Genomic DNA, 72,089 nt, shown 5'->3' with positions numbered 1-72,089 from the left:
TCTTTGAAATCAGGTACTTTAAATGAGTTGCAGTTGGAGAATCCGGTGTATGAGAAGGTGGATGGAAGCACGAGTAGACCTGTGGACGTGAGTAATAAGCAACCGAATCAGAGTAATTATGAGGAGGAGGGTTTTGAAGATCCTGTCAATACGGAAATGTCGTCTTTTATGAGTATGTATTCAAAGAATAATCGTTCTGAGGGGGCAAGCACTCCCGGTGATATGGGTTTTTATGGATAGCATAGCCGCCTGGAATATAAGGGGCTTGAACCGGCCCCTGAAACAAAGGGAGGTTCACCAAATAGTTAAAGATAATCATCTAAGTGTCTGTGCCATCTTGGAATCTCATGTGGAGGTTTCTAAGCTTTCGAAAGTCTGTGGTAGGGTGTTTAAAAAGTGGGATTGGACGTCTAATGGGGGGGTGTGTAATAAAGGAACCAGAATTATTGTAGGTTGGAATGCCGATTATTTTCAGCTTATGGTTCTTGCCCAAACGGATCAGGTTATACATGTTCAGCTTAAGTCTACTTTCGATGCCAAAATTCTTTTTGTGTCTTTTGTTTATGCTAAGAACACTTATCAAGAGCGACGGGTGTTATGGCAAGACTTATGTAAGCATAGTTTGGTTGCCGGAAACCATCCGTGGATTGTTATGGGGGATTTCAACTCGGCCCTTTATATGGATGACTGTTTGCATGGTTCGTCCACTCCTACGACAGGTATGCGAGATTTCTTCGAGTGTGTTCAACATAATGAGTTGCTTGATATTCCGGGCCATGGTCTTCACTTTACGTGGAACCAAAAACCAAGAGATGGTATTGGTATTCTTAAGAAAATTGATCGGGTCATGGGTAATGTTCGTTTCTTGGATGAATTCCCGAATGCTCACGTGTTTTACCACCCTTACCGTTTGTCTGACCACACCCCGTGTATTCTAAAAATGGCTAGAGAGGTTCGGCCTAAACCTAAGCCATTTAAGTTCGCTAACTTCATAGCTTCTAAGGATGGGTTTAAGGAGTGTGTTATGGCTGAATGGAGCAAAACGATTGTTGGTATTCCTATGCTCTCTGTGGTAAAAAAGCTTCGTAACCTTAAACATCCGTTGCGGATCCTTCTTCATAAACAAGGTAATTTGCATGCTAAGGTTGAAAGTCTTAGAGCGAGCCTGGATGATATTCACAAGCTGATTGATCAGAACCCGTTTGATGCTGCTCTTCGGGTCAAAGAATCTAACATTATAAAGGAGCTACATTGTGCTGCTTATGATGAGGAGTCGTTTCTCAAACAGAAAGCGAAACTTGATTGGCTTAGTGCGGGTGATGGTAACACAACATATTTCCACAACTTTGTTAAAAGTAGGAATGCACGGAGCAAAATTTACTCTATTAATGACGCTAATGGTAACCATTATGAGGGTCCAGATGTGGAGCATGCGGTTGTAGATCATTATATGAAGTTTTTGGGTGTGGAGTCCGAGGTTGATGAGCTGATTATGGAGGATTTGTTTTCTAAATCCGTTAGCCCTATTGATGCTAATAATATGATTCGTCCTGTGACTAGAGAAGAAATAAAGGCTGCTATGTTCAGTATTGGTGATAATAAAGCTCCAGGTCCTGATGGTTTCACTTCGGTTTTCTTTAAGAAAGCTTGGGATATAGTGGGTGAGGAGGTTTCGGATGCTATTATGCAATTCTTCGATAATGGTAAACTGCTTCAACAGGTGAATCATACTATTATTGCTCTTGTCCCGAAGGTCCCGACTCCCTCATCGGTATTGGATTATAGGCCCATTTCTTGCTGCAATGTCATTTTTAAATGCATCAGCAAAATCTTGGCTGATCGAATTAAGTGTAGTTTGGGTAGTTTGGTAGATATCAGTCAATCTGCTTTTGTTCCGGGTAGGAAGATTACTGATAATATTCTGCTCACTCAGGAGCTTATGCATAATTACCACCTTCAAAAAGGTAAACCAAGATGTGCGCTCAAGATTGACATACAGAAAGCTTATGATACGGTTAGTTGGTCTTTTTTGAAATCTATTCTAACCAAATTTGGTTTCCCGAGTAAAATGGTTGAGTGGATTATGACATGTGTATCCACTGTCTCCTTCTCGCTGAGCATAAACGGGAATCTTTGTGGTTATTTCAAAGGTAGAAGGGGTCTTCGGCAGGGTGACCCTATTTCTCCTTACTTGTTTACTTTAGTTATGGAAGTTCTTTCGTTGCTATTACATAGAGCAGCTGATCAACATCATGCGTTCAGATATCACGATAAATGCAAGCAACATAAGATTCTCAATGTCTCATTTGCTGATGATCTTTTCTTGTTCGTCAATCCGGACATGACCTCGGTTAAGGTGGTGCGTGATACTTTGGAATTATTCACTAGAATATCAGGGCTAACCCCGAATCTAGCTAAAAGCACAGTGTTCTTTAGCAATGTTTCGTTGGGTGTTAAACAGGAAATCCGGTCCCTTCTGCCGTTTCAAGAGGGTGTGCTCCCTGTCAGGTATTTGGGTGTTCCGCTAATTTCTACAAGGCTTATGTACAGGGATTGTAAAATCCTGGTAGAAAGGGTGGATAAAAAGATTGACAATTGGATGAATAAGTCTCTTTCGTTTGCGGGGAGGCTTCAGCTAATTAAGTCAGTTATTTCGGCTATGCATATATATTGGGCTTCAGTTTTTATGCTCCCGGCTCGTATTATGGCAGATATTGAAAAAAGGATGCGAAATTTTCTTTGGAGTGGTGGTGTAGCGAAAGTTGTTCATCCTAAAGTTGCGTGGAAAAACGTATGTCTTCCGAAATCGGAAGGGGGTTTGGGTGTGAGAAGAATTCGGGATATGAATAAGGCGTTGCTTGCGAACCACATTTGGAGTATCTTGCTTAAAAGGGAATCTCTTTGGGTGAAATGGATCCATTCTTATAGGATTAAGGGAAAGAATTTTTGGAGCATTCCCTTTCGTGGTAGTATGACTTGGGGATGGAGAAAAATCCTAATGATTCGATCTTCGATTCGTCAGTTTGTTTGGTATTCTATCGGTAACGGTCGGGACACTAATGCGTGGTATGATAACTGGTGTGACCATAGCCCTTTGGGCGATTTCATTACCCCTAGACGAATACATGGAGCGGGTTTTAATATGCAATCTTCTGTGGCAGATCTTGTAGGTAGCCTCAATGAATGGATATGGCCGGATATATGGTTTCAGTTATACCCGGTTCTCACGAACTTTATTCCTCCGGCTCTTAACCAAAATTCGGACAAGCTGATTTGGAAAGATGGTCAACATATGCAAATGGAGTTTAGTGCTAGTGAGGTTTGGGATAATATCCGTTCGCGTGGGGAAGAGGTGAACTGGGCTGAATTGGTGTGGTTTAGTCAATGTATCCCTAGACACTCTTTTCACATGTGGCTTGTCATCAAAAACAAGCTGAAAACCCAGGATCGTATGAGGATTTGGGATGCTGGAAGTGCTACTAATCTTAATCTGATGTGTTGTCCTCTTTGCAGGAAGGGTAAAGACTCTCGGGATCATTTATTCTTTCAGTGTGCTTATGGGGAACAAGTGTGGAATATGGTTAAAACTATGGCTTATATGGATGTAGTGGATGCTAATTGGGACTCTATAATGACTTGGTTCTCACAGCATAGATCGAGTAAGTCGCCTGAAGTTTTAGTTGGTAAAATGGTGGTGGCTGCATCTACTTATTTCATTTGGCAAGAAAGAAACAATAGATTATTCACTCCAAATCAAAGGAAGGCTGCGTTGCTTGCTGATATAGTCTTGCATACGGTGCGTATGAAGCTGATGACATTCAAAGCAGGAAAAGGTTCCAAGAATCCGTTAGTTTTAGAGCGGTGGAAGTTCCAAGTGAAGTCTATGAGCATCGATCCAGGCTAGAGTCGGTTTGAGTTTTGTGTTTTGTTTGTTGCCATTGTTTCGGCTTTTGGTTGTTTAGTCTTTGGTTGTTTGGCTTGGTTGTGAACTTGTTGGTTTTGGTTGTGCTAGTCTTGGGATGCCAAGTCTAGCCCTAGTGTGCTTCTCTGGCACGCTCGTGTGATTTTTTTTATTCTTTATTTATAAAATTCACCGGGGTAACCCTTTACCCAAAAAAAAACTCCTTGATAGTATATGATGGGGGTTAGGTTACGGGAAACAAGAGGAAAAGCTGACCGGGTCAATCGCACACTCCCGGCCGCACATAAATTGAGGGTTTGAATGAGTTGTTTGGGCCGAAACATTGGCTAAAGGAAAAGGGCTGCCTTCATGAGTTGTTTGGCACAGATTAGTTGGTATCAATATATATATATATATATATATATATATATATTTTAAACACTAATACATGTGTTTAATATATTAGTAATGTAAGTATAACTTATACACGCTATGTTTTGAACCTCATAGGTTTCGAGTTACATAAGTAGGTTGGGTCGACTAGCGAGACATGCTCCTCGATTCAAACGGTTCAGGTCGATTCAGCACAATATGGATTTGGTTTGGTTACTATAAATTAAATGCGTATAATGTAATTCGTCGAATGGGATCAATATATAATTATTTTGTAAAAGCAAAGCGAACGGTTTTTACCTCGAAGTTTCGGGTTGTCACATCATCCCCAACTTGAAAGAAATTTCGTCCCGAAATTTGATAAGTAAGCACAGAGAAGTAAAGTGATAGAGAATCAAATTAAACTATATGCAACACCACACACATAATAATCAATCATTACACACAATCACCAATTATCCAGATAACTACGCACACACCACGTAAACCAAATTGTAAAAACAGAATCGCGAAGTGAGTTGGGTGTTACACCGAAGATCTTTTCAACATGAGCTATCCAGTTTCTTGCTTCGACTGGATTAGTAGTGTGACTAAAGGATTTCGGCTTTTGTTTTTGGAATTTACTAATCCATATGTCTATACTATAAGTAATGTTGTTCGTGGTATTCTCACGAATTTCACCACCAGAGGTTGGATTAGTGTTAGTGCGTTCTGGATGACGAGTTTGTTGAATAACGGCCTCAGCTGTTTGAGCAACAAGGTTTGGAAGCAACCCAGCAACAGCCTGGTTGATAGCATTAATTATGTTTGGACCAACTGGAGTCTCATTCGAAGAAGTGTTGTTACGTTCATGGTTAGTACGAGTACTCCTACGTGGCGGACGACGAGGAGGCATCTATAAGAATAGACATAGGAGTTAAACCAAATAAGAGATCAAGTTGAATCCTATCATAGATATCTACCCATTCCTCACAGGTCTTAATTACTATCTTCAAGTTTTCTACAGGAAAGAGCCTTTGCTCTGATACCATAGCTGTAACACCCCAACCCGAAAGGGCTGACGTGTCACAATAACGGTAACATAACCAAAAGTCATAATTCCATTTATTTATTTGATAAGGATACAACCACACGACCATTAAAATTAAGATTAATATACAAGCGGAGACATTCATCTTAATTAACTAACATCTTCAGATTTATTCCTAGGCTTTATTCTTCTCTCTTTTCCCCTCACAAAGTAACCTGTGGACCTGTATATAAAATTTTTTTACGGAATGAGCCGAATGCTCAGTACGGAATTTTAGGCTCAAATAACAAATAATGCTTTATATGAAATCTTATCCGGATGGAACTTTATGCGAAAATGATACGACGTAAGAACATAATTTCATAATCATATCTTACGGATGTACCCATGAGCAAACTTAAAACGTGACAATACACAGGTAGCTACTCCTGCATAATTATCATATGAGATGGCGAATTGGCATACACGTTATCCACCTCCTTATACTTAAATTCTAGGATCGATCCATACGCCTCCTAATAGCCTTATGTACCACACTTGTACTTAAGAGACGCCGTGAACTGATCTCTCCGTCACGGATGGAGCACATGATGTCGATGCCGCAACAACATACTCGTGGGACACTCCACGAGAAGCGATACTCAGGGTATCAGAGTACAAATGGTCTTATTCACATAACTTATAAGACTTATTTTTATAACAAAACGGAACATATATTGGAACATGCGATAATGAGTATAACAACATAATACTATCGCATGACATGAAAGCTAAATCAAATGATTAGGATAGGAATCTAACGGACTGTCAAATGAATCGATAATCAAAGACGTGAGGAGTTTTTAACAGATATAGTAATTTAGTAGTTTATAATAATTTGAATATGAAACAATAAAGAGTGGGGTAAGGATCCGTACCTTAATAACTCCAAAGTGAAGCTACCTTGTGCTAATCTTTTAGATTTATATGGGCAGAGTTTAGACTACTGATTAATCTTTTAACCTAATTTAAATAACATGCACACAAACTAGGTTAGTAACTTAATACAGCATTTACGATAACTCACGAGATCAAATTCTCACAACGAACGACAAAGTGCGATACTTAAACATCCATCGAATTAACGACGAACGACAAAGTACGATACTTAAACTCATCCATCGAATTAATGACGAACGACAAAGTACGATACTTAAACTCATCCATCGAATTAACGACGAACGACAAAGTATAACCCTAATGTGGGCAGCACTTAAACATCCATTGGATATATTGATCGATCGGAAAATGAATCGTAATAGCGATCGAGTTATTACCCTGATTGCGGTAGCACTTCGTGAATTAGTGTGTGTTGTGGACTGATTTAACTATAACTCGACGTACACAGAACTTATGAGCGTCGTTTCAACTTCCCAGATCAAGTCCCAATGTCCTCTATTTATACTAATTTTTGGGACATGCTTACCTACCTGCTTGACATGCCTACCTACCTGCTTGATTGACATGCCTACCTACCTGCTTGACATGCCTACCTACCTGCTTGACATGCCTACCTACCTGCTTGATGGACATGCCTACCTACCTGCTTGATTGACATGCCTACCTACCTGCTTGACATGCCTACCTACTTGCTTGATTGACATGCTTGGGTGTCTTAATTAGGGTTTTCTAGTGGTTTATATTTACTATTATTCTTTTTATTTCTAGAATAATGATTTTAAATTTATGGGCATTACACGAATTAACTTGTTTTTGCCATACCAAAGCCTTCAAAACTTATTTCTAAGTTATGTAAAGGTTATTTAAGGTATGTTGAGTATATGTTGACGTTCCGGAGTATTTGTCGCATTAAACTAAGTACGTTTATGCACCAGTTTGCGTATAATTATCCAGAAAGTGATGTAGAGTTTGAAATTGAACAAAAGTCAAAACATGAAAAATGTAAAACACAACCAAACAAACATTGGGATCAAATAACATTGTTTTATTGATAACTGAACTGTTCACAACGATTATAAGCACAAATGTTACACTCTCGTTAAAGAAGGTATATGCCGAATCGCTTAGGTCTGTGTATGCACCGAACGAAGTCGATGGAGAGTCCTTCACGGCACAATCGGCATAGGGACGACTATCGTCCAAGTCTTTGCTAGGTATGAAGGTATTTTTGGAAGCAACGAGGTTGTTGGAATGCGATCCCAACATTTCTTCATGGTCTTCGTCTTGGGGTGAATCAAGCAAATCCTTCCTAAACTCTTTTGACAAATTTAGAATTAGATCTTCTAGATGAAATAACTCGTCTAGGAGCATTTCTCCTAGAATATCTGGCTGGGCGCATTCGAGGGAGAGATAGTTGGTTTTCGCCACATTCCGTACAAACTAATCACTATTTTATTTACATAATCTCATGCATTTAGCGTAATTTAATTACGTAACAGTGTCGTTAATTGGATAACAAGGTTAGGACAAGGAAACAATGCTAAAACATATGTTGGTTTTCGCCACATTGCGAAATCAGGCAAACAATGTCCTAAAAGTGTTGGTAGAAAGTGCCACGTGCACTATTCATGGATACACTATTCATGCCAGCAAATTGTGAAATCAGACCGAAACACTGAAAAACGACAGTCGGATAACATAACTGAGTCCATTTATATAAGAAAACATTATTATGAAAACACATCTTGCAAAGAAACAAGACTTTCTGGTATAACGCCCTAATATCAAAAATGTCTATTTAGGCTAAAAATATAGCACTTTTAACTTGTCCGAACCTATAACAAAGCATTTCCGGGACTTCGGAATTATGTCACTTGATGAAAAACACACTAAAACATTTTAAGGATATCAATGAGATGACCAGAATCATAAGCTTCCGATATTATATCGCTATGCATTAAACTAGTCTGTTAGCGAACCGACGAGCTAGTAAGCAGTATTTCTGTCATGGTAACAACCAAATGAAAACTCTGGTGAACTAGTTAAGCCTAATTTGGAACTCGGAACACTCCCTACATCGTTCGGATGTGAAATAACAGCTCGCGACAAAATCCGTCGGCACGCCACAAAAGTGCCGTAAATCCACCGACAACCGAACGAAAGGCATCAAGGTATCAAAACATGATTTTTACTAGTTTAGGGATCTAGTTAATAATAATTTTGGTTAATGGTGTAACTAAACCCTAAATCACCGTACTTTGGTTAAAGACCAAAATATCTATATTTTTAACCATTTTTATAAAAAAAATCATATGATACCCCCCCCCCCCCCATGGTCAATTCGGTCAACAAGTGGGTCCCACCCACTTTACCTTGTTTGAAATTTGAAAGATATGGAGTATGGATTGTGACATGGTTGTTGAAATTATTTAGTCTACACCATCATTTCACCATAACTTGAAGACTACCATTTCTATCATTTATTATCACAAGAAAATTAAAACCAAAACCCCATTCTTGTCTTCCCATTCTCGGCCAAACAAGGAACCCCACAAACCCACCATAAAACTTCACTAATCACCATTAAACCCCATAAATTACTTACTTTCAAGGCACATTAATGTCATTAATGCATGGATTAAGCATGGAAGATCATTAGGAGCTTGGTTGGAGCTTAAACATCTTCTTAATCTTCTTAATCATCTTGTGCAAAGTTGTAAGACTCCTAAACACCTTATTTAAGTTCATTATTATGTATAGATTATGGATGTTGTAACATTTATGCTTGTAATCATTGTGAACGGTTCAGTTATCAATAAAACAATGTTATTTGATCCCAATGTTTGTTTGGTTGTGTTTTACATTTTTCATGTTTTGACTTTTGTTCAATTTCAAACTCTACATCGCTTTCTAGAGGATTATACGCAAACTGGTGCGTAAACGTACTCAGTTTTAATGCAAAAAATACTCCGGAACATCAACATATACTCAACATACCTTAAATAACGTTTACATAACTTAGAAATAAGTTTTGAAGGCTTTGGTATGGCAAAAACAAGTTAATTCGCTTACAGGGACTAAACTTGACAAACTGCGAAAGTATGCCAATTTGAACTGTAAAGAACATTCCGGAACATGTCCATAAGTTAAACATACCACAAATATCCTTTACATAGCTTAGAAATAGGCTTTGAGGGGTTTGGTATGCTAAAACAAACTTTTGGATCATTCAGGGGCTAAAAGTGTCAAAAAGTGCACAAGTTTGCACTTTCGCGCATAACTTACGTTCTGAATACATCCGGACATCCAAAAATTTATGTAAACATCCTTATATTATGCCTTAGTTTTTGGCATGAGAAAAATCCATTCGTCGCGTCATTTGGATCATTTTTCGCGCTTATGCGCATTCCGTCGTAATTAAGCGAACATCGCGATAATACGGCCAAACGAACAACATCCGGCATATTTTTGAACATTTTTCATGTCCACAATGTTTAGGCATCATTTTAGGGCCTTAAAGTTGGATTTACGGGCCTTAGAAGTGTCGGAAATAGCTTAAACATGCAACAGGGATCTAAACTGTAAATTCTGAAACTTGTTGTCTGATCTGCACCCCCAGGCGGCCCACATTAGTTTGGCCTGCACCTTCACGCGGGCTGCATCAGACAAGCAGACCAGATTCAATGTTTGATCCACTTGCAGTTGTTCTTTCGATCACCCAAAGGGCAACGCCACGTGTCGGATTCTTCGGGTGGGGGCAAAATAAGGCACCACAACATTTCGACAAGTGTACGGGTCAGATCGTTGCACGATATTCAAGAAACGATCCTAACGGCTTTACTTTTCCTATAAATACCCCCCCCCCCTTTGGTTAAAACCCACAAAAATCTGATCAAAAGCTCTAAGTTGGAACCTTTGTTTCATACCTGAGCCATTTTGATCTAGATTAGCATCCGGGGACCCTCCGTAAGTGTTCTTTCGTTCTTTTATTCGCTTTTCGAGTCCGAAAGTCAAAGTTTTGTTTGACTTTCTGTGTGACCAGCCTATGGTCAACACGAAGTTCATGGAACTTCATAACGTGAGTGTGACCACGATGGCTATAGTCCGTAGTGACTATACCTACTGATTACCACGTTATCTAGGCTCAGTGACGAGTCGTAGTTTCGGCCAAAATGCGCATTCTTGCGTATTTTGTAACCAAACTACTCGTGTGCATCAAAGCCGTTTGTTTTGATGCCAAACCTGTTTTCTAAACTTAGTTAAGCATGTTCTAACATGCTTAGCTCGTCACTTTTAGTGTAGTGCTTATATAGGGCCGTAAGGTAAGCGATCTAAACCATCGCTTATACTTTCGAACCCGACCCATTTGGTCGATCATTAGGATCCGACCAAACACCTTAGGTGACCATAGCTGTAACCTTCCGAGGTTATACCTTGTGGTCACGATGTTAGGCGTTCCAAACGCGTTCTACGCGTTAAGGTAGCATAAGCTACCTAAACGGGTCGTAATGGGCCGTAAGCACTTAGGTTAGGTTTCATTTTAGTATGTAGGTTTTGTTAAACCATGTTACACGAGTCTCCATACTCGTTTGGTTTACGAACCCGCATACTATCCGATCCTTCCGATTTAGGTCCGGTATATTAACATAGCTACCTATTAGGTGCCGTTTGATATTCCGTGATCTAGCATTGTTTGGTTATTATACAAGAACTTCAAAGCAATCTTAGGTGAGTACATAGAACCCCATTTTCTACTATTTTACAAACTGTTTTGGGGTGAAACACATGTGCCTACTTGTTACTTTCATGCTTTCCATGTTTTCACATCATAAACCTGCTATGTTCGTTAGTACATTATAGTACATTGTTTTACATTACATTTCATGCTATGTATGCCCATTGTGTGCGTACTTAGTACATTGTTTTACATTACATTTCATGCTATGTATGCCCATTGTGTGCGTACTTAGTACATTCTTTTACATTACATTTCATGTTATGTATGCCCATTGTGTGTGTACTTAGTACATTGTTTACATTACATTTAATGCTATGTATGCCCATTGTGTGCGTACTTTGTACATTGTTTTACATTACATTTCATGCTATGTATGCCCATTGTGTGCGTACTTAGTACATTGCTTTACATTACATTTCATACTATGTATGCCCATTGTGTGCGTACTTAATACATTGGTTCACATTACATTTCATGCTACTTATGCCCATTGTGTGCATACTTAGTACAATTGTTTACATCACATGCCTTCATTTTGGTATAACATTTGGTTTGTTTAACATGGAACAATACATTCATTAACATTGATCACGCCATTCGTTAGTAGGTAGTGGTACCATAGGAATTGACAACTCCCATTCCTGAAATCCTGGGTTTGATTGGATTGGAAGGAATGACCGAATTCGATATACATAACTTAGATAAACCATTAATTTGTTTAAGGGTTTGTCGCCACAGTCTCAAGGCTTGGATGTATGCATATTTCACAATACCGCATAAATGTTAATATCAGTAGAGCATGCATTGTTCCACAAAACATAACGTTGATTTAAACCATGTTTTACTTCAACACCTTGTTTTGTGCATTTTACATATGGTTTAGTTGATACATCTCACTTACCATACAAGATATATTATGGATACACATTACATGATCTACATTAAACATAAACATTTTGACATTGATATACATACTTGGTGGTTTACATTGAACATAGACATTTCGATATGGTTTACACAATAACACTTGACAATTGATTTATACATGAACAATTTACATGGTGGTTGGTTTGGGTAAATGGTTGGAGTAACGTAGCGTATGTAATATGATACAAACATGGTGGATACGCCGCTGGTACTTCCTATATATAAATGCTTGCATTATATTACATATCGTAGCGTTATCTAAATCATTTCAGTATAAACATATTACATTTTATACCAATAACATATTCTTCACAAGACATTGTTTTACAAACAACTTATCTTATACATACTCATTTTACTAGGTTATTCTTTTAACCTTACATTTAGTTTACATATCATCTGATATTATCGTTTTTCAAATGGTTTACAAAGCAAGACAAATTACAACGTTCATGACTGACTGTTATTAAACATTTCTTTAAACTCAAGTCATGAATCTCATTTTCACAAACCTATGTATCTCACAGGCATTTTTATGCTGACGTACCTACTTTCACATGTATTTTCAGGAGCTATTCCATAGGATGATGATCATGACACTAGGGCGGACCTGTGCCTTAGAGACTAAAAATGAAGATAGATTAGTTTAATTATGCTAGAACTCTTTGTTTCCTGTTTAAGACAATGTAACACTTCTGTTTGATAAATAAAAATGTAACTTTAATTTCCATGGTTATGAAACAATTTAATTCTGTCCCAACACTCCCCGGCGTTTCCGCCGCGGTTGCATGTTATACGCGGCCGGGGTGTGACAGAAGAGTTGGTATCAGAGCCAATGGTTATAGAGAATTAGGTTATTAGTAATGCTTTGACCTAGACTATAACTTTCTAGGACCCTAACACAAGTTATCTTGTGTTTAGATTTTAAAACATGCACATCACCTATCCTTAGGTGATAACCACAACGAGAATTTCGATTCCGAATCCGCTTTGGAAATTAATCATCTGTTCTAGGATGATTGATTACTAGGATGATTGATTACTAGGTTTCAAAAATCTCGTCAAGGTTTTCGGGTTTTAATAGTGTGAACACGTGCGAACTGGAAGAGTGAATGCATGTACCCTGAGTTTTCTGTCTAAGGCCAGAGTGTTCGTACAAATCCACATAATCGGACCAGTCACTCTTACCTGGGAACTCTTGGGGTGAGTGTTCACTTATAGGCGAACATGTCTTCGCGATACACTATATTTGACCCATTTACTTTGATTAGACATGATGTGTCGCTTGTTTGCTTAGCAATGCATAACCACCATCTTTGCTTTTGTTGATTTTGTTTCATCTCATTCTCTTCATCCAATCATCTCACTCGTTTCCTTTCATATTTTCCTCTTCTAGAATGCCTCCTCGACGCGACAACCAGATAGCTACTACCGAGCTGGCAGAAATTATTGCGCAGCAGATGGCTGCTCAATTTTTTTTGGGTAAACGGTTACCCCGGTGATTCTATATATTCACAAACCAAAAAAACAAGTAGTGTAGAATGCCTACACTAGTTCAATCATGAGACATGTGTTGGAATTTTCGTGTAACTTTTAGAAAATAATTTTAATCAATTTGTCAAACAAACTGAACGCAGCGGAAAACATGTACACGAGGTTCGGTTCTAAACCGATTCCACCAGTGATCTCATTACAATCAAAATAGGTTATATAAAATTAAAGAATCGTGACATCCAAGAAAGACACCTTGGTTCAACGAACGATCTCGCTAGATGATCGTTGACCACGAAATCATATTTGTTCGTTTGAAACGATTTCAAACGAAACCTTTAAACTAAAGAAAAATAAAGTTAAAAAACTTTACTTACCTTTTTGCGTAATTGAAGAAACAAGAAGTTTTGTTTGTACTAGCCAATTAAAACTTCTTGAACTATTGCCTTCTTTCTTTTGCCCAAAATAAAATCTCTTGAACAAATATTTCAATTGAGAAATTTGTTTTTCTTGTTTCGTCAGAGTCTTCTTGCCGAAGTCACCACCACAAAAGCAACAACCATATATATTCGAAATTGTATCTCACTTTATGGATTGTTAAGTTTTATTAGGATAGTATTACTTTGAAATTAAATTGGAAGTGATTATAAAAGATATACATATATCTTTTTTATTTTAAATCCAAAGATAGAATCATAATCTAATCACAATTCTATAATAATCTCACAATTATATATATATTTTTTAGTTATCTAATAACAACAATATATATATCTATATCTATATATATATAAAATTTATTATAATTAACAAATTAATTATAATTTGTCTTATTAAATCTGACTCTCCGTAATTATTCCAAATAATTACCTGTTTCTTTCATTACGCTTATTATTTCGTGATCCGGTGATTAACGATTAAAACACCGTTAAATGTTCGTTGCCCAAAGTGTAACCCTTTGGGTCGTACCTTGACGGCAACATTTAATTATAATCGACAATTGAACATTATATCCAACAATCTCCCACTTGGTCGATTGGCCGATTAAGTTTCAATGTAGACAATAGTGGGTGCCTAGCTGCATCATATTGCCCCCGGCAAGGTATGACAAATTTATGTCAACTAATTCTTTGCACTAATCAAACCTTTGGTTATGCAAATACTATAGCCCTGGTTATCGACTCATTTATCCCTCTGTATTGAACACTTGTTGAACATGAGACATGGATCCAATTCATTCTCATATATTATTCAACCATTTCTAATTCCGTTCCTGATTTGAAGTGGTTTATCAAACTACTACTAGTTCGAGCGTGGCCACGCGTTAACACCAATTCAAACCAACGAAAGGCGCCAGAGTGTTCCTCTCCTAAGTATAGAAGCACAGATCCCTTTGGCTACAAACAACTCCCACTAAACTTCAGATCATTCCCAAAACTATCCTTATTACTGCCAGTTACGTACAGTGTTAGATAGAATCAAAGAGCAACCATTCATTTAAGTTAGTTCTAGTATGTACCGCAGGTCTAAGGATACAATGATCGTACCTATTCAAAATGTCTTATGACTAAGATCCATGAAGATCATTTTGAAACGAGTTACGCCCAATATGATTCAACTAATCATATCAGTGAATATGGTTCTCAACACTTTGAGTATCCATTATATGGATCAACCATCTAATTCACAATAGTCTTTTACCAGATTGGTTCTCACGGCCGCACTAATGGCTTCTCTCTGGTCTAGGCGATTTGGGCGACACATCTAGAAACCCTAGTTCTTGATTTCTTCCTTGATTTCAATCGATTTGGGTTAGGTATTGGGGTGTTGTCGATCCTTCTGAGTAAGGTTCTAGACTTCAATCCTGATTTCTAATCTTTTGAAGTTGATATTAGGGTTGCTTTTCGTTTCTTTTCTGCTAGGGTTTCTGCCGTTCTTGATCGCTGGGATCTTGCCTTCTTGTTTCTGTTGCTTGTTTTTGTTCTTGCATGATCGTTCAACCTGGTTATAGTTTCATCCTTTTTGCATGGAGGATAATTGTGATAGTAGTTTGGAGGATCTTGGGTTTCAATCGTTCTCAGAAAGGATGCATGCGGATGTATTTATTACGTCTAAAGGTTCATTGAATGTCCAGGATTTACGTCAAACGCCTTCTTTGTTCAGCAAGCCAATCCGGATAGATGGGAATCCCGTGGTGCCTGCCCGAGGTGTTGTGCAGAAAGAACCTAAAATCATTAACATTATCGATGAACTGCAGAAAGTCACCGTTCCAGTGCCGCCGGCAACGAGTTCTTCTAATATTCACAATAATCAGCATGGGCAGCCAACAAAATCAGTTTCTTATGCGGAGAAAGTTCAGGCTACTGTAAACAAGAGAGAAGTTAACTTCAGACTCATGAAGCCGTTAGAAACGAGAGAAGATGCTGATTTAGTTATTCCGAAAGAGGTGGTTCAGCAGGTACAAGATAAGTTTGAAAATGTTCTCTATGGTTATTTTTTAGGAACTCGATTACCATTCCCTGTAGTAGAATACTATGCAAAGAATGTATGGGCAAAGTTTGGATGTCAAAAGATTATGATGAACTCGGATGGCTTCTTATTTTTCAAGTTTGATTCAAGGGATGGGTTATTGAAGGTGCTGGAAGGAGGTCCTTGGTTAATAAGGAAAATTCCGATCTTTTTGAGTTTATGGTCACCAAAGGTTAGCTTGAAGAAAGAGGGTGTTAAAACTATACCCCTTTGGGTTAAATTGCACAATGTTCCAATTTCGGTGTACACGGATGACGGATTAAGTTTGTTAGCTTCTAAATTAGGTGTCCCGAAGAGACTTGACTCATATACTGCTGATATGTGTGTAGAGAATTGGGGCAGGAGCAGCTATGCACGGGCTATGATTGAAGTGAATGCGGATGAGGAACTTAAGGACCATATTACGATAGCTATTCCTAAGATGGATGAAGAGGGATACATTATGGAACGAGTTAAAGTTGAGTATGAATGGAAACCACTACGTTGCCCCACTTGTTGTTTGTTCGGTCATGATCACTCTTCGTGTAGCAAGGTTATCAGGGATAAGGCAAAGCAAGTTGTGGTAGATGAGGAAGGTTTCGTTACAGACCGAAGAAGAATGGCCAAACAAGGTTTTCCGCAAAAGAAGCCAAAGCCTAAATTTATGTATAAACCAAAGGTTAACAAGGATGCACCAAGTACTTCTGGAACAAAGACGGATGGATGCTCGAATTCTGGACATCCAACTGTTAAAGTGTCTAACCCTTTTCAGGCTCTAGCTAACGATAAGGATGATGGAGTTCCAGGTTATGGTAATGATTCGGCTAGAAAGGATGGTGGCGCAGGAAAAGTTAATACGGTTCATGAAGAGGTTCTAGAATCCGTTCCTACTGAAATGTCTAAATATATGAGGGGGCAGCAAATCTGAGGGGGCAAGCACTCCCGGTTCAATGGGTTTTAATGGGTAGCATTGCTGCTTGGAACATAAGGGGTTTGAATCGTCCTCTGAAACAAAACGAAGTCCGTGTTCTTATTGCTGAGTGTCATTTGAGCATTTGTGCAATCTTGGAGACGCATGTTAATGTTAATAATCTGCTGAAAGTTTGCAAGGGTGTTTTTCGTAGGTGAAATTGGACATCGAATGGGAATCTATGTCAGAGAGGCACTAGAATTATTTTGGGTTGGAACCCAGATGATGTCGATCTTATGGTGCTATACCAGTCTGATCAGGTTGTTCATACTCAGGTCCGTCTAAAAGCTGAATCCAAGGATTTCTTTTGCTCTTTCGTTTATGCTGAAAATAGGTATCAAGAGCGTCGTGCTTTATGGGAGGATCTTTGTAGTCATAGTATTGTAGCTAAGGAGCACCCTTGGGTGGTTCTTGGGGATTTTAACTCAGCTCTCAACATGGAAGATTGTCTTCATGGTCCCTCCAGTCATACGATAGGAATGCGGGAGTTTTACGACTGTATTCAAGTGGCGGAAATAACAGATATTAATCATCATGGGTGCCATTTCACATGGAACCAGAAACCGAAAGAAGGTATAGGTGTTTTTAAAAAGCTTGATCGGGTTATGGGTAATATCAAATTCATGGACCTTTTTCCGAATGCTTATGCAAAGTTCCAGCCCCCTCGTGTTTCTGATCACTCGCCGTGTATTCTAAACCTGCCAAATATCATCCACGCTAAACCTAAGCCTTTCAAATTTGCAAATTTCCTAACTTCTAAGGCTGAGTTCAAGCATCTTGTCGCGGCTGAATGGGCTAAGGAAATCAATGGTTTTGCAATGTTCTCAGTGGTCAAGAAAATGAGGAACCTCAAGCCTTGCTTTCGTAAACTTTTACATCAACAAGGTAATCTTCATGATAAAGTGGCTAGACTTCGTTCTGAATTGGATATTTGCCAGAAGCAGGTTGATGTTAATCCTCATGATCCAGTAGCCCGTGATGCAGCCGCAAAATGTCTTCACGAGTTCCAAGAAGCGGCCTATGATGAGGAATGTTTTCTTAAACAAAAATCGAAGGTTGAGTGGCTCTGTGCGGGTGATTCGAATACCGCTTTCTTTCACAATTCTGTGAAAAGCCGGAATGCTAGAAATAAGATCTTGTGCATTAGTGACGTGCATGGTAATGTTTTTGAGGGTTCTGAAGTTCCAGCCGCTCTTGTGGATCATTACTCAAACTTCTTGGGTAATGAATAGCCCGTGCAATCCCTTAATGAATATGATCTGTTCGTCAACACGCTGAGCAATGATATGGCGACTCATATGGTTAGACAGGTGACTAGAGATGAAATTAAAAAGGCCATGTTCAGCATTGGTGAGAATAAGGCGCCTGGGCCGGATGGATTCACGTCTGCGTTCTTTAAGAATGCTTGGGATATTGTTGGTGATGAGGTGACAAAAGCAGTTCTTGACTTCTTTGATAATGGTAAGCTCCTTAAACAAGTCAATCACACCATTATTGCCTTAATTCCTAAGAAGGACACTCCTAATTCCGTTTTAGACTATCGGCCCATATCCTGTTGTAATGTTTTGTTTAAGTGCGTGAGCAAAATTATAACGGATAGGCTCAAGGGAAGTTTGAATAGGTTGGTCAGTATAAACCAATCGGCCTTTATTCCGGGCAGAAAAATAACGGACAATATCCTCCTTACTCAGGAACTCATGCACAATTATCATCTCAATAGAGGGCCTCCAAGATGTGCTTTCAAAATAGATATTCAAAAGGCTTATGATACCGTTAGTTGGCAGTTCCTTGACTTCTTCTGCATGGTTTTGGGTTTCATCATAAAATGGTTAATTGGATAATGACATGTGTTTCAACGGTATCCTATTCGCTAAGTATTAATGGTGAGATCCATGGTTATTTTGCGGGTAAGCGAGGTCTTAGGCAAGGGGATCCTATGTCCCCTTACTTATTTACGCTCGTCATGGAAGCCCTAACCCTGCTGTTACGTCAGCCTTCATCTCATGGGTTATTTAAATTTCATGCTAGATGCTCTAAACAGAAGATCATTAGTCTTTCGTTTGCTGATGATTTATTTCTTTTCGCTCATGGTGATGGTAGCTCGGTGAAGTTCCTTAAAGAGGCCCTTGACAAATTTTCTCTTGCTTCGGGTTTGCATCCTAATCTGACTAAGAGTACTGCTTTCTTTTGTAATACCCCTCGTGCCATCAAAGATCAGATTTTGCATATTATGCCCTTTCAAGAAGGCTCTTTTCCGGTTCGTTATCTTGGGGTGCCACTGATATCTACGAGATTGGCTGCTAAGGATTGCAAAATCCTTTTGGATCGTATGGATAGGCGAATTGATAATTGGATGACAAAGTCTCTCTCGTTTGCCGGGAGACTCCAACTTATTAATTCGGTTCTTGTGGCCTTATACTCCTATTGGGCATCGGTGATGATGCTTCCAGCTAGTATCTTAAAGGATTTGGAGAAACGTCTTCGTAGATTCCTTTGGAATGGTGGCAATCAGGGCTCGGCTCGTGCTAAAGTTGCTTGGACGGATGTTTGTATGCCAAAGGATGAGGGTGGTCTAGGTATTCGGAGCATTGTGGATGTCAATAAGGCTCTTTTAACAACTCACATATGGAGCTTAGTCACAAATCGTCCTTCTCTTTGGGTCCAATGGATTCACACTCACAAACTAAAGGGTAAAAGCTTTTGGGAAGTGCATCATAGTAACAACGTAAGCTGGGGTTGGAGGAAACTCCTATCCATCCGGTCGAGCGTTCGGTCGTTTTTTTGGATGTCCATTCGTAGTGGGCGCCAAACTAACGTATGGAGTGATAACTGGTGCACGTTAAGTCCGATCAGATCATTTATAACTCCTAGAGCTATTGCGAATGCGGGTTTTTCTTTAGACGCGACCGTGGCTGATGTTATAGCAGATGATGGCCATTGGTTGTGGCCTCAAGCGTGGTATGATCTATTTCCGGTTCTTATCAACATTAATCTGATCCAAATTACTCCTGATTTGAATGACCGATTTTGCTGGAAAGATTTGGAAGGTAACCTTCAAGGCTTTAGTTCTTGGGAAGTGTGGAATTGTTTACGAAATCGGTGTCAAAGGGTAACATGGGCCTCTTCAGTTTGGTTCAGTCAATGTATTCCCCGACACTCTTTTCACTTGTGGTTGGTTGTAAAGAATAAGTTGAAAACTCAAGACAGGATGGCCGTTTGGGAAGCGGGTAGTGACACTAATTTACGGCTTATGTGCTGCCCGCTTTGCAAGTATGATCGGGATTCAAGAAATCACCTTTTCTTTCAATGTGTATATGCTTCAGAGGTTTGGAGATTGGTCAAGAGCTTTGTTGATATGGAAGATGTAACGGACACATGGGATTCTATCATACAATGGATGGAGCTTAATGCTAGCTCTAGGACTATGGAGAGTATTATTTGCAGGATTGTGGTTGCAGCTTCAACATACTTTGTTTGGCAGGAGAGGAACAGCAGATTATTTACTCAGAATCAGCGAAGTGCCACTGTGCTTGCTAAGGTTATCATCGATACTGTTCGGCTCAAAATTATGGGGTTCCGATTTGGTAGATGTCCGAAACAACAGAAGATCTTGGACAGGTGGCTGATCTCGAAGAAGAACATGGACGTTGATCCCGGCTAGAGCGTTTCTTCTAGTTTTTGGCGTTTAGGCGTGTTTGTTGTTGGGCTGTGTTTGTTTCTCTTGTTTGTTTTTTGGTTGTGACTATAGTCGAGTTTGGTTTGTTTGTTGTCCTAGTCTTGGTTTGTCAAGACTAGTAGTGTGTATCGGTGTCACGATGCACCCTGTTTTTATTATTTGGTTGGTATAAAATTTCACCGGGGTAACCCTTTACCCAAAAAAAAAAGATTGGTTCTCACGAATCTGATAGACTACGGACATTTTAGAATACAATATTCATAGATACTTAACGTACTAATATTTGAACACAGATATAATAGTTTAAAAGACATTCAACCATTAAATTCAAATAAACATAAAATACTGTTTACAGTTCAAAATGCATCAAATTACTAAATTACAAAATCAGACCCACTGTCTAGCATATCTAAGACCTATACAATCAGCATGCTTCTCGTGTCTCACTTGAGGTATAGGCTTAGTAAACGGGTCCGCTAGATTCTGATCAGTATCAATTTTCTCTACTACGATGTCTCCTCTTTCCAAAACTTCCCGTATGTAGTGGAATTTTCTGAGAATATGCTTCGTGCTGTGATGCGACCTTGGTTCCTTTGCCTGAGCAATTGCACCTGTATTGTCGCAAAATATCTCGATAGGCTTCTGTATGCTTGGTATAACTTCGAGATCAGCAATGAACTTTTTCATCCAAACAGCCTCCTTAGCAGCTTCTGAAGCCGCTATATATTCTGATTCAGTGGTCGACTGGGCCACCACGCTTTGCTTAGAACTCTTCCAAGTTATAGCACCACTATTTAAAGTAAAATCATAGCCTGTCTGAGATCGTGAATCATCACGATCCGTTTGGAAGCTTGCATCAGTGTAACACTTTACTCTCATCTCTTCTTCCAAACCGCCAAATATCAGAAACATATCCTTAGTTCTTTTTAAGTACTTTAGGATATTTTTCACAGCAATCCAGTGACTTTTACCAGGATTCTGTTGATATCTGCTAGTCAAGCTCAGAGCAAACGATACGTCCGGTCTAGTACATAACATGGCATATATGATGGAATCGATAGCAGAGGCATATGGAACCTTTTTCATATCCTCTTTATCTTTGTCCAATTTGGGACACTGATGACTATTCAGTACGGTTCCACTAGCCATTGGCAAGAGACCCTTCTTGGAATCTTGCATTGGAAAACGTCGAATGACCTTATCAATATATGTACTTTGACTAAGTCCAAGTAGCCGCTTAGATCTATCTCTATAAATCTTTATTCCTAGAATATAAGCAGCTTCTCCAAGATCCTTCATTGAGAAACATTTACCAAGCCAGGATTTAACGTCCTGTAGCATCGGGATATTGTTTCCAATGAGAAGTATGTCATCTACATACAGGATTAGAAAAGTAATAGAACTCCCACTTGCCTTCTTGTAAACACACGGCTCATCTTCATTTTTGATAAAACCAAATTGTTTGATTTTCTGATCAAAACGAAGATTCCAGCTTCGAGATGCTTGTTTCAATCCATAAATGGATTTATTCAACTTGCAAACTTTCTTAGGATTCTTAGGATCTACAAAACCTTCAGGCTGCTCCATATAGACATCTTCTGTTAGGTGTCCATTTAGGAACGCGGTTTTGACATCCATTTGCCATATCTCGTAGTCATAATACGCGGCTATGGCAAGTAGAATCCTAATAGACTTAAGCATGGCTACTGGCGAGAAGGTTTCCTCATAATCAACTCCTTGAGTCTGAGTAAATCCTTTAGCAACCAACCGAGCCTTATAGGTTTGCACATTTCCATCCATGTCTGTTTTCAACTTGAAAACCCATTTACTTCCTACAATCCGACATTCGGGAGGAAGTTCAACCAAATCCCAGACTTGGTTGTCATACATGGATTGCATCTCGACGCCCATGGCTTCGAGCCATTTTTCAGATTCGTTACCTGAAATCGCAACTTTGTAGGTTGAGGGCTCTTCTTGATCAATTATCAAGACGTACCTATCAGGTGAATACCTATCAGGTCCATGACGATCCCTCATACTTCTGCGGATGCCTAGTGTTACATCAGATTCCTGAATCCTATCAGGTTCAGGTCCAACAACATTTTGTTGAGAGGCAGATTCGACTATTGGTTGATTAATTTGTGGTTCTCGAATTTCCTCAAGATCCACAAGATTATCTCCAATTCCTCGCGCCATAAGCTCATCCTCTAGGAATGTTCCTCGACGCTTAGTGAAAACTCTATTTTCAGCAGGATTATAGAAATAATAACCAACCGGATATGCATATCCAATGAAAACAACTTTTTCACCGCGAGGATCAATTTTGTCTGAAGACTCACTGGTAACATAAGCGTTACATCCCCATATGCGAAGGTAAGAGACTTTAGGTGGTTTACCATGCCACATCTCATATGGTGTCTTTTCTACGTTTTTAGTAGGAGCAATATTCACAAGACGTGTAGTAGTTTCAAGAGCATAACTCCAAAAGGAGTGTGGTAAGTTTGTACGACACATCATTGATCGAACCATATCTAATAAGGTTCGATTTCTCCTCTGAGACACAGCATTAAGTTGTGGTGTTCCAGGTGGAGTTAGTTGGGATATAATCCCACACTTCTTGAGATGTTCATTAAACTCTTGATTAATGTATTCACCACCTCGATCGGATCGAAGTGCCTTAATCGTTTTCCCTAGTTGATTATGTACTTCATTTTGGAATTCTTTGAACCTTTCAAAGGTTTCATGTTTAAACTTCATAAGATAAACATATCCATATCTACTATAATCATCAGTAAATGTAACGAAGTATCTTTCCCCGTTCCTTGACATAGTCCTGAATGGACCACATACATCAGTATGTATGAGTCCTAACAGGTCTTTAGCCCTTTCACTAGTTCCGGTAAAAGGGGCCTTAGTCATCTTGCCACTTAGACAACATTCGCATAAATCATAAGTCTCTTGACCCGTGGATTCTAGAATCCCTGCGGTCTGGAGCTTCCTCATGCGATTGATGTTAATATGGCCAAGACGACAATGCCAACGATATGTTTGATTAAAGCTAGTTTTAACACGTTTAGAGGAAAGAGAGCATACCATATTATTTGATCTATTGTTATAAGTATCTATTTCATAGACACCATCGTGAGGCTTAGCCTCAAAATAGAACACACCATTTAAAAATGCAGAAATGCTACCATTAACAATATCAAAATAATATTCTTAGTCAAACTAGGAACATAAAAAACATTGTCTAAAGTAATAAACAATCCAGAAGGTAATTCAAGAATAAATTCTCCAACTGCCTTCACAGCAACATTCTGCCCGTTCCCAACGTGCAGCTCTAAGTCACCCTGCTTCAGCTTCCTAATCCTTTTTAGTCCCTGCAAATCATTACAAATGTGAAAACCACATCCAGTGTCAAACACCCAAGATTTGCTCGAAAAGGAAAATAGATCAATAACATGTATACCTGAGGATTCTCCTATTTGCAGCTTCTTAAGCTTCAACTCAGCCAGGTACTTGGGACAATTCCTCTTCCAATGCCCGATCTCATCACAGTGAAAACACTTGGCATCTTTATGAGGCTTTGCCTTCGGAGTGGCAACCTTTTTGCCTTTGCCCTTGTCTTGCTTACTCGCCTTGCCTACTCGCCTTGCCTTTTCCCTTGGATAACTTCTTCTTGGTAATTCTTCCTTCCCTGATCGCCAGCACTGGATTGCCCTTAGTTGGGATGTTTGTCTCAGCAGTTTTTAGCATCTGATGCAACTCTGGGATCGTTCTTTCCCACCCATTCAAGTTATAGTTCATTACGAACTGATGATATGAATTGGGTAGCGAGTTAAGGATCACATCCGTAGCAAACTCATTACTAAGGGGTGCGTTCAGACGCTCCAGTTGATCAACGAAAGACTTCATTTTCAGTACATGAGAACTGACCGTAGTACCTTCCTGCATGCGACATGTAATGAGAGATCTCATCACCTCAAAACGCTCAGGACGAGCTTGCTGCTGAAACATGTTTTTCAGCTGCTCACTCATCTCATATGCTCCCAAATTTTCCAGATTCTTCTGAAGTTCTGGAATCATCATAGCAAGCATAAGACATGTTACATCTTGGGAATCATCAACATGTTTTTCCCATGTCCTGCGGGCTGGACCCGTAGTAGCAGCAGGTGCTTCGGGAATTGGTCCTTCAAGGACATAAGCCTTTTTCTCCGCCCTAAGAACAATTTTCAGGTTGCGGTACCAATCCATGAAGTTAGAATTATCAAGTTTAGCATTTTCAAGGATGGACTTAAGCGAGAATTTGGTGTTATCAGAATTGTCTGTAGACATCTGTAGAATTTAGAAGAAAATTTTATTAGTAATTTTCATGCATTAACCTAATTCAATTTTGACCCAAGATTTACAAAATTTTAGGAATTAGGATGAGATCCCATCTCCCCATAACTCAGTGAATGGACTTAGCACTCTTCACTGGCATAGATTGAAGGGTGGGTGACGATCACCAATTGTGTCAGCTACACAATTCTCGGTTTGGGGTCGCATGACGAGTGTTGTCAAGCATTGGTACGTTAACCCCAACTACACCCACTTTCACAACCGTAGAAAACGAATGCAGGGTAAACACTAACATTCGCTCTCGTGTCGCAAAAGTGATATTTGTCCTCAAATCAGAATTGTAGCCCGGCCCATGTAAGCATGGAAATCGCGGAACTACCCCTAACCAAAACCGTAGGCCTGGCTGCAGGGTAAACACTAGCACCAGGGGTTCGGATAGATCAGTTCGGGTGTTCAAAATTTAGGGTGGCGTAGAATATCGATTTTAATTTGGGTTATATTTTAAAATTACCAGTTCGGGTCGTTTTAAAATACTTGTACGGCCTATGGCATGAACATAGGCTATACAATTACTTTGTAAAAATCAATTTTACGTTTTAATTTGTGACAACTTGAAACACCTTTCAATCACTCGACCGATTAATTTTAAATACCCTATTTAATCTAAGTTGGTCGTGTCGCAAATTTATTTTAATTAATAACTTTTATTAATTACGGTTTTCAAATTAACTTTTAATTTTTGTAAAACCAATTTTGATTTTTGTATTTTAAAATAAATTGTTTATTTTAATTACCTATCCAATCGTTAATAAACCTTTTATTAAAATTGTCGTTTTAATGATCGTGTATTAATTATTAATTTTATGGCGTAATAAACATCTCATGGCAAAACGCATAATAAAATAAATAAATATGCAATTCCGGGTTTAGAATATGTTCGGTTCGTTCGAGCCCAAGAACATGAACCGAGCCCATTAAGTGTAGCACAAACCGTTTTGTACTCCCACTTAATCTTGGATCCCATCCTAAAAAAAACTTTTTTTATAAATTAAATTTCCGATAAGAAGAAAAAAAATAGAATTTAATGACATCTGATTTCTTTTTAAATATGTCGGTTTTATATTGAAATCACTATTTCAATATTTCCGATTTTTTTATTTACTTAACCGCATAGCTTCAAAACTAATTAGGTACGCGTTTCATAAAAAAAAAAAAATTCTAAACCCGAATTTGCATAGCACGATAATTAAGCTAAACGAAATAGGTTAAGGCCAAATATTTTGTCAAAGAGGACTTTGACAAGTGTTCATGTTTGGCCTTAATAAAAATTGCCTATAACTATTATACGTGACAGGTTCCTATGCCAAATCTACTCGATTTTAAGCATGCAATTCTATAACTATTTTATAGATCTATAAACACTATAATAAAATTAGCCTACTTTGATTTGTAAGGTGGCTCTGATACCACTGTTGGAATTTTTGTGTAACTTTTAGAAAATAATTTTAATCAATTTGTCAAACAAACTGAACGCTGCGGAAAACATGTACACGAGGTTTGGTTCTAAACCGATTCCACCAGTGATCTCATTACAATCAAAATAGGTTATATAAAATTAAAGAATCGTGACATCCAAGAAAGACACCTTGGTTCAACGAACGATCTCGCTAGATGATTGTTGACCACGAAATCACATTTGTTCGTTTGAAACGATTTCAAACGAAACCTTTAAACTAAAGAAAAATAAAGTTCAAAAACTTTACTTACCTTTTTGCGTAATTGAAGAAACAAGAAGCTTTGTTTGTACTAGCCAATTAAAACTTCTTGAACTATTGCCTTCTTTCTTTTGCCCAAAATAAAATCTCTTGAACAAATATTTCAATTGAGAAATTTGTTTTTCTTGTTTCGTCAGAGTCTTCGTGCCGAAGTCACCACCACAAAAGCAACAAGCATATATATTCGAAATTGTATCTCACTTTATGGATTGTTGTTTTATTAGGATAGTATTACTTTGAGATTAAATTGGAAGTGATTATAAAAGATATACATATATCTTTTTTATTTTAAATCCAAAGATAGAATCATAATCTAATCACAATTCTATAATAATCTCACAATTATATATATCTTTTAGTTATCTAATAACAACAATATATATATCTATATCTATATATATATAAAATTTATTATAATTAACAAATTAATTATAATCTGTCTTATTAAATCTGACTCTCCGTAATTATTCCAAATAATTACCTGTTTCTTTCATTACGCTTATTATTTCGTGATCCGGTGATTAACGATTAAAACACCGTTAAATGTTCGTTGCCCAAAGTGTAACCCTTTGGGTCGTACCTTGACGGCAACATTTAATTATAATCGACAATTGAACATTATATCCAACAACATGCCCCATGAAAGTAAAACAAGGATCAACAAGAAACAATCCAACAGAAAAGCAAAGAAACCACAACTAGACTAATATCTAGAACGAAAATCAAAAACTAATCAGCCGCCATCATCTTCATCATGCTTCCCACGAATCTCCCACTCTTCGAGAAGTCTCCGCACACTTGAGGTGTTCCTTAGTTTGGCTCCCATCAGCTTGTATCGGACCGTATTTAAAATAATCTCACTAATTTTCTCCGGAGGTCTCAACTGATTCTTAAAAGTTTTAGCATTTCTTTCTTGCCAAATAAAGTACACAGCAGCCGCAACCAGAATTTTGGCGATATAGTTCCTAGCCGATTTAGACCGAACCCGAGCCAGCAATCAATCCACTATCTCTTGCTATTTGGGACTAACATCACCCATGTTTACCTTGTTTCGAATTTTATACCACACTTGAGCCGAATAATTGCATTCAAAAAACAAATGCGGCATAATTCTGGTAACACAACATGCAACACATCATATTCATGTTCTTCCTCCGCGATAGATCCCACTTTAGAATTTTATCTTGAGTCAAAATTTTACCTTTAAGGACCAGCCACATCAAAAAACCATGACGGTGGATAGACTGCGCAAACGAAACAATCCTACACCAATTCACTTCCGGAGCCGTGTACCGAACCGAGTGCCACACGCAAGAAGAGGAGAACTCCATAGTCTCGCTGCCATCTCTCTATAGCAATCTATCTTGTTTCATTGGGGTTAACTGAACCTGATCTAACTGAATGAGAACCGGAAAAAGATCTCTCCAAGCCAAAGGCCACGCCCAAGAACCATTCGAGTAGATGTTAGCCACAGAATCATCTAGTTTAAAATCTGCATCGGTAATAGATCTCGGCGAAATAAAATCCCCAAGCGGCCCTATATCACTCCAGTAATCAAACCAAGCCGAAGTGTTAGCGCCATTACCTAAATCCGACCATAAATGATTTCTAATAAGAGGCCGCAATTGCACAAGCTTTCTCCAAGATCAACAACAATTAGCTAGGGATTTGCACATCCAGAAGCTCTTGCCTTTCAACCTGTAACTATGCACCCAATCCACCCATAAAGAATCCCTTTTAGATACAATGCTCCAAATATGATAAGACATAAGAGCCTTGTTCATATCCCCTATACGTCTAATTCCCAACCCTCCTTCATACTTCGGAGTACAAACGGTCTTCCAAGAAACTTTTGATTTACCTTTAGAATACGAACTATCTTGAGACCATAGGAAATCACGCATACAAGCTTCAAGCTCGAGAACAATACGACTCGGCAGCATAAAAACAGATGACCAATAAATGTGCATAGCTGAGAGAACAGAAGTTATAAGCTGTAGCCTACCCGCAAACGAAAGCAACTTGTTCCTCCAATGAGTTATACGTTTTTGAAGCCTATCCACAAGCACTCGACAGTCGCTATAACCGAGCCTAGAAGAAATCAAGGGCACTCCCAGATATTTTACAGGAAGATTACCTTCGACAAAAGGCATAAGCTCCAAAATAGCATTTTTTACATGGCCATTGACATTACAAAAGAATATCGTACTCTTTTGGTTACTCGGCTTTAATCCCGACATCTTAGTAAATTTAGAAAGAGATGACATTATACACCTGGCCGAATTAACTTCTCCTCTAGCAAAAAGGAACAGATCGTCCGCAAAACAAAGATTAATAATCTGCTGTTTTTCGTATTTATTATGAAACTTAAACGACGAATCAATACGAACCGCATGGTGAAGAATAGCCGTCAAAACCTCCATAACTAAGGTAAAAAGATAAGGGGAGATTGGATCCCCTTAATGTAAACCTCGTTTACCTTGAAAGAAGCCATGCACAGAACCATTGACACACATAGAAAAAGAGGCAGTCGAGACACAAACCATTATCCATTCAATCATCTTGTCATTAAACCCAAAGCCAAGCAAAGCACTTTTCAGAAATCTCCAGTCAACAGTGTCATAGGCTTTCTGAATATCCACTTTAAATGCACACCTAGGAGGACCCACATTTCGATGGCTGCTCAATTCCCAAATCTCTTTGCTCAATGGAACCAGGCCAACAACAACAATGGTACATGCAATTTCAAGAACTTTAACTCGGCTAAACCACTCAAGTTTAGTGGTTCTGAGGGAGCAACTGGGCTTCTTCAATGGTTCGAGAGCATCGAGAATACTTTTCGCCACGTGCAGTGTCCGGATAATCGCAAAGTCGAGTTTTCTTCGAGCATGTTTCAAAAGAGGGCTCTTACATGGTGGAATGGGGTAATGAGAGACCGTGGTGCAGACGTCGCTCTAGCACAGACATGGGCTGAACTGAGAGCTCTTATGATGAGGGAGTTTTGTCCTCGTCATGAACAACGAGCGTTGGAGAAGGAGTTTGATGATTTGAAACAAGATAGTGGCGAGCAAAGGGCATATACTGATAGGTTTGAGGAGTTGAGTCTGCTTTGCCCAACTATGGTTACCCCACTCGACAAGGCTATCGAAAGGTACATCGACGGCCTGCCTGACTCAGTACAAGACATTATTACTGGTAGCAACCCTACCACACTCCGTCAGGCGATCGAGTTATCAGCGACACTGACTGAGGCGCAGATTCGGAAGAATAAATTACACAGGAAGGGTGACAAGGGCAAGAAACAGTCGTCTGACAAGGAAGATAGCAAGAAAGGTCAAAACAAGAAGGGAAAGGATTCTGGTTCCTCAAGGGGGTCAAGGAAGCGTAAGGCTTCCCAAAATTTTGCGGTCACTGCCCAAGCTAACCAGGCAGCTCCCAACCAAGCCGCACAGCCTCCAGCAAAGAAGCCCTATTCAGGAAGTGCACCTTTGTGCAATCGATGCAACAGCCACCATCAGCCGCAACATCAGTGCCGTTTCTGTACTAATTGTGGGAAGTCAGGTCATCTTGCCGATGTTTGTCGGTTTGCTCAAAATCGCGCAGTTCAGAACCCTGCTCAACAAGTTGCTCAGCAACAGGGTCAGGCTGCACGACCACAATACCCACCAGGTGCTTGTTATAACTGTGGGGATCTGACCCACTACAGAAACCGGTGCCCAAGGCTAGCCAACCAGAACCAGAATGCAAACAAGAATCAGTCTCAGGCTCGAGGGCGAGTCTTCAACATGAATGCTCAAGAGGCACAAGCAGACAATGAAGTGGTGAACGGTACGTTCTTTATTAATAATCAGCCTGCATCTGTTCTTTTTGATTCGCGTGCCGACAAGAGTTTTGTGTCATTGTCTTTTGAGCCAATGCTTCGCGTGTCTAGAACGAAACTAGGTAAACCTTTGACAGTAGAGGTTGCCAGTGATGAACCCATTGTTCTTAATTCTGTTCTACGCAACTGCCAGTTGAACCTTAACGACCATATTTTTCCTATTGACCTCACGCCTATGCAACTTGGAAGCTTCGACGTTATTGTGGGTATGGATTGGTTATCTAAGCATCGCGCAGAGATAGTTTGTTCTGAGAAGATGGTTCGTGTGCCGCTGTCGACAGGCGAGATCCTACAAGTTTGTGGTGAGAAGCCTGCCGGTGGTCTCAAACGCGGCCTTTGTACTCGCCCCTTCGAACTCATGTCTTGTTTTAAAGCACAGAAGTATCTACGGAAGAACTATGTGGCTTTCTTAGCACATGTTACAGCAGATAAAGGCAAGGGTAAGTCTATTTCAGATATTCCTGTCGTTCGGGATTATTCTGAAGTTTTTCCTGAAGAGTTACCTGGTCTACCTCCAGCACGCCAAGTCGAGTTCCGTATTGATCTCGTACCTGGTGCAAATCCCATTGCCAGAGCTCCATATCGTCTTGCACCGTCCGAGATGCAAGAGTTGTCTAAACAGCTGCAGGAACTTTCTGACAAAGGTTTCATCCGTCCTAGCTTTTCACCTTGGGGTGCTCCCGTTCTCTTTGTAAAGAAGAAGGATGGATCTTTTAGGATGTTTATCGATTATCGTGAGCTTAACAAGCTTACCATCAAGAATCGATATCCCCTACCTCGCATTGATGATCTCTTTGATCAATTGCAAGGCGCTTCTTATTTTTCAAAGATTGATATGTGATCTGGATATCATCAACTCCGCGTGCATGAAGAAGATATTCCCAAGACAGCGTTCCGTACTCGTTATGGGCATTATGAGTTCACAGTCATGCCATTCGGTTTGACTAATGCTCCTGCTGTTTTCATGGACTTAATGAATAGGGTCTGTAAACCTTATTTGGATCAGTTCGTCATTGTTTTTATTGAAGACATCTTGATATACTCTAAGACGCGAGCTGATCATGAGCAACATCTCCGTCTTACTTTGGAACTCCTAAAGAAAGAGCAACTTTTCGCCAAATTCTCCAAGTGTGAATTCTGGCTTAAAGAGGTTCAATTCTTAGGACATATTGTCAACGAACAAGGTATTCATGTAGATCCCTCCAAGATCAGTGCGATTAAGGAGTGGGATACGCCTACTACCCCTACTGAGGTTCGTTCTTTTCTTGGTCTAGCGGGTTATTATCGCCGCTTCATTGAGAACTTCTCGAAGATTGCAGTTCCTCTAACTGCTCTAACTCAGAAGAACAAACCCTTTGATTGGGGATTCAAGCAAGAGGAAGCTTTCCAACATTTGAAGCAGAAACTTTGTGACGCGCCTGTCCTAACCTTGCCCGAGGGTAATGATGATTTCGTCGTTTATTGCGATGCATCTAAATTGGGTCTTGGCTGCGTCCTGATGCAAAGGAACAAAGTCATAGCATACGCATCGAGACAGTTGAAGATACATGAGAAGAACTACACCACTCACGATCTTGAGTTGGGTGCAGTTGTCTTCGCTCTTAAGATCTGGAGACACTATTTGTACGGTACAAAATGTGTGGTTTTCACGGACCACAAAAGTCTTCAGCATATCTTCAATCAGAAAGAGCTCAACATGAGACAACGACGTTGGGTGGAGCTTCTAAACGACTATGACTGCGAGATTCGCTACCATCCGGGTAAGGCGAATGTCGTAGCCGATGCATTGAGTCGCAAGGAACGTACTAAGCTTCATTGTGTTCATGTCCAATCTGTTATTCAAGCTCAAACCGATATCCAAGCGCGTATTTCTCAGGCTCAACAAACTTGTGTTTCACAAGGCTTGATGGATAAGGAATTTCCTTATCACATAACACCTGCTCTTGAACTGAAGGACAATGGATCGTATTTTTTTTTTTTGAACGGCAAATTTGGATCACTAACGGACCGCTGGGGTATCATCGTGCCACCAGCAGAACCACCCGATCATATCCATCTCCACTAGACAATAATGCCTATACACCAATTCAGGAGGAAACCCAATAAATCTGGGAAAAACCCCCTTTGTGGGAATCGAACCCATGACCTAATGGTCATAAGCCTTATCCCACCACCAAGATACCACTAGGCAATAATGCCATGGGTGACAATGGATCGTATTACTTCATGGACCGTTTGTGGGTCCCAAGCCAAGATAATCTTCGTACCTTACTTATGGATGAAGCCCATAAGTCTCGTTATTCTATTCATCCAGGCTCAGATAAGATGTATAAGGATCTTCGTATTCAGTATTGGTGGCCTGGTATGAAGAAAGACATTGCCTTATACGTATCAAAATGCCTTACTTGTCTTAAGGTTAAGGCTGAACATTAGCGTCCTTCTGGTTTATTGGAACAACCAGAGATCCTAGTTTGGAAATGGGAAAACATTACTATGGATCTCATTACTAAACTCCCACGCACAAAGAAAGGTCACGATGCCATCTGGGTAGTCGTTGATCGTCTTACCAAGTCAGTGCATTTCTTGCCAATCCGTGAGGATTTTTCGGCTGACAAACTTGCTCAAATCTACGTGGATGAAATTGTAGCTCGACATGGTGTTCCTTTAAACATCATTTCTGACAGAGATGCTCGTTTCACTTCTCATTTTTGGAGAACCATGCAATCTGCTATGGGGTCCCAACTTAATCTGAGCACAGCTTATCATCCGCAAACGGATGGTCAACCTGAAAGAACAATCCAGACACTGGAGGATATGCTTAGAGCTTGTGTGATCGATTTTGGTGGTAGTTGGGATTCACATCTTCCATTGATTGAATTCTCCTACAACAACAGTTATCACTCCAGCATCAACATGGCTCCTTTCGAGGCTCTCTATGGTCGAAAATGTCGTTCACCAGTCTGCTGGAATGAGATTGGCGAGGCTCAACTTACTGGACCTGCCCTCATTTTGGAGACAACAGATAAGGTAAAGAAAGTTCGTGATAACCTTCAGACAGCTAGAAGCCGTCAAAAGAGTTACGCGGACCTGAAACGCAAGCCCTTGGATTTTCAAGTCGGTGATCGTGTATTACTTAAGGTCTCACCTTGGAAAGGTGTGAACAGATTTGGAAAGAAAGGAAAACTTGCACCTAGATACGTTGGACCATTCAAGATCGTCGAAAGAATCGGTAAGGTAGCCTACAGACTTGAGTTACCTCCTGAACTTGGAAATGTTCATCCAACCTTTCACGTGTCCAATCTCAAGAGGTGTTTAGCTGATGAGAACCTCCACATACCGCTTGACGAAATTCGTGTTGATAAAACACTGAAATTTGTTGAGAAACCGGTGGAAATCATGGAACGTGAAGTCAAGTGGCTTAAACGCAAGCGCATTCCTTTGGTCAAGGTTCGCTGGGAATCTAAACGTGGACCCGAGTTTACTTGGGAACGTGAAGATCAAATGAAGGCGAAATATCCGCATTTGTTTCCACGAGTTTCCTCTAAATAAATTTCGGGACGAAATTTCCACAAGTAGGGGAGACTGTAACATTTGTGCTTGTAATCATGTGAACAGTTCAGTTATCAATAAAACAATGTTATTTGATCCCAATGTTTGTTTGGTTGTGTTTTACATTTTTCATGTTTTGACTTTTGTTCAATTTCAAACTCTACATCGCTTTCTGGAGGATTATACGCAAACTGGTGCGTAAACGTACTCAGTTTAATGCGACAAATACTCCGAAACATCAACATATACTCAACATACCTTAAATAACCTTTACATAACTTAGAAATAAGTTTTGAAGGCTTTGGTATTTTTGAACATGTTTCATGTCCATAATGTTTAGGCATCATTTTAGGGCCTTAAAGTTGGCTTTACGGGCCTTAGAAGTGTTGGAAATAGCTTAAACATGCAACAGGGACCTAAACTGTAAATTCTGAAACTTGTTGTCTGATCTGCACCCCCAGGCGGCCCGCATTAGTTTGGCCTGCACCTTCACGCGGGCCGCATCAGACAAGCAGACCAGATTCAATGTTTTATCCACTTGCAGTTGGCCTTTCGATCACCTAAAGGGCAACGCCACGTGTCGGATTCTTATGGTGGGGGCAAAATAGGGCACCACAACATTTCGACAAGTGTACGGGTCAGATCGTTGCATGATATTCAAGAAACGATCCTAACGGCTTTACTTTTCCTATAAATACCCCCCCCCTTTTGGTTAAAACCCACAAAAATCTGATCAAAAGCTCTAAGTTGGAACCTTTGTTTCATACCTGAGCCATTTTGATCTAGATTAGCATTCGGGGACCCTCCGTAAGTGTTCTTTCGTTCTTTTATTTGCTTTTCGAGTCCGAAAGTCAAAGTTTTGTTTGACTTTCTATGTGACCAGCCTATGGTCAACACGAAGTTCATGGAACTTCATAACGTGAGCGTGATCACAATGGTTATTGTCCGTAGTGACTATACCTACTGATTACCACGTTATCTAGACTCAGTGACGAGTCGTAGTTTCGGCCAAAATGTGCATTCTTGCGTATTTGTAACCAAACTACTCGTGTGCATCAAAGCCGTTTGTTTTGATGCCAAACCTGTTTTCTAAACTTAGTTAAGCATGTTCTAACATGCTTAGCTCGTCACTTTTAGTGTAGTGCTTATATAGGGTCGTAAGGTAAGCGATCTAAACCATCGGTTATACTTTCGAACCCGACCCATTTGGTCGATCATTAGGATCCAACCAAACACCTTAGGTGACCATAGCTGTAACCTTCCGAGGTTATACCTTGTGGTCACGATGTTAGGCGTTCCAAACGCGTTCTACGCGAACGACGCGTTAAGGTAGCATAAGCTACCTAAACGGGTCGTAATGGGCCGTAAGCACTTAGGTTAGGTTTCATTTTAGTATGTAGGCTTTGTTAAACCATGTTACACAAGTCTCCATACTCGTTTGGTTTACGAACCCGCATACTATCCGATCCTTCCGATTTAGGTCCGGTATATTAACATAGCTACCTATTAGGTGCCGTTTGATATTCCATGATCTAGCATTGTTTGGTTATTATACAAGAACTTCAAAGCAATCTCAGGTGAGTACATAGAACCCCATTTTCTATTGTTTTACAAACTGTTTTGGGGTGAAACACATGTGCCTACTTGTTACTTTCATGCTTTCCATGTTTTCACATCATAAACCTGCTATGTTCGTTAGTACATTATAGTACATTGTTTTACATTACATTTCATGCTATGTATGCCCATTGTGTGCGTACTTAGTACATTGTTTTACATTACATTTCATGCTATGTATGCCCATTGTGTGCGTACTTAGTACATTGTTTTACATTACATTTCATGCTATGTATGCCCATTGTGTGCGTACTTAGTACATTGTTTACATTACATTTAATGCTATGTATGCCCATTGTGTGCGTACTTAGTACATTGTTTTACATTACATTTCATGCTATGTATGCCCATTGTGTGCGTACTTAGTACATTGCTTTACATTATATTTCATACTATGTATGCCCATTGTGTGCGTACTTAGTACATTGGTTCACATTACATTTCATGCTACTTATGCCCATTGTGTGCATACTTAGTACAATTGTTTACATCACATGCCTTCATTTTGGTATAACATTTGGTTTGTTTAACATGGAACAATACATTCATTAACATTGATCACGCCATTCGTTAGTAGGTAGTGGTACCATAGGAATTGACAACTCCCATTCCTGAAATCCTGGGTTTGATTGGATTGGAAGGAATGACCGAATTCGATATACATAACTTAGATAAACCATTAATTTGTTTAAGGGTTTATCGCCACAGTCTCAAGGCTTGGATGTATGCATATTTCACAATACCGCATAAATGTTAATATCAGTAGAGCATGCATTGTTCCACAAAACATAACGTTGATTTAAACCATGTTTTACTTCAACACCTTGTTTTGTGCATTTTACATATGGTTTAGTTGATATATCTCACTTACCATACAAGATATGTTCTGGGTACACATTACATGATCTACATTAAACATAAACATTTTGACATTGATATACATACTTGGTGGTTTACATTGAACATAGACATTTCGATATGGTTTACACAATAACACTTGACAATTGATTTATACATGAACAATTTACATGGTGGTTGGTTTGGGTAAATGGTTGGAGTAACGTAGCGTATGTAATATGATACAAACATGGTGGATACGCCGCTGGTACTTCCTATATATAAATGCTTGCATTATATTACATATCGTAGCGTTATCTAAATCATTTCAGTATAAACATATTACATTTTATACCAATAACATATTCTTCACAAGACATTGTTTTACAAACAACTTATCTTATACATACTCATTTTACTAGGTTATTCTTTTAACCTTACATTTAGTTTACATATCATCTGATATTATCGTTTTTCAAATGGTTTACAAAGCAAGACAAATTACAAGGTTCATGACTGACTGTTATTAAACATTTCTTTAAACTCAAGTCATGAATCCCATTTTCACAAACCTATGTATCTCACAGACATTTTTATGCTGACGTACCTACTTTCACATGTGTTTTCAGGAGCTATTCCATAGGATGATGATCATGACACTAGGGCGGACCTGTGCCTTAGAGACTAAAAATGAAGATAGATTAGTTTAATTATGCTATGAACTCTTTGTTTCCTGTTTAAGACAATGTAACACTTCTGTTTGATAAATAAAAATGTAACTATAATTTCCATGGTTATGAAACAATTTAATTCTGTCCCAACACTCCCCGGCGTTTCCGCCGCGGTTGCATGTTATACGCGGCCGGGGTGTGACAGATGTACAAGTTGATCATCTCAAAGATTAATAAAAATCACACCAAAAACCCTAATCTCAAAGCTAATAAACACTAAATATAACCATATTATGTGTTAATTTGTGTAGATTAGTGCAACTACTTAGTGTAATCTTGTTATTTATGTTGATTATGTTAAGACTAGTTGTATGAAAAATGATATTATGATGATCTTAATGCTTATATGTTTTAGTAATTTTTTTTTTTGGGTAAAGGGTTACCCCGGTAAATTTTATAAAAGAAACCAATCAGTACAAAGGTGTGTCAGTGTAACACACCAACTAGACTTGACATACCAAGCCTAGGAAAACAAGAACCACAAACCAACAAAAACATAACCAGTCAAAACACGCACAACACAAACAACCAGACCCAACCGAAAAAACAAAAAACAGAAATTAGACTCTAGCCCGGGTCCGCTCCATTATCTTCAATCTTCCATCTTTTGAAAATCCTTTGTTTAGCCGAAGCAAGCCGAAATCTGAATCCCATGAGCTTCAACCGAACCGAAGACTTAATAACCTCAGCCACTTGATCAGCCGTTCTTTTGTTGTTCTTGAAAAGCCTGTTATTCCGCTCTTGCCATATATAATAAGCCGAAGCAGCAATCAATAGTTTGCACACAATATGATCCGCATTCTTAGATTTTGCATGTTGCTCCACCCAAGAAACGATCGACGACCATGAATCATCAACATTACCCAAAGTAACCAGCTTCTTGACTTCATTCCATGTCTTCGCCGCAAAAGAACATAGGAAAAATAGATGATCCCGAGTATCTCTATCATGGTTACACAGCGGACAACACATCAAATTCCAATTGGTATGACTACCCGCTTCCCAAATAGTCAATCTATCCTGCGTTTTGAGCTTGTTTCTAAATGCCAACCATAGATGAAATGAATGCCTAGGAATACATTGCGTGTACCAAACCATATCAGCCCATAGCACCTGCTCTTCCCGATTCCGAATTGTATTCCAAACACAAGCCGAATGTTGTAGTAATTTATAAGCATGATAATATGGTTATGTTGAACTTAAAAATATGATTTAAACATGGATATGTTTAAATCATAAAAGATAATCATCTTCATGCTCATGAGCCATGTATATAATTTTTGGAATACTTGGAGAAATAAGGGTTTAAATGAACTTAAAACCTAATTTTAGAAGATTAGTGAACTTGTTATTTTTTTAGGATAAGTTATACAAAATAATAGTTATAAAAGTTCATATTAAAAAGTCTAAATTTTTGCTACATGGAAAAGTGTATATATATACAAGCTCATGAAGTGTTGAGGTTAGATAATGAAAAGTGTAAGTTTGATGAATTACGGGTGATTTGGAAATTGATTGGTGATTTAAACGCGTTTTTATAACGTGGGAAAACTTCATAGTTTTAGGGGAAACTATGGCGAATTTTTCTAAAAATATAATCACGGTTAAAGAGGGATTAAAGGGTGATTAACAAGGTTAAACGCGATTAGTGGTCTTAAACGTCATTATGGAAACTTTGATGGGAATATTTAAGGTTTAAATATTCAAGAAGTTCTTATGAACTTAAACTTATATTTTTACAAAAATAAATGGGTAAAAATATAACAATGTGTAAATATAATTTTTGGTAAGAAAAATTATATATTTTTGGAAACTTGCTAAGTGCATGTAATGTGTGCTATATATATGTATGTATTAGATACCTATAGGGTGATCAAAATAAATATACATACATGTTCCTACATGGTCCAAGAAATGCTAATAAAATCGGACAATTAAATAGAATGGTCGAAACGGAAATACATAACACTTGATGATGACAAATTGGGCGTATCGATATCGTGAACAAGTTACTACAAAGTCGAGTCTAAAATAACATATTTTAGACATTAAAACGAGCACATATCTAAACGATCGATAACAAGAATCTGGAAAGTCGAAAACTATAAAAATTTCCAAGTATTTTTCATAGGAAAAATAAACTTATTTATAGTTTACTACTTGGTAACATTTTGGTAAAAATTGCAAGATCATGTTAATGGACTCATAAAGTTAGAATTGGGCTTATCAAAGCTAGTAATGAGCTAAGCCCAAATTTTTTAATACATGGGCTATGGCCCAATGACAATATAACATGGGCTCGGCCCAATGACATGGGCTCGGCCCAATAACATTAAGACATGGTTTAGATACGGTAACATATATGACATGGGCTCGGCCCAATGGCATGAGCAAGGGCTCAATTACACGTGTGCGCGGCACGAAGACATATGAAGGGTAAGCCCGTTCACCTATAATTCAATACGTATAGAATACATGTATGTACATAACAATCGAGCGAGTAAGCGATCAACGCTCTAAAATACAAAGTTGTTCCAAAGATGACAAACGAGAACATAATAAAGAATTCAAGATGAACAACTTGTACGAGGTCTGAAAGACCTAGTGTCTAACGAGATTAGTACACATGTAGGTTATTGACACGTACGGACGCTCACTTCGATATCATAGTACACGGAACGCAAACTGGTGAGTTCATGTCCCCCTTTTTTCTCTTAACTGTTTTCGAATTTATAACTCTCGGGGGTGAAATACATGTTACATATGTTTCAATGGTATGATTTGGCTATGAAATGAACTATTAGATCATGTGAGCATAGGCTGAAACTGAAATGCCAATAACTCTCATAAGAAACATGGACAAAGGTTAGATCTAACGGGTACGGCCGAGCCCCACTCATGGTCCATTTATGACTACTTAGAGTGCTTTTGTGTCCCAGTCGAGGTGATTCGACAACGGTCAAGGGGATTTGACACAGTCGAGGTGATTCGACACAGTCGAGGGGATTCGACACAGTCGAGGGGATTCGACACTAATAATAGCCCACTTGGATTGGGTACTCCCTATGTTTTCACATATATTAATGTCCTTGCAAAACATTAATTGATCTATTCATAGACGCTTTACATACTTGTTTTCAAAGGAATCTCTCAAATGTTTACAAGTTTATTTGAAACTCATACAAAACGCATGAACTCGCTCAACTTTTGTTGACTTTTTAAAACTACATGTATTTGAGGAAACAAGTCTTGAGTCGTTGATACATGATTGGATGCAATGATTACCTTTCTTACGTCACACGCAACACGCTTCCGCAACTAGCAGGGTGTGACAGATTGGTATCAGAGCTCCGATTGTAGTGAACCGGGGAAAAACTTTTATTAAAGTTTGGTCTACAATCACTATGGGCTCTCACATGAGAACAAACTTGATAACATTACAAAAATGATTTCAAAAGTATGACAAAATGACAAAAGGTTTTCATTGTGTCACGATAACATGAGGATCTATTACGCGAGCTCAATCATAAGTAACGGATATGGATCAATACATGTTTAGTCTATAAGGAATAGACTCGAAACACTAGGATTACATGTGAAACATGAGAACAAAAACAAAATGAGATTTAGTGATTATATATATCTATATATATGTGTTGTACGGAATATTTTGCCATGAAGTAAAGTACCTTCGACTACGAATTTTATTATTACACTTGGCTCATGTGATAAGAATAACGACCTCGCGCCCATTACGAAGCTTATGGCGGGTTGGTTCCTGAGTGAGACCCAAAAGCATTGATCCCGTGGAAGATGGTTGTTTTCCCTCGGATGGTATATGTCTGGCTTCGGTAGTGATGACGAGGCGGAGGTGGTGGCCTTGGACAACAACTCTACTAGTGGGACGAGGTCCCTGAGGCTCATACCAATCATGATTGATGACACTCTCGTCCAGACAAGGAAGATGAAGTACTCATCTTAAGGGTGCCCCTCCAGCTGCTATTGCGGCAGATTCTCTCTACTTATATTTCGTCTAATGTTGTGCCCTATCACGAATAATGACAATGGGCGTTAGCACGTGGGCCATCACGAAGGTCCCTCCTATGTTGAAGGTATATAGACAATAGTTTCCTCTCTTTGGCTGATCATCTGTTTGAACGAGAGAATGCTAGGGTGACCATGCAAGGCAATTTATTATTACGGGGGCCCACGTAATAATAACTTGTAGTGCATGGGAATCCTGGTGGGCTCTGCGGGTCAAACCAAGAGATCACTATCCATTCGAAGTTCTTAAGTTGTTCAAATTTCTATCTAGTAGAACACTAACCGGAATGGTTACTATAACACTTTACAATACAGGAAGACTACACGTATTGTTTGCACTTAACATTCGATCTATAACACGAGTCGTCTGAGACTAGTCATCGAAAGCAAACAAAACTCGTTAGCCACTCATGGAGGATTTTTCCTCAACATTCTCGAAATTCTTGTACATGGGCTGGTTCTTTGGTGTCTATGACACCTTACCTTATCTTAGTTATCGGAGATGATTACATTAAACTCTATCATTTGATATTTGTCTTATTCCAATGGATACTATGGCATGAGCCAAGCTACAACCCCTTCATTGTATTATTCGACATCTAGGGAAATTATAACAATTTTGTCGAAGCTCGTGGAGCTCAAGGAGTATCAACGTATTTGTCACAACGGGCTAGTGCGGCGAAGGATTTTTCCTACTTGGGGCGATCGAGATCCAGGAAGTATGGGATACACGTTGTAAAAATTGGAGACGACCGTTTGGTTTCTCCTCCTCAACGAATTACTTCTTTTCCCATTTAGGCACATGGCTAATACACTCGAGAGGTACTATGCATTTTGGAATGCATTTATTCATGAATATCATTGTTCAAACATACCGGAGCAACGCTGTCTTGAGGTTTCCATGACCAATCACATTCTTAATTTTTAGGCGCATGATAGGCTATATCGGTCCAAATAAAAGCCTAGACCCAATGATACTATGTATCGGAAACAACGTGGCGTCGACAAGAAAATCTACGCCTAGAAGAGGGTCAGTTAATCAGCGCCTTACTATTAAAGTTGAACTAGAGGTCATATGGAACAACATGAGGTTGTCGAGTCGACACTAGTGATGATACTGAAGGTACCGGTAGTTCAAGTGGTTAAAATCCTGATGGGACGAGAATGAGTGACAATGCCACACTTGGAGATGCAATCACACCAGATTTTAATCCTAAGGCTTTTCCGGATTATAAGCCGCGAGACCTCATTGATACAGAAGGTGCGGTGAGTTCTATCCGCTAGATAAAGACAAGGAAGTCAGTTAACCTTGCTAATAAATGTACTCCTAAATAAACATTTTGGTAAACGAATAGCCTTCTGTTGAATGAGGCGTTAACTTGGTGGAATCTCCAAGTGCAAACTATAGGGAGTAATACAACAAAGAGGTTATTGTGGGAAGAACTCAAGAGTCTTAAGCGAGAAGAGTATTGCTCGCTAGTGGAAAAATTCCAAGTTTGGGAACCGTACTCTAGGACTCGATCATGATTAGAACCAATGTTGTTGGTTACCCCCGATGCCTCTACGATCTCTCAAGGATTGATTGCATATTGGATAACACTCGAATTCAAACGCACTGAGCGCTGCATTTGGGGTTTAGCCCTGAGATACAAAGCTGACAAAAAGAAGTACGCTAATAACTTGTCAAAATCCTGAATAAGATAAGTGAAACTTTCACCATGAGGGCACTTGAAAAAGTGCCAAGTGTAGCAGTGTGGTGAGACTGGGTACAAAACGGAAACTAATGAGTTAGATATACTCAAGAAAGAACCAGAAGATTTGAACTGTGGTAAAGAAGTCACGACAAGCATGGATGTCTAAGGACGAATCAAGCAAGTTAATAAGTAAGTGTATGAGTAGAGTTAGGAATCCTCCCCAAAATCCCAAGGTTGCCATGGGTACGTTCTACTCTACAACCATCATGTATCAATTCTTTGGATACCAATGTCGGCTTAACTTAGCGTCTTTAGATACTAAGCACATACACGAATTAGAGTCATGTAGGTTAAACATGTCTTGCTCTATCAAGTTAACTAATGGGGAAATTAGCGGAGTCATGTGAAGTCATTAAGGGTCACCGATACGATTCCTATCAACCGACCCGTTGCATCCATTTTGTTTGATATAGGTGTCGGTATTAATTTCATTCCCCTTAGAATTCAAAATATACTTGGTCTAGAGTCAAGTAAGCTAGACGTTCTCTCATTCCATAGTATTGGCCAACGGTAAATTAGTTGAGTCGGGAGAAGACATTAAAGGATGCACACTCAAACTTGGAGCACGAAAGTCCAATATCGACCTTTCACTCATTCAATTTGGTTATTACGACATAGTATTTAAAATAGACTAGTTATCCGACAATCGATCTGAAAACACATGTCACGAGAAGATCATTCGCATCCCCTTCCCGATGGAGAACATTTGTTAGTACATGGGGAAAAACAAGACACACCACTACGAATCATTAGTTGCATGAAGGCTCAAAAATGTTTGAGAAAAGGGTGCATCGCCTTCCTTGCTCATGTCGTTGACAAGAAGGCTGAGGAGTGCAAGGTGGAAGACATCCCTGTGGTAAGGGAATATCCCAAAGTCTTTCCAGAAGACTTGCCGGGACTGCCACCACAACGACAAGTGGAATTTCGTATCGATCTAGTGCCAGGTGCGGCACTGGTGGCAAAAGCTCCACATAGACTGGCGCCCTTGGAAATGCAAGAATTATCTACTCAGCTTCAGGAACTGCTTGACAAAGGATTCATTAGACCGAGTTTCCCGCCTTGGGAAGCTCCGGTGCTATTTTTCAAAAGAAGCATGGAACCTTTCGGATGTGCATCGATTACAGAGAACTAGACAAGTTAACTATCAAGAATCGGCATCCTTTACCAAGGATCGATGACTTGTTCGATCAATTACAAGGTTCCAGCTTTTATTCCAAGATCGATCTAAGATCCGGATACCATCAGTTGAGGATACAAGAGGAAAGCATTCCTAAAACAGCGTTTAGGACTCGTTATGGGCATTACAAGTTCCTTGTTATGCCTTTCGGCTTAACAAACGCTCCCGCCGTATTCATGGATTTGATGAATCGAGTATGTAAGCCATATCTCAAAAAGTTCGTGATCGTATTCATTGATGACATTTTAATATACTCACGAACAGAGTCGGAACACGAACAACACTTGAGAACTATTCTGGAGTTGCTTAAGAAAGAACAATTCCATGCCAAGTTCTCAAAATGCGAGTTTTAGATTCGTGAGGTGCAATTTCTCGGTCATGTGGTGAACGAGAATGGGATACATGTTGACCCAACTAAGATAGAGGCCATAAAGAACTGGAACACTCCAAAGACCCCAACAGAAGTAAGACAATTTCTGGGTTTAGCGGGATACTATCAAAGATTCATCGAGAACTTTTCTAAAGTTTCTCAACCGCTAACTCACTCACTCAAAAGGATAAAAAGTTTGATTGGGGTGAAAGACAAGAAATGGCATTCCAAACGCTTAAAGATAAACTATGCCAAGCGCCAATCTTATCACTACCTGACGGCACCAATGACTTTATGGTGTATTGTGATGCATCGCACCAAGGCTTGGGTTGTGTATTAATGCAACGTGAAGAAGTCACCGCGTATGTGTCACGGCAGTTGAAAGTTCATGAAAAGGATTATACCACTCACGACTTAGAATTGGGCGCAGTAGTATTCGCTTTAAAGATTTGGCATCACTATCTCTATGGTACTATGTGTACCATATTCACAGACCATAAAAGTCTTCAACATATATTCAATCAAAAAGAATTAACGCCAACGGCGATGGGTAGAATTGTTGAATGACTATGACTGTGAAATCAAGTACCATCCGGGCAAATTGTGGCGGATACTTTGAGCCGGAAAGAGCGAGTCAAAACTTTACGAGTACGAGCTTTAGAGTTAACCATTCAGATGACTTTCACTACTCATGTGCGCGATGCACAACTAGAAGCTCTAAAGCCGGAGAACATTCAAGCAGAATCCTTGCGAGGATTAGAGAAACGACTGGAAGAGATCAAAGATGGCACAAGGTACTTCATGAGAAGAATCTGGCTTCCTTACTTTGGCTGATTGCTAGACTTAGTGTTGGATGAAGCACATAAGTCAAAATATTCAATACATCCCGGATCTGATAAGATGTATCAGGATGTAAAGGAATATTACTGGTGGCCTAATCTCAAAGGAGATAGTGCGACCTACGTTGGGAAATGCCTAACTTGTGCAAAGGTCAAGGCCGAGTATCAAAAGCCATCTGGACTATTACAACAACCCGAGATTCCCGATTGGAAATGGGAACATATATCAATGGATTTCATTACAGGACTCCCACGGACCTCTCGAGGTCATGACATGATTTGGGTTATCGTCGATCGATTAACCAAGTCAGCTCACTTCTTGCCAACTCGCGAGAAAGAAGAAGTTAGCTGAGCTTTATCTCAAAGAAATAATAGCACGTCAAGGAGTAACTATTTCAATAATCTCAGATCGCGATGGTCGCTTTGTGTCAAGAGTATGGCAATCATTTCAGGAATCGATTGGATCTCGTCTGGATCTAAGCACATCATTTCATCCGCAAACCGATGGACAAAGCGAACGAACCATCCAAACGTTGGAGGACATGCTTCGCGCCTATGTGATGGTTTGGGCGGAAACTGGGATACTCATTTACTACTGGTGGAGTTTTCCCTATAATAACAGTTATCACACAAGCATCAAAGCTGCCCCATACGAAGCACTATACGGACGGAAGTGCCGATCACCGCTGTGTTGGGCGGAATTCGGAGACAAACAACTCATTGGCCCTGAACTAGTCCAAGAGACTACTGACAAGATAGCAAAGATACGAGACCGTATCAAAGCGGCTCGTGACAGACAAAAGAGCTACGCGGACAGAAGACGTAAACCATTAGTCTTCGAGGTCGGAGACAAAGTCTTACTGAAAGTCTCGCCTTGGAAAGGCGTAGCTAGATTCGAGAAACGCGGAAAACTAAACCTGAGATACATTGGGCTATTTGAAATTCTAGAAAAGATCGGTACCATCGCGTATAAGTTGAAACTGCCAGAAGAACTCAGTAACGTACACAACACATTTCATGTGTCGAATCTTAAGAAAAGTCCAACAAATGAAAACAGTTATCATCCTAGCGGATGGAATTCACGTAGACGACAAACTCCAGTTTACCGAAGAACCTGTTTAGGTTATGGACTGGAAAGTCCACAAGACAAGGAGAAGTCATATAAAACTAGTAAAGGTCCGCTGGAACTCACGTCACGAACCCGAGAATACATGGGAACGTAGAGTTCATATCAATACAAAGTACCCCTCCACCTGGTCGATAAGAGTCCTTTAAAGGATAACTCAACGTGAATTTCGGGACGAAATTCTTTTTAACAGGGGGAGAATGTGACAAATGGCAATAAACCGATAATTCCGTACAAACTAATCACTATTTTATTTACATAATCTCATGCATTTAGCGTAATTTAATTACGTAACAGTGTCGTTAATTGGATAACAAGGTTAGGACAAGGAAACAATGCTAAAACATATGTTGGTTTTCGCCACATTGCGAAATCAGGCAAACAATGTCCTAAAAGTGTTGGTAGAAAGTGCCACGTGCACTATTCACGGTTACACTATTCATGCCAGCAAATTGTGAAATCAGACCGAAACACTGAAAAACGACAGTCGGATAACATAACTGAGTCCATTTATATAAGAAAACATTATTATGAAAACACATCTTGCAAAGAAACAAGACTTTCCGGTATAACGCCCTAATCTCAAAAATGTCTATTTCGGCTAAAAATATAGCACTTTTAACTTGTCCGAACCTATAACAAAGCATTTCCGGGACTTCGGAATTATGTCACTTGATGAAAAACACACTAAAACATTTTAAGGATATCAATGAGATGACCAGAATCATAAGCTTCCGATATTATATCGCTATGCATTAAACTAGTCTGTTAGCGAACCGACGAGCTAGTAAGCAGTATTTCTGTCATCGTAACAACCAAATGAAAACTCTGGTGAACTAGTTAAGCCTAATTTGGAACTCGGAACCACTCCCTACATCGTTCGGATGTGAAATAACAACTCGCGACAAAATCCGTCGGTACGCCACAAAAGTGCCGTAAATCCACCGACGACCGAACGAAAGGCATCCAAGGTATCAAAACATGATTTTTACTAGTTTAGGGATCTAGTTAATAATAATTTTGGTTCCGAAACACTAATTACCTCTTAATGGTGTAATTAAACCCTAAATCACCGTACTTTGGTTAAAGACCAAAATATCTATATTTTTAACCATTTTTATAAAAAAAATCATATGATACCCCCCCCCCCCATGGTCAATTCGGTCAACAAGTGGGTCCCACCCACTTTACCGTGTTTGAAATTTGAAAGATATGGAGTATGGCTTGTGACATGGTTGTTGAAATTATTTAGCCTACACCATCATTTCACCATAACTTGAAGACTACCATTTCTATCATTTATAATCACAAGAAAATTAAAACCAAACCCCCATTCTTGTCTTCCCATTCTCGGCCAAACAAGGAACCCCACAAACCCACCATAAAACTTCATTAATCAGCATTAAACCCCATAAATTACTTACTTTCAAGGCACATTATTGTCATTAATGCATTGATTAAGCATGGATTAAGCATGGAAGATCATTAGGAGCTTGGTTGGAGCTTAAACATCTTCTTAATCTTCTTAATCATCTTGGCAAAGTTGTAAGACTCCTAAACAACTTATTTAAGTTCATTATTATGTATAGATTATGGATGTACAAGTTGATCATCTCAAAGATTAATAAAAATCACACCAAAAACCCTAATCTCAAAGCTAATAAACACTAAATATAACCATATTATGTGTTAATTTGTGTAGATTAGTGCAACTAGTTAGTGTAATCTTGTTATTTATGTTGATTATGTTAAGACTAGTTGTATGAAAAATGATATTATGATGATCTTAATGCTTATATGTTGTAGTAATTTATAAGCATGATAATATGGCTATGTTGAACTTAATAATATGATTTAAACATGATATGTTTAAATCATAAAAGATCATCATCTTCATGCTCATGAGCCATGTATATAATTTTTGGAATACTTGGAGAAATAAGGGTTTAAATGAACTTAAAACCTAATTTTAGAAGATTAGTGAACTTGTTATTTTTTTAGGATAAGTTATACAAAATAATAGTTATAAAAGTTCATATTAAAAAGTCTAAATTTTTTTTTTGGGTAAATGGGTTTACCCCGGTGAATTTTATATATCAACCAAACAATAATAAACAGGGTGTATCGAGACATCGATACACACTACTAGACTTGGCATACCAAGCCTAGGAAAGAAACACAAACAAATTCAACAACCAGACACAACCAAACAAAAACAAAGAGCCAAACCAACACAACCCAGAACCCGAAATAAAAAACTAGGAGACTACATCACTCTAGCCCGGGTCTACATCCATGTTTGTCTTCGCGATCAGCCACCTAGCCAATAGCTTCCTTTGCTTCGGGTCTCTACCAGTTTTGAATCCCATAATCCTGAGCCGAATTGTATCGATAATAACCTTGGAGAGAACACTAGCATTCCTCTGTACCTGAGTGAAAAGACGATTGTTTCTTTCCTGTCATATAAAGTACGTGGAAGCCGCCAACAGAAGATTACAAACAATGTAATCTAGGGAACTCGAATTGGCATTTAGCTCCATCCACTGCATAACCGAAGCCCATGTGTCATTAACACTCCCCATATCAACCATATTCCTAACTAGTCTCCAAACTTCTGAAGCATAGGAACATTCAAAAAATAAGTGATCCCGAGAATCACGGTCATATCTGCACAAGGGACAGCACATAAGCCGAAGATTAGTAGCACTTCCCGCTTCCCACTCAGCCATTCTGTCCTGTGTCCGCAACTTATTCTTAATAACCAACCACAAATGAAAGGAATGCCTTGGGATGCACTGACTGAACCAGACCGAGTTAACCCAGACAACCTTATTCTCTCTGTACCGCAGGTTATTCCATGCCTCCCATGAACAAAAACGCTGTAATTTGCCTTCCCAATCTTTCCAACGAAACCGGTCCGCCGTATCAGGGGTAATCTGAATAGTAGCAATATTAATGAGAACTGGTAATGTATCATACCAAGCCTGAGGCCATCGCCATTGGCCATCTTCAGAAACAACATCAGCCACCGTTGTGCTAAGCGAGAAACCAGCTCTAGCAATATTACGAGGAGATATAAACGAACGAAGAGGGCTGTATGCGCACCAATTGTCACTCCATACATTGGTTTGACGGCCACTATAAATAGAACTCCAAACAAAGGGCCGGATACTAGGACGGATAGATAACAACTTCCGCCACCCCCAACTAACTTGACCTCGGCATTGAACCTCCCAAAAGTTATTACCTTTTAACCTGTACGAATGAATCCATTGAACCCAAAGCGAAGGACGATTAGTAATTATGCTCCAAATATGAGTTGTCAGAAAAGCTTTATTAGCATCCATAATACTGCGAATACCCAAACCGCCCTCATCTTTCGGAGTACAAACCTCCTTCCAAGCAACTTTAGCTCGAACCGGACCCTGATTCCCCCCATTCCATAAAAATCTACGTAACCTTTTCTCCAGGTCCTTTATAATACCAATAGGAAGCAGGAAAACCGAAGCCCAATAGGAATACATGGCAGCAAGAACCGAGTTAATTAACTGAAGTCTCCCTGCAAACGACAGGGATTTAGTAACCCAGTTATCTATTCTTCTTTGGGTACGTTCAAGCAGAATTTTACAATCTCTAGCAGCTAGTCTCGTTGAAATTAGCGGAACTCCAAGGTAACGCACAGGCAACGAGCCTTCTTGAAACGGCAAAAGATTCAAAATCTGATTTTTCATAGCAGACGTAACATTGCTAAAGTAAACCGTACTCTTCGGCATGCTAGGGACCAGGCCCGATATCTGCGTAAATTTATCAAGGGCCAATTTCAAGTGCTTCACCGAGACACTATCACCATGAGAGAATAGGAACAAGTCATCAGCAAACAAAATATTTATTATCTTCTGCTTAGAGCACTTACCATGGAACTTAAAAGAAGTATTCGAGGCAACTTGCTGAAGAATAAGAGTCAAAACCTCCATGACTAGAGTAAACAGGTACGGGGACTTCGGATCCCCTTGTCTAAGGCCACGCTTTCCCTCAAAATAACCGTGGAGCTCGCCATTGATACTCAATGAATAGGATACCGAAGTAACACACGTCATAATCCAATTAATCATTTTGTGGTGAAATCCAAACTTGGTTAGAATAGACTCCAGGAACGACCAGCTAACAGTATCATACGCCTTCTGAATATCAATCTTAAAAGCACATCTAGGCTGACCTCTGTTAAGATGATAGTTATGCATCAATTCTTGAGTGAGAAGAATATTATCTGTGATTTTCCTGCCTGGAACAAACGCCGACTGGTTAATGCTAACCAATTTATCCAAGCTCCCCTTAAGTCGGTCCGTGATTATCTTGCTAATGCACTTATAAATAACATTACAGCAAGAGATGGGACGGTAATCAAGAACAGAATTAGGAGTATCCACCTTAGGAACCAGAGCTAGAATAGTGTGATTGACTTGCTTTAACAATTTACCATTATCGAAAAAATCAAGCACAGCATTCGTTACCTCATCACCCACAATATCCCAAGCTTGCTTAAAGAACGCCGATGTGAAACCATCGGGACCAGGGGCCTTATTTTCACCAATACCAAACATAGCTTGTTTAACTTCTTCACGAGTCACTTGCCTAATCATATGGTCAGCCGAATGAGTACTAAGGGTATTGAGAAACAAGTTATCATCATCTAAACTCGAAACCGAGTAAGCCGTACCCAAGAATGACGAGTAATGATCAACTAGAGCACCGGGAATACCCTCACCTTCAAACCGATTACCATGAACATCTTTTATACAACTAATCTTGTTTCTAGCGTTCCTACTTTTCACACACTTGTGAAAGAAGGAGGTATTAGAATCCCCAGCACAAAGCCATTCAACCTTGGACTTCTGTTTAAGGAAACACTCTTCATCATAAGCTGCCACCTGATAATCCCGAAGACATTTTGCAGCCGTGTCACGTAAGGTCACATCCAACGGGTTAGCATCAACGAGCTGCTGGATATCATCCAGCTCCTTACGCAGCCGAATAACCTTCTCATGGAGGTTCCCTTGGCTACATGGAAAAGTGTATATATATACAAGCTCATGAAGTGTTGAGGTTAGATAATGAAAAGTGTAAGTTTGATGAATTAAGGGTGATTTGGAAATTGATTGGTGATTTAAACGCGTTTTTATAACGTGGGTAAACGTCATAGTTTTAGGGGAAACTATGGCGAATTTTTCTAAAAATATAATCACGGTTAAAGAGGGATTAAAGGGTGATTAACAAGGTTAAATGCGATTAGTGGTCTTAAACGTTATTATGGAAACTTTGATGGGAATATTTAAGGTTTAAATATTCAAGAAGTTCTTATGAACTTAAACTTATATTTTTACAAAAATAAATGGGTAAAAATATAACAATGTGTAAATATAATTTTTGGTAAGAAAAATTATTTATTTTTGGAAACTTGCTAAGTGCATGTAATGTGTGCTATATATATGTATGTATTAGATACCTATAGGGTGATCAAAATAAATATACATACATGTACTACATGGTCCAAGAAATGCTAGTAAAATCGGACAATTAAATAGAATGGTCGAAACGGAAATACATAACACTTGATGATGACAAATTGGGCGTATCGATATCGTGAACAAGTTACTACAAAGTCGAGTCTAAAATAACATATTTTAGACATTAAAACGAGCACATATCTAAACGATCGATAACAAGAATCTGGAAAGTCGAAAACTATACAAATTTCCAAGTATTTTTCATAGGAAAAATGAACTTATTTAAAGTTTACTACTTGGTAACATTTTGGTAAAAATTGCAAGATCATGTTAATGGACTCATAAAGTTAGAATTGGGCTTATCAAAGCTAGTAATGAGCTAGGCCCAAATTCCTTAATACATGGGCTATGGCCCAATGACAATATAACATGGGCTCGGCCCAATGACATGGGTTCGGCCCAATAACATTAAGACATGGTTTAGATACGGTAACATAGATGACATGGGCTCGTCCCAATGGCATGAGCAAGGGCTCAATTACACGTGTGCGCGGCACGAAGACATATGAAGGGTGAAGCCCGTTCACCTATAATTCAATACGTATAGAATACATGTATGTACATAACAATCGAGCTAGTAAGCTATCAACGCTCTAAAATACAAGGTTGTTCCAAAGATGACAAACGAGAACATAATAAAGAATTCAAGATGAACAACTTGTACGAGGTCTGAAAGACCTAGTGTCTAACGAGATTAGTACACATGTAGGTTATTGACACGTACGGACGCTCACTTCGATATCATAGTACACAGAACGCAAACTGGTGAGTTCATGTCCCCCTTTTTCTCTTAACTGTTTTCGAATTTATAACTCTCGAGGGTGAAATACATGTTACATATGTTTCATTGGTATGATTTGGCTATGAAATGAACTATTAGATCATGTGAGCATAGGCTGAAACTGAAATGCCAATAACTCTCATAAGAAACATTGACAAAGGTTAGATCTAACGGGTACGGTCGAGCCCCACTCATGGTCCATTTATGACTACTTAGAGTGCTTTTGTGTCCCAGTCGAGGTGATTCGACAACGGTCAAGGGGATTTGACACAGTCAAGGTGATTTGACACAGTCGAGGTGATTCGACACAGTCGAGGGGATTCGACACAGTCGAGGGGATTCGACACTAATAATAGCCCACTTGGGTTAGGTACTCCCTATGTTTTCACATATATTAATGTCCTTGCAAAACATTAATTGATCTATTCATAGACGCTTTACATACTTGTTTTCAAAGGAATCTCTCAAATGTTTACAAGTTTATTTGAAACTCATACAAAACGCATGAACTCGCTCAACTTTTGTTGACTTTTTAAAACTACATGTATTTCAGGAAACAAGTCTTGAGCCGGTGATACATGATTAGATGCAATGATTACCTTTCTTACGTCACAAGCAACACGCTTCCGCAACTAGCAGGGTGTGACAACGTTACCCTCGACTAAGTAGTCTGAGTCTGCAGGGATACAGTCCTAAATAGCCGGGTTATAGTATTAATAGTAGTTAACTTATGGGGGGGTCAAAGAGTTTGGATCCCCGCCATCCAATACCTATGGGTATTGAAGGAGATCCTACTAAATTTGACCCAGGTCCCTTGCAGGACCTCTAAACGCTGAACAAGGGCAAGACCCTTACCAAACCGTTCCCTTAACCCCCGACCAGGTAGCCAACATACCTCCATATAGACCGTGGAGATATGAATGGTGAAAATCTTTTATTTTATATAGACAGTAAAATAATGCCAAGACACCACGGACAAACGATAAGGAAGAATCACCTTCAACATAAGCAACTAGTTATTAAAGTCATTAATACAAAACCAAATAAAAAGTGCAAAAGATTAAAAATAAAAAGTATTATACTAAACACTTGTCTTCACCAAGTGATGTAAGAGACTTAGGCAAACATGGCCTTGATTGCCAAGAACTCTTACGATCAATCTTGGATCCCGAGACGACTCACACACTCTATGATGGACAATGGATGATGGTGGATGATGGTGTTGTGATGGTGGTGGGTGGTGGATGAAGTGTGAGAGAGGTGGTGTGCCAAGGGATGAGTTGCAATGAAGCCAAGCACTCCTATTTATAGGCTGAACAGAAGCCTGGGCACGGCCCCGTGTCCGCTGCACACAGCCCCGTGCCCGCTGCACACGGCCCCGTGCCCGTCTGACAATCTCTCTCCTCATTAATTGTAATTCGCAATTACAATTAATGCGCCTGCGGTACTTTCACCACGCCCCCGTGTTCACTGGGCACGGCCCCGTGGTGGGCAATAGAAGCTTCTATAGGTTTGTCTTTTCTGCTGCTTCTTGGGCACGGCCCCGTGCTGGCTGAGCACGGGGCGTGTTCAGTCTTCTGCCTTCTCTGTTTTGCTTGGGAGGATGCTGTCGAGGGGTCGGGCAATCCACTTATGTTCCTTTTCTTGTATTTATGTTAGATTTAGCTGCCTTTTTGCTTCTTTTGTTAATTTGAGCTCATTTAATCCTGAAAATACAAAAGGAAGACAAAAACACTCTTTTTCCAACATTAGTACTTAAAAAGGGTTAGTTTTATGCCTCATTTGATGTAATTTATATGTTGCATTTTACACACATCAGCATCTTCAGGATGTGTATTGACTACCGCGAACTCAACAAGGTGACTGTAAAGAATCGCTACCCTCTGCCACGTATTGATGATTTATTCGATCAGCTAGAAGGGTCGAGCTACTATTCAAAGATAGATCTGAGGTCAGGCTACCATCAACTGAGAGTCCGGGATGAGGACGTCTCCAAAACAGCATTCAGAACTCGCTACGGCCACTACGAGTTTCTAGTTATGCCATTCGGGTTAACAAACGCACCTGTAGTCTTCATGGATCTTATGAACAGAGTGTGCAAGCCTTACCTAGACAAGTTTGTCATTGTTTTCATCAACGACATCCTGATCTATTCTAAGAGTCAGGAGGAACACGAGCAACATTTGCGACTTATTTTGGAACTCCTTCGATCAGAACAGCTGTACGCCAAGTTTTCGAAATGCGACTTCTGGCTTCGTGAAGTCCACTTTCTAGGCCACGTGGTAAACAAGGATGGGATTCATGTTGATCCATCCAATGTAGATTCGATCAAGAGCTGGCCTGCACCTCGCACACCAACAGAAATTCGCCAATTCTTGGGTTTGGCAGGTTACTACAGAAGGTTCATCAAAGACTTCTCAAAGATTGTATAGCCGCTTACACTACTGACACAGAAAGGTGTTACTTATCATTGGGGTAATACTCAGGAAACAGCTTTTCAGCACTTAAAGGATAGACTCTGCAGTGCACCTATTCTCTCATTGCCATAGGGCACAGACGATTTCGTAGTTTATTGTGACGCATCAATACAGGGTCTTGGTTGCGTATTGATGCAACGGGATAAGGTCATTGCTTACGCTTCACGCCAATTTAAGATCCACGAACGGAACTATACTACACACGATTTAGAGCTGGGAGCTGTCGTTTTCGCGCTTAAGATATGGCGACATTACCTGTACGGTACCAAGTGCACCATCTACACCGATCACAAGAGTCTCGAGCATATCTTCAAGCAGAAGGAATTGAACATGCGACAACGACGATTGGTCGAGCTACTGAATGATTACGAATGTGCCATCAAGTACCATCCAGGCAAAGCCAATGTTGTGGCTGACGCCCTTAGCCGAAAAGACACTGCACCTAGACGCGTACGAGCATTACAACTTACCATCCAGTCTAGTCTTCCGGCACAGATACGGGATGCTCAGGTAGAAGCATTGAAACCAGAAAACATCAGGGCTGAAGCCCTACGTGGCTCAAGGCAACGGTTAGAGCAAAAGGAAGACGGCGCCTACTATGTAACGGGGCGTATTTGGGTCCCACTATATGGCGGTTTACGAGAACTTGTAATGGATGAAGCACACAAGTCTCGCTACTCGGTACATCCTGGCTCGGATAAAATGTACCACGATCTCAGAACTACGTATTAACTAACACCATTAGCTTATTTCTCCTGTTATATGTTAATCCTATTAAGTTGTTAACCTTGTCAAGCATGTTAAAGAATAACCATGTTAACTGCTTACCTGGCGCATGATGTTAACTGCCAAACACACTTTGTGACATAGATTGCATGTGAATCGTTACAAACTTAAACTGATTGTGTATACGTGCATCCCATAGGACTTGACTGATTATTTGTGAGCACATAGTTTAGCATACCGAGCAAACCAAGGTGAGTTCACACTCTTACCAAAGCATGGGATTCCCGGTGGGTTGGGAATGGGATTGAATGATTACTCGTACTTTCATTGCTACTGGTTTACGTACCACTGTCCTCGGGTTGGGAAGGACACATATAGATACAACTAGACTAGAACACATGGGAAGCCCCCACTAATCTTCGCAAACATGTCTGGGAGGCCGCGATACGAATACTAATCTTCGTAAACATGTCTGGGAGACCGCGATACGAATACAGATACAACTAGTCTAGAAGACATGGGAAGCCCCCACTAATCTTCGCACACATGTCTGGGAGACCGCGATACGAACTAATACGATACATGGTTTACAAAACGAACACATGTTTTACGAAACGAATACTATAACTAAACAACTAACTGTGAACTCGCTCAACTTTGTTGTTGACTCTCTGTTACATGCCTTGCAGGTCGTTAGGTACTCATGGAGCTTGCACTGGGAGGCGCAGTCGTTGTGGGGCATGGACAGTGGATACCATGTTAAAACATTATAACACTTTGAACTTAGTACTTATGTTTGGGTTTTTCACAATTACGTTTCCGCTAAACACTTACTATGCTTTGTTTTGAACACCTTTCATATTGTTTGGTTGAATTACATTTATTACTTATTATGTTCAATATGATTGGTGGCTTGATCCTGGTCATGTCACGCCTCCATGCGGTGATACTCCACGAGTGGATTTTGGGGGGTGTGACACACAAATTAGGCATTTGCGGCACTTCACACTGGCATGATGACGAAGGTTACACTGGTTGCACAAGGGTGCAGTTCCGTTGTATGGCTTCCTAGCAGGGGTTGAGCTGGTTGGTTGGGGACAACTTGATCATTGTGAGCAACCACGGCGAAGTTCTGAGAAGCCTTTCGCTTCTTGGGCTTCTTGGAGGATTCAGTCTGCTCATCCTTTGGTTTCGATTCCTCGATTGGTTTCTTATCACCCTTTCGTAAAAGTTTACCTTTCCTGGTCTGAGATTCAGTCAAGTTAGCGGATAACTCAATGGCCTGTCTAACTGTAGTGGGGTTGCTACCAGTAACAATGTCTTGTACTGAGTCAGGGAGGCCATCAATGTACTTTTCGATTACCTTATCCAAGGGCGTAACCATGTTCGGGCATAACAGACTTAACTCCTCATAACGGTCCGTGTAAGCTCGATGCTCACCACAATCTTGCTTAAGATCGTCGAATTCCCTATCCAATGCCCTAATCTCATGACGAGGACAGAATTCCCTCATCATTAGAGCTCGAAGCTCTTCCCAAGTTTGAGCCAGTGCCACATCGGCACCTCTATCCCTCATCACACCATTCTACCATGTTAAAGCTCGTTTCTCAAAGACCCTAGATGCGAATTCAACCTTTCGCTCGTTTGGACACTGAACATGTCTGAAGGTGCTCTCTAGACTCTCGAACCATTGCAGAAGTGCAGTTGCTCCTTGAGACCCATAAAACTTTGATGGCTTAGCTGGTTTGAACGTCTTGAAGTTACAGGGAGCATTATTGTTGTTATTGTAGGCTTGGTTACATTGAGCAATGAGGTTTGGGAGTACAGCAGCCATTTGCTGCGTAATGATAGCTTCCAGTTCTTCATTAGGTATCTGATTGTCGCGTCATGGAGGCATTCTAAAAGAGGAAGCATGGGAGAAAATAAGTGAAATGGTATTGGGTAAGAATAGGATGTTACGATTACCAACCAAAAAGGCATGGGTGATGGTCATTTGTTCGAACCACGAAGCAAACAAATGACACACAAAAGCTGAATCAAAGTAAATAGGTCCTCATAATGTATCGCGAAGACATGCTTTAGCCTATAAATGGATACTCACCCCAAGAGTTCCCAGGTAAGAGTGACTGATCCGATGTCACACCCCGACCTAGAACATACAGAACGTGGCGGAAACATCGGGGAATGTTGTAACATAATTAATTGTTTCAAATCCATGGCAATTGAAGTTTCGTTTTATTAATCAAACATGAAAGTTTACATTGTTTTAAACAAGAACCAAAGAGTACATAACATAATTTAACTAGTTCTTGTCTCGTTTTAAGTCACTAAGGCACAGGTCCGCCTAAGTATGTCTTGATAAGTCCTATGCATCATCTCCTGAAAACACATGTGAAAATAGGTACGTCAGCATAAAAATGCCTGTGAGATACATTGGTTTTGTGAAAACGGAATTCATGACTTGTGTTTGAGAAAATGTTTAGTCATGAACCTTGTAATTTGCTTTGTCTTGTAAATCATTTGAAAAACGATAAGATCAGATGATATGTATAAATAAGAGAACACTGTATGGTTAAACGGATAACCATGTAAAATGAATTTGTATAAGATAAGTCGTTTGTAAAACAATGTCTCGTGAAAAGTGTGTTATTTGTATAAAATGTCATATGTCTCAAATTGAAATGATTCAAATAACGCTACGATATGTAATACCATACAAACACTTATATATAGGAAGTACCAGCGGCGTATCCACCATGCTTGTATCATATTACACACGCCTCGTTACTTAATCACTTACTCAAACCAAACCATCAAGATGAAATGTTTAACAATTGTAGAAATGTTTATGTATAGTCAAATGTCTATTGTCAACTGTAAGTCATGTCAACGGATACAACTGGTTTACACGGTTCAATGGTTACAAACGGTTCATATAATCGAAGGGTTAAGACGGTTCACATAGTCAAATGGTTACAACGGTTCAAAATGTAGTATAATGTGTTCATATGCTGGATGAGCATATGCAACAGAAATGCAATGTAAAACAATGTACTAAGTACGCACACAATGTGCATACATAGCATGTAATGTAAAGCAATGTACTAAGTACGCACACAATGGGCATACATAGCATGTAATGTAAAGCAATGTACTAAGTACGCACACAATGGGCATACATAGCATGTAATGTAAGGCAATGTACTAAGTACGCACACAATGGGCATACATAGCATGAAATGTATTGTAAAGTGATGTACTAAGTATGCACACAACGGGCATACGTAGCATGAGATGTATTGTAAAGAGATGTACTAAGTATGCACACAATGGACATACATAGCATAGACACAATGAAATCATGTACTATATATGTACTATCGAACATAGCAAGTATATGATGTGAAAACCGGAAAGCATGAAAGTAACAAGTAGGCACACGCGTTTCACCCCAAAACAGTTTGGAAAACAGTAAAAGAGGGGTTCAATGTACTCACCTGAGATTGCTTTGGAGTTCTTGCATAATAACCAAACAATGCTAGAGATCACGGAATATCAAATGGCACCTAATATGTAGCTATGTTAATATACCGGACCTAAATCGGAAGGATCGGATAGTATGCGGGTTCGTAAACCAAACGAGTATGGAGACTCGTGTAATATGGTTTAACAAAGCCTACATACTAAAATGAAACCTTAACCTAAGTGCTTACGACCCATTACGACCCGTTTAGGTAGCTTATGCTACCTTAACGCGTCGTTCGCGTAGAACGCGTTTGGAACGCCTAACATCGTGACCACAAGGTATAACCTCGGAAGGTTATAGCTATGGTCACCTGATGTGTTTGGTCGGATCCTAATGATCGACCAAATGGGTCGGGTTCGAAAGTATAAGCGATTGTTTAGATCGCTTACCTTACGACCCTAAATATGCACTAAACTAAAAGTGACGAGCTAAGCATGTTCGGACATGCCTAACTAAGTTTAGAAAATAGGTTTGGCATCAAAGCAAAAGGCTTTGACGCCCACAAGTAGTTTGGTTACAAAATACGCAAGAATGCGCATTTTGGCCGAAACTACGACTCGTCACTGAGCCTAGATAACGTGGTAATCGGTAGGTATAGTCGCCATGGACTATAACCATCGTGATCACGCTCACGTTATGAAGTCCCAATGAACTTCGTGTTGACCATAGGCTGGTCAACGTAGAAAGTCAACAAAACGTTGACTTTCGGACTCGAAAAGCGAATAAAAGAACGAAAGAACACTTACGAAGGGTCCCCGAAAGCTAAACTTGATCCAGGAGCTCAGGTATGAAGCAATAGCAACAACTTAGAGCTCTTGATCAGTTTTTGTGAGATTTTACCCAAAAGGGAGGGGGTATTTATAGGAAAAGTAAAGCCGTTAGGATCATTTCTTGAATATCGTGCCACGATCCAAGCCGTACACTTGTCACAAAGTTGTGGTGCCTTATCTTGACCCTTAGCTCCTGAGATTGTGAAAGGGCATTGCCCTTTGGGGTGTTTGAAAGGCCAAGTTTGCAAGAAAGACAAACTTTCTGTTACTGAAGGGGCCATGCGGCCCGGATCAGGATATATACAAACTCAGGCGGGCCGCCTGGGCATGCCTGATCTGCACATACTTTCAGAAATGGCAGTTTTGGTCCCTGTTGCATGTCTAAGCCATTTCCGACACTTCTAAGGCCCATAAAGCCAACTTTAAGGCCCTAAAATGATGCCTAAACATTGTGGACATGAAAAATGCTCGAAAATATGTCGGGTGTTGGTTCGTTTGGCCGTACGAATGCGATGTTCGGTTAATTACGACGGAATGCGCATAAGCGCGAAAAACGATCCAAAATGCATGACGAATGGATTTTTCTCATGCCAAACACTAAGGCATAATATAAGGATGCTTACATAAATTTTTGGATGTCCGGATGTGTTCAGAACGTAAGTTATGCGCGAAAGTGCAAACTTGTGCACTTTTTGACACTTTAGTCCCTGAATGATCCAAAAGTTTGTTTTAGCATACCAAACCCCTCAAAGCCTATTTCTAAGCTATGTAAAGGATATTTATGGTATGTTTAACTTATGGACATGTTCCGGAATGTTCGTTACAGTTCAAATTGGCATACTTTCGCAGTTTGTCAAGTTTAGTCCCTGTAAGCGAATTAACTTGTTTTTGCCATACCAAAGCCTTCAAAACTTATTTCTAAGTTATGCAAAGGTTATTTAAGGTATGTTAAGTATATGTTGATGTTCCGGAGTATTTGTCGCATTAAACTGAGTACGTTTACGCACCAGTTTGCGTATAATTCTCCAGAAAGTGATGTAGAGTTTGAAATTGAACAAGAATTGATATGTGTAAAAGATACACATATTTATACAAGATCCCAAGTATGAAATACAATATTTCATCGGCTTGGTATTTGTTTCATGGTCGCGGTGACACAGGTGTCACAGTCTCCCCTACTTTAGGAAATTTCGTCCCGAAATTTATTCGTAGGAGTCTATTAGTGACTTTGCCAAATACCCACCAGCGATATGCAAAGCAATATCCTATCATTTCCTTGATGGTCATTCTTCAGAAACGAAAATGAACAGACGGAGTCATTTTCCTCAACGAGTATTCTTCAGAAATGGAAATGACGGAATAAGCAAACGGATGTTCATTTCCTCAACGGAAAAATCTTCAGAAGCGAAAAATGAACTAACGGAGTCATTTTTAATGGTTGCTTCATCAGAAATGGAAATGAAGGATTACACAACGGATATTGATTTCCTCAACGGATAAATCTTCAGAAACGAAAATGAACTAACGGAGTCATTTTCAATGGTTGCTTCATCAGAAATGGAAAAGAAGGATTACACAACGGATATTGATTTCCTCAACGGATAAATCTTCAGAAACGAAAATGAACTAACGGAGTCATTTTCAACGGTTGCTTCATTAGAGTTGGAAATGAAGGATTACACAACGGATATTGATTTCCTCAACGGATAAATCTTCAGAAACGAAAATGAACTAACGGAGTCATTTTCGACGGTTGCTTCATCAGAAATGGAAATGAAGGATTACACAATGGATATTCATCTCCTCAACAGGTATTCTTCAGAAACGAAAATGAATTAACGGAGTCATTTTTAACGGTTGCTTCCTCAGAGTTGGAAATGAAGGATTATACAACGGATATTGATTTCCTCAACGGATAAATCTTCAGAAACGAAAATGAACTAACGGAGTCATTTTCAACGGTTGCTTCCTCAGAGTTGGAAATGAAGGATTATACAACGGATATTGATTTCCTCAACGGATAATTCTTCAGAAACGAAAATGAACTAACGGAGTCATTTTCAACGGTTGCTTCATCAGAGTTGGAAATGAATAGGGTCAACTCTAGACACATGACAGAACTTGTTGTGATTTCTGTGCACTAAATTCCATAATTATGTATGCATCCATAATTACGTAATCCCTTGCACAGTCCGCACAGTTTGTTTTGTAATGTTTTGGGGAAGGATATCAAACTTGTGATGTGGGTGACTAGACTTCCACCGGGTCCTTTTAATTAGATCGACAGGGGATCTTCTTAATTAGACCACCAAGGAGTTCTTTCAGCTATATCATCACATGATATCCCTAGCCAGATTTTTTTGGATTAATCTGTTTAACTAGACCACTCAAGGGTCTAATTATGAAGTAGTACTTTATAATCCAAGGAACTTAACTGTGACGTAGAAGTCCATTGAGGATTTTAAGTAATACTTTTGGGTATCCTACTATGAATCTCTTGTGCAAGGATATGTAAGATTCTACGAAGATTTGGATAACATAATTTGGATCACATAACAACACATAAGGGAACACATAAGCACATAGTCGCATGATTGTTTAACTTGATTATAATTTGTTATTAACTTGTTATTGATTGAATACGGATATGGAAACCTGTCGACGGGCCTCAATGCCCACTGGGATTTATCTGAGAAGATAGGAAGACCTCCTAAAATTAGATTTTTGATTACAAGGAATCACCACATTCGAATTTAGGTATACAACAATTAAAGACTTACGGGAAATCCTTGGGTACCCTATTAAGGATTTATAGTGGTACTTTGGATAATTGTCTTGTGTTGTAACCTGCGCCTTGTACTTCGTTTCCTTAGAATAAACGGGTACTTAGGAGTTTCGTGGAAGACGCAAGAGATCATAGAATGGGGGAATTTTGGGGGTAGTTTGTTCTTTAAGGATTACGGTTCCTTGATTGTCGGTATTGTAAGGGATATGTCGTTTATACATGCAACCATAGAAATACATTGCAATGTAAATAAAAGATTTATTTATAAACGACGATAACAACTGTTTTCTTGGATCTTGACAACAAAAGAAAATAATACATAAGACGTGATTATTTCTAAACGATGTTGTCGTCTAGTCAGTCAGATGCTCATCCCTGTACAGGATTAGCAAGCTTTGGGCAATTTCTTCGGAAATGACCCATCTCGCCACAATTGAAACAAGAGCCTGGTAGAAAACGACCTTGAGCAGGATTGTTGCCAGCTTGGTTTGGCGCAGCTGCAGCTGGGCAGACTCTTGCTGTGTGGCCTATAAGTCCACAAGTTTGGCATTTGCGGCACTGTACATTGGCGTGATGATGGAGGCTACATTGGTTGCACAAGGGTGCAGTTCCATTGTATGGTTTTCTAGCAGGGGGTTGAGCTGGTTGGTTGGGGACGGCTTGACCATTGTGAGCGACCACGGCAATGTTCTGAGAAGCCTTTCGCTTCTTTGACTTCTTAGGGGATTCAGTCTGTTCATCCATGGTCTTTGATTCCTCGATTGGGTTCGATTCCCGACCGGTTTCTTGTCACCTTTTCGGAAAAGTTTACCTTTCCTGATCTTTGATTCAGTCAAGGTTGCAGATAGCTCAATGGCCTGTCTAACTGTAGTAGGGTTGCTACCAGTCACAATGTCTTGTATTTAGTCAGGGAGGCCATCAATGTACTTTTCGATTGCCTTATCCAAAGGTGTAACCATATCCGGGCATAACAAACTTAACTCCTCATAACGGTCCGTGTAGGCTCGATGCTCACCGCTAACTTGCTTAAGATCGTCGAACTCCGTTTCCAAGGCCCTGATCTCGTGACGAGGACAAAATTCCTTCATCATCAGAGCTCGAAGCTCTTGCCATGTTTGAGCCAGTGCCACATCGGCACCCCTATCTCTCATCACACCATTCCACCATGTCAAAGCTCGTTTCTTAAAGACGCTAGATGCGAATTCTACCTTTCGCTCGTTTGGACATTGTACATGTCTGAAGGTGTTCTCTAAACTCTCGAACCATTGCAGAAGTGCAGTCGCTCCTTGAGACCCAGAAAACTTTGATGGCTTAGCCGAGTTGAACGTCTTGAAGTCGCAGGGGGCATGATTGTTGTTGTTGGCTTGGTTCCATTGAGCAAAGAGGTTTGGGAATTGAGCAGTCATTTGATGCGCAATGATCTCTGCCAGTTCGGCAGTCGCTATCTGGTTTTCGCGTCGAGGAGGCATTCTAAAAGAGGAACAAGAAAGAAAACAAATGAAAGGCATTGGGTAAGAATAGGATGTTACAGTTACCGGCCATAATCGTGGTTGATGGTCATTTGTTTGAATCCACGAAGCAAACAAACAACACCAAGGCTGAATCAAAGCAAATAGATCCTCATAGTGTATCGCGAAGACATGCTCGCCTATAAGTGGACACTCACCCCAGGAGTTCCCAGGTAAGAGTGACTGGTCTGATTATGTGGATTTGTACGAACACTCTAACCTTAGACAGAAAACCCAGGGTACAGGCATTCACTCTTCCAGTTTGCATGTGTTCACACTATTTAGGACCCAAAACTTTGACGAGAGTTTTGAAAATCCAAAGGGGTTCAAAACCTTATAACAGAGGGTTCAAAACCTAGTAATCAATCATCCTAGAACAGATGATTAGTTTTCAAAGCGGTTTTGAAATTTATGTTCTTGTTGCGGTCGTCGCCTAAGGATAGGTGACGGTATTTGTTTTATGACTAAACGCAAGTAAACTCGCGTTAGGGTCCTAGGAAGGTTATAGACTAGGTCAAAGCATTACTAATAACCTAATTCCCTATAACCATTGGCTCTGATACCAACTTTTCTGTCACACCCCGACCACGTAGAACATACAGAACGTGGCGGAAACGTCGGGGAGTATTGTAACAGAATTAATTGTTTCAAATCCATGGCAATTGAAGTTTCGTTTTATTAATCAAACATGAAAGTTTACATTGTTTTAAACAAGAACCAAAGAGTACATAACATAATTTAACTAGTTTTTTTGGGTAAAGGGTTACCCCGATGAATTTTATAAATGAAACAAAACCGAACAAGGGTGTGTCAAAGCAACACACCTACTAGACTTGACATACCAAGCCTAGGAAAACAAGGAATGCAGCCAAACTAAAAAACAACCAAAAAACGTCTCAAACTCAACAACCATGACAACCAAAAAATAAGACTCCTAATTAAGCCTCTAGCCCGGATCCGTTTCTATATCTTCGATCTTCCATGTCTTGAAAATTCTTTCCTTCGTTGAAGCCACCCGAAATCTGAAGCCCATGAGCCGCAAACGAACCGAATTCTTAATCGCCTCAGCCACTTGATCTACCGTTCTCTTGCTATTCTTGAAGAGCCTGTTGATAATTTAACTAAGTATGTCTTGATAAGTCACCAAGTCACTAAGGCACAGGTCCGCCTAAGTATGTCTTGATAAGTCCTATGCATCATCTCCTGAAAACACATGTGAAAATAGGTACGTCAGCATAAAAATGCCTGTGAGATACATTGGTTTTGTGAAAACGGAATTCATGACTTGTATTTGAGAAAATGTTTAGTCATGAACCTTGTAATTTGCTTTGTCTTGTAAATCATTTGAAAAACGATAAGATCAGATGATATGTATAAATAAGAGAACACTGTATGGTTAAACGGATAACCATGTAAAATGAATTTGTATAAGATAAGTCGTTTGTAAAACAATGTCTCGTGAAAAGTGTGTTATTTGTATAAAATGTCATATGTCTCAAATTGAAATGATTCAAATAACGCTACGATATGTAATACCATACAAACACTTATATATAGGAAGTACCAGCGGCGTATCCACCATGCTTGTATCATATTACACACGCCTCGTTACTTAATCACTTACTCAAACCAAACCATCAAGATGAAATGTTTAACAATTGTAGAAATGTTTATGTATAGTCAAATGTCTATTGTCAACTGTAAGTAGGGGTGTTCACGATCCGATCCGATCCGATCGAGGGTCTGCTCATGCTCGGATTGAATTACAACCGATCCGATCCGAGCGGATCAAATTTGTAAAACCGATCGCAAAAGTGATGCTCATGCTCGGATTGAATTTGAATCGATCGGCTCGGTTTCGCTCGGTTTTTATCAAATCCTAAAAAAAAAGCGAGCGGATCGTTTTCGCTCGATTGAATAAAAAGCGACCAGATGTCTTATATGCATTACAATACTTGTCAAAAAGTGATTTCAACTTACTTTTCACATCTTCAACCATGATCTTACATTCATCCTATAAATACAATCCGGAGATTAGGGGTCGGAGACGGAGACTGTGAGTCTGTGACTGTGGAGACCGGAGAGTGAGATTGAGATTAGAGCGGCGATTTGAATACGACTGATTACGGAAGAATAGATTTAGGGTTAGATTATACTTAGATTTATATATTAAATACTAAGTTGGGTTGAATGTTATTTGGGCTTTTAGTTTTTTTTGGGCTACTATATTTTTTTGGGTTTTTAATCTATAAAATATATAATATAAATATATATATTAATTATTAATAAAAATAATTCGAGCGAAACCGAGCGATCGACGAGCGAGCGGAGCTATGCTCATGCTCGGATTGAATTTGAATCGAACCGATCCGATCGGCTCATTTACAAACTGAGCGGGAATCGAACGAGCATTTTTCGAGCATTTTTCGAGCGATCGTCGAGCGATCTTCGATCGTCGAGCAGTTTGGACAGCCCTAACTGTAAGTCATGTCAACGGATACAACTGGTTTACACGGTTCAATGGTTACAAACGGTTCATATAATCGAAGGGTTAAGACGGTTCACATAGTCAAATGGTTACAACGGTTCAAAATGTAGTATAATGTGTTCATATGCTGGATGAGCATATGCAACAGAAATGCAATGTAAAACAATGTACTAAGTACGCACACAATGTGCATACGTAGCATGTAATGTAAAGCAATGTACTAATACGCACACAATGGGCATACATAGCATGTAATGTAAAGCAATGTACTAAGTACGCACACAATGGGCATACATAGCATGTAATGTAAGGCAAGGTACTAAGTACGCACACAATGGGCATACATAGCATGTAATGTAAGGCAATGTACTAAGTACGCACACAATGGGCATACATAGCATGAAATGTATTGTAAAGTGATGTACTAAGTATGCACACAACGGGCATACGTAGCATGAGATGTATTGTAAAGAGATGTACTAAGTATGCACACAATGGACATACATAGCATAGACACAATGAAATCATGTACTATATATGTACTATCGAACATAGCAAGTATATGATGTGAAAACCGGAAAGCATGAAAGTAACAAGTAGGCACATGCGTTTCACCCCAAAACAGTTTGGAAAACAGTAAAAGAGGGGTTCAATGTACTCACCTGAGATTGCTTTGGAGTTCTTGTATAATAACCAAACAATGCTAGAGATCACGGAATATCAAACGGCACCTAATATGTAGCTATGTTAACATACCGGACCTAAATCGGAAGGATCGGATAGTATGCGGGTTCGTAAACCAAACGAGTATGGAGACTCGTGTAATATGGTTTAAAAAAGCCTACATACTAAAATGAAACCTTAACCTAAGTGCTTACGGCCCATTACGACCCGTTTAGGTAGCTTATGCTACCTTAACGCGTCGTTCGCGTAGAATGCGTTTGGAACGCCTAACATCGTGACCACAAGGTATAACCTCGGAAGGTTATAGCTATGGTCACCTGATGTGTTTGGTCGGATCCTAATGATCGACCAAATGGGTCGGGTTCGAAAGTATAAGCGATTGTTTAGATCGCTTACCTTACGACCCTAAATATGCACTAAACTAAAAGTGACGAGCTAAGCATGTTAGGACATGCCTAACTAAGTTTAGAAAACAGGTTTGGCATCAAAGCAAAAGGCTTTGACGCCCACAAGTAGTTTGGTTACAAAATACGCAACAATACGCATTTTGGCCGAAACTATGACTCGTCACTGAGCCTAGATAACGTGGTAATCGGTAGGTATAGTCGCCATGGACTATAACCATCGTGATCACGCTTACGTTATGAAGTTCCAATGAACTTCGTGTTGACCATAGGCTGGTCAACGCAGAAAGTCAACAAAACGTTGACTTTCGGACTCGAAAAGCGAATAAAAGAACGAAAGAACACTTACGAAGGGTCCCCGAAAGCTAAACTTGATCCAGGAGCTCAGGTATGAAGCAATAGCAACAACTTAGAGCTCTTGATCAGTTTTTGTGAGATTTTACCCAAAAGGGGGGGGGGGTATGTGACACCCCAGGAAAACCAGTAAACGATACAACTTACCTAGCTTCGGGACGAAATTTCTTTCAAGTTGGGGATAATATGACAACTCGAGTTTCCAAGATTCCATTTTCGCATTTATTGCACGTTCACTGTTTGTTTAATCGTTTACTTGCACAATTAGTTTGCCGTGAAACTGTAACGTTTTGATTCAATAAATTATATTGTGTTTGAGCATGGTTATGTGTTACTTATGAATGATTTGACAAATACTTAAATGTGGTGGTGAAACCGTAAATTGTACATCTTGTGCATGTAATATGTGATAGATAATTCTTTAGGGTGCTTAGTGCTAATAGTGAAACTTAAATCATTCTTAACCCTAATCCCTAATCATTCACTAATCATCACACAAAAACCAAAGCACGTACTTTCACTTTCTCTGGTTCTCTCAGGCAATCAATCATCATCATCATTGGCACAAGTTCTTCATCACTCTTGATTTCCTCTTTCTGTCTAGAATCAATTCAAGGTAATAGTTAATCATTGGTTATTGTTAATTGTTGATTGATTGATTCATGCTAAACCCTAGTTCTTCATATGATATTCTCTGCTTATTGATTGATTCTGATTTATTGAGAAATGAATATGGTTGTTATGTAATCAATTGCCTGATGATTTAGATGTATGATATGTTAAAACTATTGATGATTGATTTGATTCTGCACTGTGAAAGTATGAAATTAGGGTTTTCTGAATCTTGAGAACGTAACTGTTATATTGCTTATTTTATGTTTCTGTGCGCGACTAGGGTTTCGAGTCAGAACTTTTAACAAGTATGCATATGGTCCGAATATTTTACATGTTATGAATTGTCCGACTTTTGTTGTTGCTTAATAATAAGATCCGACTTTTATAATGGTTGCTAGGGTCCGAACTTTATTAAATCAAGTATGTCCGTCCTTTTGTGTTTGGGCTTGGTCCGACTTTTTGGACCTTGGAGCCCTTGTCCGAACTTTTACATAGGGAACCCCCCCCCACTTCTTGTCCGAGTTTTGTATATACATCACTAGTAGTCCGAGTTTTAACCCCAAGCACTTGTCCGACCTTTTAGTTAACATATGGAGTCCGAACTTTATGAATGCTATAGGTGGTCCGAGTTTTGGGCTTTAAAAGCCATGTCCGAGTTTTTGAGGGGCCTCCCCTGTCCGAGTTTAAAGGGGGGGGGGGGAGCCCCTTGGTCCGACTTTTGTGGTGTTAAAACACCTTGTCCGACTTTTGTGGTGTTGTCCGAATTTTTGATGGATAACCCCTTGGTCCGAGTTTTATATTACATGTGATCAGAAGTTATAAGTGTTGAATGATCCGAGTTTTTGAATGACATATAGGACAAGTCTGTTGTGTTTTCATCCAAGATGCTAGTACAGTAAACTCGTTAGGTTAAATCTGTTAACCCCGTTAAGTATGTTGGTAACACAGTTCAGCATGAAACACTGTTAGTTTATTGAACCTGTTCATTATTAACGTTGTTAACTTAGTAAACTCTATTAGTTTATTAATTCCGTGAGATGTTAACTCTGTTAAGATATGCATGTAATCCTGTTAAATGTGTTAACCTGGAAAAGTATGTTAACTGGCTGTTTATCCTGTCAAGCATGAATTTACATGGATTTGACTGACTGCTTAAATGCCGCATGATGATTAACTGCCAAACACACTATGTGACGTTAGATTTGTGTGCAAGATTGTTACGAACGAAAACTGATTATACATACATGCGTGGGAATGGGTTTGGATTATTTACTTGTACTCACCTAGCTGATGGAACTTAGTTATATGGTCCTCGGGTGAGGAAGGGTTATTGATAAGATACGACTAGACTAGTGATACTTATAGAACTGATCTTCGCACACACGCCAGGGTTGGCCGCGATAATATGACTAATCTTCGCACACATGCCTAGGAAGGCTGCGAACTATACACTAAACTTCGCACACATGCCGGGTGGCCGCGATACAAATATACCTAGTCTAGAATACTTGGAAACTTTCCCTAATCTTCGCATACATGCCTAGAGGGCCGCGATACAAACTAATACGATACATGACTTAATGAACGAACACAAGGCTTACTATACTATTACAATTACTGAACTATAAACTGTGAACTCGCTCAACTAGTTTTTGACTCTCTGCTGCATGCCTTGCAGGACCTTAGGTACATATGGAGCTTGCACAGGGAGGAGCAGGTCGTTGTGGAGCATGGATTGGATGTTTTGTTACACTTTATAACACTTGAACTTATTACATACATTGGGTTTTCATATTATGCTTCCGCTACTTAAACTATGTTTGGTTTGAACATCAATTGTATTGAATTGGGTTTTTACGAACTACTTCGATTATTATATACTATGTTCAATATGATTGATGGCTTGATCCTGGTCAGTCACGCTCCCAAGCAGTGATACTCCGCGTGTGGATTTTGGGGGTGTGACAGATTGGTATCAGAGCCATTGGTTATAGTGAACTTGGTTTTAATATGGGAAAAACGTTTTTGTTAAAACCAGACTATAACCACAAAAGTGCTCTCAACGATCCACAACGACGCTTCGCTCCACGTACAAGACTCAACATCCTAGGTAATAAGGTTTATGTTTATTACCTGCTTGCTAGAACTACATAGAACTTTGCTCGTAGTATGCTTAGATTACATTGCTTACTATTTGTCGTTACATGAGAACACCTATGTGCTTACACTCTTCTGTCATCGCACTACTCGCGAACCATTCTCACTTATTCTACTTATACTATGAAGATCATGTGTGGACGTGTGAACATGACTCAAGCCCAGTTGACGGCTCTCATTGCTGAACAAGTAGCTGCGGCACTTGCAGCTGCACAAGCAGGTAGTATACCCTGTGGATGTGAATCACACTAGGATCTTTAGATCCTACATTAACTCTTGTGTTTAACCTTGTCCTGTTATTACACGATAGGTCAACACGCTCAGCAGCCTGTCTGCACTTTCAAGAACTTCATGGACTGTCGTCCAAGCACCTTCAGTGGCACCGAGGGGGCAGTGGGACTCCTCCATTGGTTTGAGAAGCTAGAGTCAGTATTTGAAATGTGTGAATGCCCTGAGGCTCGCAGGGTGAAGTACGCCACTGGCACTCTCGAAGGAATAGCGCTAACTTGGTGGAACGCGCAAGTACAGATCCTAGGGTTGGCAGCTGCTAACGCCACCCCTTGGAATGATTTCAAGGAACTGATCAAAAGGGAATACTGCACACGGGAAGACATTCACAAGTTGGAAGATGCGTTTT

The 72,089-nt window shown here is 39.6% G+C and overlaps 1 protein-coding gene across 1 annotated transcript; it reads right to left on the bottom strand.

Moving 5' to 3' along the window:
* Positions 1-37,870: 37,870 nt before the first annotated feature.
* On the bottom strand, positions 37,871-38,401 carry LOC110893388. Its single transcript, XM_022140499.1, has one exon. It carries the CDS (start codon positions 38,399-38,401, stop codon positions 37,871-37,873), a length of 531 nt encoding a protein of 176 aa, XP_021996191.1.
* Positions 38,402-72,089: the final 33,688 nt, after the last annotated feature.

This window comes from Helianthus annuus, chromosome 12 (assembly GCF_002127325.2).
Source record: "Helianthus annuus cultivar XRQ/B chromosome 12, HanXRQr2.0-SUNRISE, whole genome shotgun sequence".
In the NCBI taxonomy this organism is placed as follows: Eukaryota; Viridiplantae; Streptophyta; class Magnoliopsida; order Asterales; family Asteraceae; genus Helianthus; species Helianthus annuus.
Note: the sequence above shows the minus strand (reverse complement) of the source record. Positions and strands in the feature narration are given on the sequence as shown.

Coding starts and splice junctions, on each gene's coding strand:
- LOC110893388 (XM_022140499.1), bottom strand. CDS start 38,401: ATGGTTTGGTACACGCAATGTATTCCTAGGCATTCATTTCATCTATGG.